This window comes from Gastrolobium bilobum, unplaced genomic scaffold (genome assembly GCF_033153095.1).
Source record: "Gastrolobium bilobum isolate Gb01-03AN ecotype WA unplaced genomic scaffold, APGP_CSIRO_Gbil_v1 utg1030, whole genome shotgun sequence".
Lineage (NCBI taxonomy): Eukaryota > Viridiplantae > Streptophyta > Magnoliopsida > Fabales > Fabaceae > Gastrolobium > Gastrolobium bilobum.
This window is the reverse complement of record NW_026898359.1, coordinates 260366-331632: the sequence shown is the minus strand read 5'-3', so window position 1 is coordinate 331632 and position 71267 is coordinate 260366. Positions and strand designations below refer to the sequence as shown.

Genomic DNA, 71267 nt, shown 5'->3' with positions numbered 1-71267 from the left:
TATTTATTAGATACACCAAGAAATAAAAATAGAGTTGAGAAAAACAATTAATGTCTTATTGATCCTCTATCGTGATTAAACAAAACAAAATTCATTTTACTAAATGAAAAAAAAAATTAAATAGAAAAATAATTTTTTTATGAAATATTATGAATTTAATTTAATTGCATATATTATATTCTAACTTATGTATTATGTTTTTTCTAGGATGATAGATTTTTTAGTTATGATATATCTCCATATTTGTGGAGTATGAGATTAATTTCCATCTAGGATAGTTTCTTGGGTATTGAAATTCCAGCCTTGTAAAAATGTCTTTGAGATCAAACTTATTTACTATTTCAGTCATTTTGAAAGTTAATTTTTTTCTTTCTAAAATGTCATTATTTGCACATTAATAATAAATTAAAGCCGTTAATCGTTAGCGACTAACATACGTGTGTGTGAGTGATTTTGATATATAACTCTTTCAATTGTTTTTCAAATGCAAACAAGCTTAACGTTAAAGTCACGGGGAGTAATCTTCAAAGATAGGTCAATTGGAAACTGAGTTTTTAAGGGTTTGTTTCCATTAGGGGTTCAAATCATGTTGCTTCTTTCCTCGAAGTCGCTGTTCCAACGAGAGGTAGCCTTCGAGTCGTAACAAGATGACTAAAGGAGGTTGAATAGGGATACCCTTCAGGTTATACAAAAAAAAACACAGGAAGTATGTGTTTATCATATTGTATGAGATAATTTTATTTCATGCAACACATAAAAAAGTGAATAAGACTAGCTCATTGATTAATGAGAAGAGAGAAAGAGACAAAAATAAATCTCATCTATTTTTTATATGTGAATGAGATAAAATACGAGTGACATATTTCTTAAAAATATATGTTATACATAAAAATAAAATAAAAAGAAAATATTGTAAATAGCGTTGTTTGTATATATCTAACAGTAAGGGAGAGCTAGAAGGTAAGCACGTGAGAATCTAAGGTTCAAACATTTCTCTTTCATAGAAGTGCATTCTATTTTCTCAAATGCTAAAAAGATTGAGATCTCTATTGACATGCTCGACCAAATTTTATTTTTTATTTAATCAATCTGCTCAAACATTTTTACTATGATAAAACATTTACACAAGTAAAGATTCAGCAAAAGAATCTAACGAGTCCGGGTTCTCTTCAACCTTCAAGAGCTGCAAATACTCTTCATAGAGCTTCTCGAGTGTTCCATGATCCGTGAGAAAATCAGATTGGCATTCAATGTCAGAGATGTTGACTATGACATGGTCTTCACCACCAAAGAATCCAAACCCGTCATTTTCTCCCTCGTTACCTACCCCCCAAACCACGTTTAACTCTTTGGCTTCTTGGCTTTGCTCTTTCTCTTGGCTTGTTGTTGCACTAGCTGAGTTGGAATCCAAGGTCAAGATACTATCCGTTCTAGGTAATTTTATAGATGATAAAGTCGTTACCCTTATGGGCTTTGGTAGATAAACTATGGCCTTCTCTGCCTTTACTTCTGCTCCTCCTTTGTTCTTGTTGCTCTTGTGCTTATTCTTCTTCTTTTTCTTCGCTGCTGGTTCTTGAGCTGGATCTGTTAACTTCTTGTGTGTGTTTGGATCTGTTCCTTGATTTTTCAGTTTCTTACTGAGATGGGTATTCCAATAGTTCTTTATCTCATTATCAGTTCGTCCCGGTATTCTTCCAGCGATGAGGGACCATCTATTTCCCAGAAGTGAATGCATTCTAATTATAAGGTCATCTTCTTCGGGAGTTATGTTACCTCTCTTTATATCTGGTCTCAGATAATTCATCCATCTCAGTCTGCAACTTTTTCCACATCTAAGAAGCCCTGCATCAAGCACCAACAAAATTATTATCTAATTAAATTAAATTAAAAAAAAAATACAATGAAGTAATAAACTTACTACTTTTTTATATATATAAGATAAAACTTTTTTTTTTCTTTAAATAAGCTCAAGTAAACTTACAACTTGAACTGAAATGTTGTTTTCGTCTAATTATAAAAATTAAAAACTATCAAGTGTAATTTTGGTGTAAAAAAAGAAAGGAGGAAAGAAAGATACACCGCATGAGCCATGTACATAAACGTACCTATAACAAATTTTTGGTAATAAAAAAATAAAAAAGAGAGGAAGAAATATAAAGAAGTTGTGAACAAAACCACGGGTTTAGAAGGGGAAAAACAAATCAAGAATAGAATATGAGAGATTACAATTATAAAAATCATGATGAACCGGGATCACGAAGGTGAAGACTGAAGATGAACATTATATATATATATATATATATATATATATATATATATATATATATATATATATATTAATAAGAGAGAAGCAGGGCAACAGATGAAGAGGAACCAATTAAGTCTTACCAGCTCTTTTAGGTAGTGATCTCCACTGGCCTTCTCCATGTGCTTGAATATATTTGGTGAGCAATGCATCTTCTCGAGGAGTCCATGGACCTCTGTGCAACCCAACTTTAGAACAACAAGGAGCTCTTCCCATCCTTGTGCACTCTTCTTCGCCTATCACTTAAACCGTACCAAAAAAATTAAAATCAACTTCAAGCCAAATTGTATGGAGAGAAGGTTCTCTACCTCATAAGCAGAGCACCTTGGGTTCCCGATACCTCCTTGTCCTTTTAAATGGTCCAGTAGATTCCGATCCATACCAATTTACCAACTTTTTGTTAAAATTATATTATTATTTTCATCCAATGGACCAGGACAAAACTGATGGTTGTTGAATTTTAAATTAGTTAAAGCCAGCAGTGATTATTCCTTGTTCCGATTTCCTATATCTCTGTAAATATAAAAAATCAAAGGATTATTTAAATGAGTTTTATGTTTATCATTTAACATAATATAACTTCACTTTTCTACACACACATTAAAGAAGTGGGGTCCACATGTTTTTCTTTCTCTTTCATCATTTCACTTTCTCTCTCCCTTTTGATGTGAGAGTTGGAAACAACACTTACATTATGTTACATAACACTAATAAAACCCTATTTAAATTGTCCATAAGTAATTAGATCCTATTATTTAATATGTTCATATTATATATAATATACGAGATAATTTATTTTTAATTTATACTAAATTTTTCTTATTGGATAAAAATAATTTATAAATTAATAAAAATAAAATATTTTTTATTTTGTATATAACTTTTATCAATTAATTTGTAATTTTTATTATATTAAAAAAGATATACTCGTTAAAAGAAAGTACAGACCTGATTATTTCGAGGTTGTGAATATTACTTAACGAGTAAAGAATTTTTTCAGTCAATTTCCAGTGAACTTAAAATGATGTCGTTTTGAGACGAAAATTAAGACGTTTTTGTAATTATAATATATTACAAGATTATATTAGTCTTTATCATTATAATTTTTAATTTTATAATTTCAAAATAACATTATTTTCACCGAAAATAACTTTATCTCGCAGAAAAATACTTTTCCCTTACTTAATATAACATCTATTGATCCGTGCACGAAACTCAACAACCTTTCTTATATCTGTCTTTCTTCCCTGCTTCGTATTGTTCCTTTAGCATGCATTTTGTCTGTACAAATATCAGTTGGAAACTTGGAATTGACGACTGACTATTAAGACGTAAGTGAATATGCGGGTACACTATTAAAAAAGAGAGTAAAGATTTCATGAATAAAATATGGAAAAAAATATTTCACATCTAATAAGAGATAAAATTATTTTTAGCAATTTTAAAACAAAATTATTTCAAGGTTTAGAAAAAAATATAAGAATTTTCAAAAAAAACTAGCTTTCTATTGTTTCATGAATTTTATTGAAATACCCTTTTTTTTTCAAATACATTATAGGAAAAATATTTTTTCCTCCTGATAAATGATATAAAGTCAATTATTTTCTAAAAGAAATATTATTGTGTGTGAATCCAAGAAAGATTATTCCGAATTCCAAGGTAAGTTTTAAATAATTATGTGAGTAAAACAAGACACGTTAAAAAACTGAGTAATTTAAAGTAAATATTATTTTACGAGGAAAAAATAAGATGTAGTTGTTATAATTTATTGGATTTGGATGTAAATGCCTCTCCTAAACGATTTTCAACAGAGTGGACAATATAATATTCAGCGGAATACATACTGTTTGCCCCGAAGTTGTACTGTTTGAAAAAAAAAAAAGGGACTCTTTTGGGACACCTTATTAGAATGAACTCCTCTTGAGTACCCTCTACGTCTTGCTAATTAAGATCCATTATTTACAAGTTTTATTTTAAATCAAACAGCTTTCGTTTTTTTTTTTTTTTGTAATAAAACAGCTTTCGTTAACCTGATCATAGATTAGAATATAGTAGTTAACTGCAAGTTGCAAATTAATTGTACGTAGCAGCAATCAGTGTTGAAACTGAAAGAGTAAAGGTGGTAGCATGCATTATAAATGAAATTCTCTTTGAGAGAACTAGCTTCACAATGATGTGAATGTTCTCCGGAAAAAAAAAAAAAAAAACAAGCAATCAATTAACTAGTTTTCTCGTAAAATTTTGGTAACTTTCAAATTTCACATAGGAATCGATAAACTACAATATTTTGAATTTTGATCCGTTTATTCGGAGTGGAGAGGGAAATTTTTTTTTTGGTACGTGGAGAGGGAAATTTGACTTTCTCGTATGTATACAATCTTTGTCAACTAGTAAGTGCATAATTATGCATTTAATAATTTCATTATTGCTAACATCTTTTGGCTTAATAGAAAGTTGTCAAAAATAAAATAAAAATTATATGACATAAATTATCAAGTAAAATGATAACAGAACTATCAATCCTTTTTTTTTTTTGGCACTTCCTAACATCCTCACGGTTGTCTCTTCTCCTGTTTCTCTATATACTAATATTTTCTATGTGTGCCAATTCATAAAATTTATTTTTAAGACCAAACAGGCCTACATCACATAGTAGGTAGGAAAGGATCATAGCAGCGTTACAAGTACAACTATATAAAATGGGATCAATAATCCAATTTTTGTTTGCGTGAGTGAGGTATTATCTCAAATGCTTACGTTGTGATTACGAGAGTTCCAGAGAGTATTAATATTATGCAATTTAAAATAGGTGTCAGATGTAATTGAATGAAATTTAAATTTTAGATAATCTAAGCATGATCTCTGATCACTCGTGAAATAATTTCATTAATTAGATCCAAAATTTTAAGCATTAATTTGATCAACTCATACCTATAAAAAGAGAAATGTACAATTTACGTGAGGGAGTGTCTCTAAATACATGATAAAGTTAGACTTTTTCCTGGTCCAACCGTAGAAACTTGCTATATTAAATTTCGAATTGAAAGAACCAAAATGTGTGTGTTTCAAACACAGACTTTACAATATTCAACTCATTCCCACTGACTAAGTAAGGCAGTCATGCTCCGAGTTCTGACTAGGTGTTACATATTTGCATCACAGAAATGCATATATATATAACAAGGTTCATATGTAATATTGTCGTATGATAAAAATGAAGCCACGTTTTCTCGATCAGGTACTGTAAAGTGTAAATGACACAGGCCTTGTTCGTGTCATATTTTGACAAAACTAGTTTAGAGTTAATTAGCTTTATAAAAGTCATGTTGAGTTTTTGATGAACACAATTTTGATTAGGGATGATGCATGCATGTGTCTAGTTGTTTGTGTACTAACTACAAAAGAGGGAGTTTTCTACATGGATAGCTTGAAAACCTACCCCCTTTCATTGAGAAATTCAAAGAATGAGTTATTGAATCGATGGATATGCCCTTGACAATTAAGACCACAATTAAGGTGGATTGAAGTGAACTTCCTGATGAAGTGGCTTCTTCTTTTGACTAATGTAGCTATCCAACCATGGTTAAACAGGTATTTGCCTCTTTTCAGCCTCACTTTGTTGCTTCGGAAAGTTTCAGTTTGAATCTTACGAATGTGGCTCTGCCATATATTAATGTTTGCACACTTGGAGGAAATAACAGAAAAATATCATGCTAAAATAAAAAAAGAGCATTAACAATTACATTTTGTTTTTATTTTTTAAGTTTAATCATAAATTACACGCATCTCAATTAAATTAATGTAACCAAAGACCAAAAGTGTCTGCAAAATCCTAACTGAAAAAAAAGCTATACTTAGAAATTAATAATCGTTAAAAATTTGTTCCGTTAATTAGTGACATGGTAGTTATGAATCCATGTCATTTTTTTTTTTGGAACATTAATGGTATGCATGACAACCTTTTCGGAATCAAATTTTTCTTTAATTTCTGTTTCCGAGAACAGAGATGGATAGAAAACTCGTTTGGTAAAATCGGTTTATTTTTTTTGTTTCCGGAGTGAATCGATTTAAATTTTATGTTGGGAACAGAAAAAAGAATAAAATTTTTTTCTATTTTTTTATACCGGGCACAAAATGAGAAACATTTATTTCTCTCAATCACTCTCCATCACTATCATCGTCATCATCACCATTACCACCATCGTCGTCGCCGTCATTGTGCCACCAATGTCGTCGTCACCACCTCCACCACCACCGCCGCCACGATGCCATTGTCACCACCTCCACCCATGCCACTACCACCACCATCATCGCAGCCACTGTTGTCACCACCACCACCACCATCGCAATTACCACCATCACTTCCACCATCGTCACCAACCACCATGTCATCGCCGCCGCCACCATCACCACCATCAATGTTCCCGGGAATTTTCGTTTAGTATAGTGACATAAATGATTAAAATTAATGTTTGATAAAATTTTCTTTATTTTTTGTTCCATAGAATGAATTGGTAGCCCATAAATATGGATTAACAGAAATAAAAAAAAATCTCATTTATTGTTTGACACACTATTTATTAAGGGTTTAATGTTTCATCACTAATTGGAGATATTGTAAAACAACATTGTTTTGAGATTAAGAAAAAAAAATGCTAAAAACTAATATAATTTAATAATAAATTAGAATTACAAAAATATCATTTTTTCTAACCTCAAAATAATATTTTTTTTGAGGTCAAAATTAGAGGGTTATTATCTGCTACACATACACAAGGGTATGTACTACCCTTTTTTTTTTTCTCCTCACAAGACCTCACACACTTCATGTGTATAGAGGAGATAATTTTATTTTTCATTTATAAGAAAATATTAAATCCTTTATTAAACACATATTTTCCTTGATCGGGAATCAAACACGTTTTTACTCGAAATTTATTACTAAACACAGAAAAAACATATTTCTCTCACATTTTTTATTTTTATTTTTACGTTGGCGAGGAATTCCATATTATATTTTTCTTTTTCATCATATCAGCTAAGGGGCAACATGTATAACCATATAAAACGCTATGTAGAGTTGTATCTTCCTGTAAGAATAATACTACACTTGATTAGACTATAAGGAAACTTGTGGAAGGCGAAACTGCGGGATATATATATATATATATATATATATATATATATATATATATATATATATATATATATATATATATTTTTTTTTTTTTAATTACGCTTAAGGAGGCAAGTGAACTTGCGCCTTCTATTAGAGACTTCATCACAATTCGATAGGTCAATGTTGATATTAAATTGCTCAAAAATGGTACAATCATGAACATATACGATAGTCTTTAGAGGCAGTTCGCGGTTGAGTATTGGTAGGACATTAATGCGCGTATAAAGACGAACTACCTACAATGTTGATCTCAATATATAATAACATGGTGTTGCTCATAAGTATTGATCATATACTCAACATTTTCGTCATTAAATATTTCAAGAGCAATAAATATGCTTTCATTTTGAGATGTCAAAATTATATAGGGAAAAGTTATATTTACTATCTTTTTTTCTTACTACCTCTTACTATCAAATTTTAACCGTTGATTTCCGTCAATCTAATGATTATAATTTATTAAAATTTAATAATTAATTAATAAGTGTAACCCAATAAATTATAATCGTTAAATTAACAGAAATCAACGGTTAAGATTTGATAGTAAGAATTAGCAAGAAAAAAGATAATAAGTATAACCTCTCCCAATTATATATGTTATATTATAATTTTAAAAAATGATTTGATAAGATTGAAATTTAATTTTGAAATGAATATCTCTCCATCATATTATAATTGATATAGTTTTATATTTAAACAATTCCTGTGTTGGTTTTGAATGTGATCCTTCGTTGCCCTTAAAACTTTCCTCCGTTCGCATGTATGAAAATTCTCATTTTTCACAAGCAAGAAAGAAAAGGTAGTAAACGTCAGTATCAAAGAAAATTTTGAGTGAAGAGGTCAGAGATGAGGTGTAATATCTGACAAAAGGATTTCGATTTCAATATAAGGTGAGGTGTTGAGGCTTCTATCACCTTGATGGAGAATGCAACCACTTGACCTTTTTGCGACGAGTTACGTGAAATTTTACCATCTAGCGGCCGAAATTTTCTTGTTACAGCGGATGTACCCCGTAAATTAAATCCTTAATACTTTCTCCCTCTTTCTTCTTCCTCTCTCTCTCTTTCTGGTGGCGCATTGGGCTGGAACACTATATATTTGCTCCTATCGGCCACACTCGCTGGCACAGGTGGAAGCCCAATTCACCCCGGTCTCATTCAGATAAATAATTAGCCACATCAAAAGTGAAAAGAAATTTCGCCTTTTACAAAGTAATATCACATGTACGTCCTAATCATCAAATCAAGTGCAATCTTATGAAAAGGTATAATTTCACATAACATTTTACATTAGAGTAGAATCATTTGATATTGGTGTCAAATTTGAAGTTTAACATCTTATCTGAGAGAAGATTAATAGTGTCATATGTTTACAAATCAAAGTCATTGATCTTTTTTGATCTAATGGTTCTCAGATGAGATGTCAAATTTCAAATTTGACACTAATATCAAAGGATCCTACCTCTTTACATTATTACGTTTAGAGTTATGCTTTAGAGACATGACAAGAAAAAAATAAATAAATAAACTCATTTTGGGTTCTTAATAAAAAATAAGATCCCTACAGTAATTAATTACAAAAAAAACTTATTTTGCTTTGGCAGTTGGCACCAATATAAGAACAAATTATCTTAAGGATCGATGCGACTTCTGTCCGACTCGGATCACTCTTGTATTAATCATTTTGTCTATTATTATGTGAGTTCTTTTAATTTTGTTTTGTGATTGATTGATTTATTTTGAACCCAGTTCCATCATACAGACGATAAGGATAACATGCTAATTTTAATTGCTATTCTTTTAAATTTTAAATTTATTGTTTAGAATTAATTATACGCATATATTTTTATATTTTGTCTGACTTAATTGTAAACATCATTTTCATAATTCTAAACTTTTTTGAAAAGATTTTTTAAATTATATTCTTTAAAGTTTATCCAAATTTCAAAATACTGAAACAATATACAAAATACTTGTTAGTTATACATAATTGAAAAAGTTCTGAAAATGATGCTAGGAAAAGGCCGTTAGATACAGGAATGGCAGGTAGACTGGTGTGTGCATGATGGAGAGCCATTTCGGTATGCATGCTTGTTGGATACTATACTAGCAGTAGCATTAAATAATGTACGGCCCATGATATTTTTCTTCCCTCTGTATTTGGTCACAATTTATATACGGGCAAGGTAATAAATAAGGGGTTTGTATTTGTCATTTAACATGACACAATAAATTTTTATACAGACACAACATTTTGTGGAGCTCATACTTTTTCAAGAAAAAAAAAAAAACTACGGCACGCAAAACGAATCTCTATAACATTACATACTCATTTTTTCTACAACATAACTCTTATAAAACCCAATAAATAAACGTACAAAATTGTTTTCAGCTGTTATTTGCATTCATTGTATGAGCTCTCCTATTCACTATTTTGCGTGAGTCTGTGTCTGATTGGCTCTCAACAGTTGTCTCTGAGAACTTGGACCCCCAAAATAAAGCAACAGAACTGGACAGTGGTCATTGCACTTTCCTTGCCTACATCTATCGTTAAGAATTTTCCTTTTCATGCAACCAGTTGGGTCATTTAAAAGCACTCGCTTCAATTGTCATGTCATGATTGTATTTGCAGATTTTGACCATACGCATACCTTTTTTTTTTTTGCGGGTTTGCAAACAAATATTCAGATTGCATGCCAAACAAAATATCCATATAGATTCGATTAGTGGAGAATTTATGATGGGAAATCACGTAATTAAATAAAAAAACAACATACTAATTTGCTTAACCAAGATTTGTTATGTAATAAAATATTCGATTAGTTGAAATTAAATATTAGCATTCGTATTGATACTCGTTGAATAAACCGATTGAGATAATTAAAATAGCATATTTTCCATACAGGAAAAAACTTTTTTTGCTCAGTGAAAAAAAAAAATGCCTGATTCACATGAATTAAAAGCATCACTATGATATTAATTATTTAAATTTTGTATAAATTAAAATTTAAAATAATAATGTGTCTTCACTTGATGTGATAACTTTATAATTAGGAAAATAATTATCTCATGTTATATGAGATAATTATCTCATACAACAGATACAAGATAGTGAGATCTACTTTTTTTTTTGAAAAAATAATAAATTTTACTATTTTATCTCTGTTGCATGAGCTAATTATCTCATGCAAAATGAGATAAATAGATTCGTTATAATTATCATTAAATACATGAAAACTAGTAAATTGAAAAATCCAGTTTCATCAGACTATAGTCTAATGTTTGGGCCATCATATGATGTCCAGCCTAAATCGAACGCAAGAACGAAAAAGAATAAGGAGAAAAAGAACAGGCAGAGGCCCAGCTTATTTCCATGCTTTGGATTTGGGTTTTATTTTTCTATTTTAAATGGCCCACTTTATGTTTTAACGACTATCTTCGGCTCTCAGCAATACATAAGTTAAATATTCCAGTAAAAAAAATGGTATTTAAGTAAGTTTTAAAAGACCCAATACAAAAATATCAAACATCAGTTCCAGAGCTTAAAAGGAAAAAATTGCTATATATATTTTTTAGATAGCAATCAGTTTCCTGAAAATAATTAATGAGAGGTTGATTGAGGAATATAAAGTCATGTTACTTCCAATACCTAATTCAAGATTTCAAGTTATTGGGCAAACATTTATTTTTTATTTTAAGCATATATTAAAATGAGGATAGTATAATAGGGAAAAAAATAAATTAATAAAATTCAATTAAAAATAATTGGAGTTTCTCCTGAGTCAGAATCATTTTGTACCAAGTAAATTACATTTCATCTTTAAAAAAAGTTATATTCTTCGTTAAAACAGAATACAAGAATTGTATTTCCCGGCTGAAATCAAACTATGGTATTCTATTTCTTTAATAAATGAATAAAAGTTTAAAGATTCGTTTTTTCTACGGTCAAGGTAAATAACTTATTTACATTGACCCTAAAACGACGTCGTTTTAAGGCAGAAATCAATGTATTTTTGTAATTATAATTTATTTTAGGATTAACATAATCTTTTTAATTATAATTTTTTAATTTTTCAACTCAAAACGACGTCGTTTTAAGGCAGAAATCAATGTATTTTTGTAATTATAATTTATTTTAGGATTAAAATAATCATTTTCATTATAATTTTTTAATTTTTCAACTCAAAACGGCGTCGTTTTGGGAGCGAATGTAGATAACTTATCTACATTCACTTTAGAAACATTAAAGCCAAAGTTTAAAGGGAAAATATTTATTCAGTCACTGAAGATAAAGTTATCTACAATAAATCCCAAACCACGTTGTTTTGGGTTATAAAATTAAAAAAATATAATGATAAAGACTAATATAATTTTGCAATAAATTAGAATTACAACAACATCTTAGTTTCCGCCACAAAATCACATCGAGGGCTCATTGGAGATAATTTAGAAATTCTTTGCCCAAATTTAAATAACTAAAATGTTAATAGGTTCAATTTATTTTTAAAAAATAAATTTTGTTATTTTTGTCCAAAAAAATGTGTGTTTTATGCTTTTTAAAAATATATATAACATTAATCTTGATATATATATATATATATATATATATATATATATATATATATATATATATATATATATATCAATGAAGTATTAAATAATTTTGATGTAATTAGATGTTATGACCACGTCGATCCATCCTAATTTTATTTTTTTTGGATATTATCTATCAGTTCATCAATTATTTGACTATTCCGATTTGAGCCAGTTGCGTTCCCAAAAACTTAAACTTAATTCCACTAATTAATTTTAAAAGTATTTTTTACAAAAGTTAAAGCTATTTAAATTTTTAAAAAAATATTTAATTTTTGATTTTTGCTTTTTTTAAAAGCTAACATTTTTACCTTAAAAAAAACATATTATTGACTTTTTTATGACTTTTTTTTTTAAAAGCAGACATTGAAACTAACTTTTTTCATAAGTGTTCTTTTTTTCTTAAAAAAAAAATAGCTTTTGAAAAAAAATAAAAATTAAGGCATAGCCTAACCTCATGTAACCATTTTTCACCTCTAATAAATGGTGAATCTCATTATTTCTTTTTTTGATAACATGAATCTCATTATTTCTTTTTTTGATAACATGAATCTCATTATTTCGACGGATATATCAATATATACATATAGTTTGTAGAATATTATAAAGTTCTATAAGGGTCAGCTATAGAAGAGAATATTATTCTCATGTTACTAGAAACCCGTAACATGTTTTCCAATTACATGTTGAGATGGGATAAATTTATTTTCAAGTTTGAGATGAAAAAACTCAAAATAATCTCAGAAAACTTTTTTCTCCCATTATTTTATTTTACACATCATTTCCCAATCGAAAATGCTATCTTATACATAATATTTTTATTTTTCCATAGCATCAGTATAATTAATCTAATATTTTCGAAAAAAAATTAAACTTATCAAACACCTTTTTGTAACTTACTTGAAAAAAACAATTCATCATATTTCCAAAAATCTTTTTTTCAAATAAAGAAAAAATCTACTCTACCAATCGCTCTAAATTTTTGTCTCTTTCAATAACATGACAATGGTATTTGTCTTAATAGAATTACAGAAGCTATTTTTCAGCGGGGCCTTTGAGTTCGTGCCTTGGGCCCTATCCCACGGAATTTTTATTTTATTATTATTAATTTTTAAATGATAAGTTTATTTTTTTATTAATTTAAATTATTTTTCTATATTAACTTAAAAAATACAAATTTGTTTTAAAATAATTTTTTTATCATATGATTTATTTATTTTAATCTAAAATTATTTGAATTGAATAAATTCTTTATTAAAAAGTCATAGTACATAAATTCATTGAAATAAATGAATTTAATTTAATAAAAATATATTAAATATAAATTCAAACTAATCAAAATATATCAAATGCAAATTAAACAAAATTATTAGAATATTCCAAACCATAAAATTAAATTTCGAAATATAATTATAAGAGTTTAATGTTTCTCATGTTGTAGGAGATAAAATTATCTCTTACACACATATAAAAGTATGTAAGGTTCATATTTTCTTTTTCTTCCTTCTACTCATATACTCCCACATGAGTGCTACACATTTTCCTGTTATGTGTAGGACATAATTTTGTCTCTTATAACATAAGAAACATTAAACCCTAATTGAAAATCATGAATTATGTATTTAATTTGTTATATTTTATTTTTTAAAATTGTCTTTGATATATTTTGAATAGTTTAAACTTATATTTTTTTTATGAAATTAACTGTATATATTTTAATAAAATTATATATTAAGTTTATTAATAATTTTTTTTATCTATTCATAAATTAAGATCTAAAATAAATGAATCAAATGATAAAGAAAAATTTATTTTAAGAAAATTCTTATTAAAATAATTTCATTAGAATTTTTTTTTAATTTGATAAGATATATTATAGTTGTCGAATTGGTAAAATAGTTTAAGTTGTTATATAATAATACAACAAAATTTATATTGTGTGTATGATAAATATAGTACTAGAAACATTACAGTTAATTTTTTTAAAACTTGTTAAGGGTCTTGAGTCTTTTTTAAATATTATTTTTTATCCAAAAAATATAGGCAATTTAAGTTCTAAAAGATTTCTATAAGTATTTCGGTAAAAAATAATATTTTTAAAAGTTTTTTTAAATTTATAATATTTATTTATTTAATAGCATTTTTACGGATCACCTGCATCTAATATATATATATATATATATATATATATATATATATATATATATATATATATAGATATTTATATAATCTGAAAGTATTTTTATTCAGCCACCTCCGATTAATTTGTCTCAAAGTGCGACCCCGAGAGTTATCCCTCGTTAAAATGATGGCTCTATTAAATTTTGTCACAAAAGAAGAATAAGATTAATATCATTTTATCAGTCAAAGATTACCTTCGTTCGATGCCACTTTTTTTTTTTTTTAAAGATTATTTTTTTTCACTTTCCTTTATTTGTAATTTTTAATTTTTTTTTTTATATTATCGTCTGTGTATACCGATGAAGAAGAGGAAAAACTATCAGAAATTAAATAAAATATCATATATTTGTTGACGTGGCTGACTGCTAATAAAATGGAACAGAACCCAAGGAGACTTAAATTCCTTATAATAATAATTAAAGAAGTGTTACTAAAAAAAATTAATTAAAGAAAAATTATGACTTCAAACGGATTATAAGCGAAACGATGGAGTAATGTTAAAAGCTGAGGTTGAGCGAATGAGCGAGTTAGATATTCCAAGAAAGAGGTATCAATTCTATTACCAAAAGATCAAAAAAAAAAAAAAAAAAAAAAAAGTACACCAATCCACACCGAAATGGTGAGTGAGATTCTGTGGACATTTTTTGGCATTATTGGGAAGATTTTTTAAACCAATTGCTGTCGCCATCACAAGTTCACAACCAAAAGGGGTGAGAGAAAGCGAGAGTGTGAATTGACACCCACCTTCCACCCATCATAACTCAGATATTATATTTGTATAATTTGTTTAATAATTTTTTTGATTTAAATAATTAATTGCATAATTAATAGTTGGTTGATTAAAAATTGAAGGATTTTTTATTTTGTTTTGTTTTTTCCAATCCCATCGCACAGTATTTAGGATCCACTGTGGCCTCTTTTTGTCGTCTCTTGTCGGCTATTATCACTGCCACTATTTCTATTGAAAAGTTCACCCATCTTTTCCCATACCTTTTGTTTTGGTATTATCCCTGTCACAATAATGCTATCCCCCCATGGATTACGAAGAAACACAATCATGACTCATAAAACAACGTTGTAGCTGATTTTAGGATGCAAAATTATTAATAAGTTCTTTTGTTAGTAAATTGGACGGTATTGTTTATGAACTTCTTCCTGGTTCATGGTGGTAGCCAGAAAGACGGTAGTGCATTTGCAAAATCGCTCAAGTCAGTAATTAAAAGAAAGGGAAAAAAGAGCGTCCTTTTAAATAATATAAATTGTTATTTTATTAATTTTTAATTATGTATTTCTGAAAATACGTAATTATAATATTAAAGTTATATTTTTTTTACGATTTACGTCAGCACATAATTTATGAAGAGAAAAAAAAAATACAATTTTAATATTATAATTATATATTTTCAAATATATATAATTAAAACCGTTAAGAAAACATAATTTATATCCTTTAAAAAAATACTCGCCGAACCTTAAACAAAAGCGAATAGGAGACATAAGACATTGACCTTGTTATGGACATGACAAAGACCTATATTCTAGAAGGTCCAAATAGGGCTAACAACTAAGAGGGAATTAAGGAAATATTCCTTAATTATGCTAATCCTACTACGGCTGCAATGGATCAACAATTGGATCCCAAATGCTCCTGAGAGACCCAAAAGTCCACTTCTGCCAGGTAACTCATCTATAAATAAGGGGTTAAACCAATAAGGTACACACTCTCTAAACCCTCTCTCTTAGCTTGTCACTGTGCACACACCCCACGCCTTAACTATGTCGTATATATTATTGTGCACAATGATCCGCTGATCTCTAGGGTACCTTCTCTATAGGTACCTGAGGGAGGACAAACAGATCCCTTATTAACATATCAATCTCTGATTGGACATATCGATCTATCAGATCGTAACAGACCTATATAGAGAAAAACTGGTTGACTCTTTACAGGTCATGCCAGCTTTTTTTGACTCCTCATATTTATTTTACAGTTTTACCCTTATTTTAAATTTTTATTTATAAATTTTATCTTTTACCCTAATAATCCATCCTAATAGTAAATTGTTTTATATTTTTTCCTTCAAAACTATCGGAAGAACTTTATATAATCACCAAACATCTTTTAGCTTTATTTTTAATTTTTTTTAAACTTTAGCTTAAAGTAGCTTTTAGCTTAAGAAAGAGAGGTGCCAAACATGCCCTTAGAGAAATTAATTTCAGTAGATATACTAGGTTTCATAATTAAAAAAAGGTTTGTTTTTTTCTACAGTATATGTAGATAACTTATCTACATTGAGCCCAAAACGATGTCGTTTCGAGACAGAAATTAAGGTATTTTTGTAATTATAATTTATTTTAGGATTATAATAGTTTTTTTTATTATAATTTTTTAATTTTTCAACCCAAAACGACGTGGTTTTGAAAGCGAATGTAGATGGCATATCGATCTATATTCACCGTAGAAACATTAAAGCCTTAAAAAAATACTACATATTAGGCCAAGAAACTTGGTAATAAAGATATAACGTAAAATAGGCGACTATTAATTATTTTCTATAAATTTCCACCTCGCATATCAATAAGATTTGAATTTAAAATCCTTAATGTAATATTCTTAATATAAGAGCATAAAAAATACCCAGAACAATAGTATCTAATAATACTTGTTTAAAATAAATCAACTTATTATTATGACCTAATTTGATGTTATGTTTAATCTTAGGTACCAGAAGAGTCTAAAGAATGGGTGGTACATCTTTTTAGCTGGAGCATACAAGCATATTCAACTATGGATGCGTATAAACAACTACTAGCGATACTGGTTAAATGCCAAAGTTGTGTTTTTTTTTTTTTAAATGAGTACATAAATTTAGAGTTGAATAAGTTACATTACTCGACTCATGATTAATTTTATATTTATACGAGTTTTTGTCCAAAAATAATAATTAGAGTTATGGAATAAAAAAAAATAGTTTCGCCGAATAATATACACAAATTCCATCAGTGTCTCTCCTCTCCATTGTCTTTATCAAAAGTTATTACAATTAACAAAAAATTTATGCTTTTTAATAAAGCGATTAGTATTTCTCAAATTATAAGAGATAATTCTATCTCCTAAAATAAATAAATCCCATACAAAGAGAAGAGAAGAAAAAAATATATTCCACCTATTTTTATGTACATAAGACATAAATTTATCTCTAAGAAACAAAATACTTTAATAAAAGTGTATAGAGAGAGTGCAGACAAAAAGATTTATTTCTCCAAAAGAATTCACTATATAATTTTGCAGACTGTCATGTTTTCACTCAACCAATGACGTGATGACATGATAACCTTAAATTTGGAGACAAAATAGACTGTGTATCATATTCTGTGATCAGTCACCCATTTATTCATTTAAAACGACGTTTTCTCAAATACGTCCTTTGCTGGTTTGATCTTTTCCTGGAAAAAACAGGGGGATTAGGTAAATATTAGAGTTAAGTATAAAATTGAAAAAGGAGAAGGATATTGTAACAACTAAGTTGTGTTATTACCATGTTACTTCCAATTAATCTCACCGTTAGATCGATTATGTTGATCCAACGGTTATATTTATTTCCATCTTTGTATGGTTATCATTCCCCATATTTAAAGTGAAAGCATTAAATATGGAAAATCATAACCATATAAAGGTGAAAATAAATATAAAGTATTAAATTTGGAAAATCATGATCATACAAAGATGAAAATAAATATAACCGTTGGATCAACATAATCAATCTAACGGTGAGATTGATTGGTAGTAACTTGATAGTAACACAACTTAGTTGTTACAATATCCTTTCCCTTGAAAAAGATTATATTTAATAAATAATAAATTACATCAAGTGTTTCACTCTTCTAGCAAGGTTGTTAATTATGGCCACCCTAATGCTTAACTGGTGGTTAATTTGAGCTATCAATTATGGTTTCAGCACATTTTAGCTGCATGCCCAGGTTGAGAAGTCATCTGGTCAGTCACCATCAAAGCATTTGGAAATTTCTCTTAACACAAACTGTTTACAAGGTATAGCACAAATATAAGAAAAATGAAGGAGACGAATCATTATAGAAGAGAATTGAATGTGTTTGATTACTTTGTAAGCAAACCCTAGCTAGTATATGTAACTGCTAAAAAACATGGGGAAATATTTTTTTGCAGCAAAAGCATACGGTTAAAGGCAAGAATCAAACCATTCAAATACAACCTCTTTCATAAACGTAAAGAATAATTTCTCATAATTGATTGTCCTTGATTAGAGAAAAAGAAGGTTTGACAAGTGAAACATTAGCAAAGAGTCTATATCATTAAAAAAAGAAAAGCCACCCCAAGTCCATAGTACATATACTCATTATTAATTCCACCACACAAAATAAAAGCAGACCAAAACGATAAGTAAAATAAATTAAGGGCCGTTTGGATGAATTTGTAGCAAAGAAGCTGACTAATTGAAAATGAAAGGGTCTCGGTTCGATATATATCACTTTTGAGAGGTTTTAAATATCTTTATCTTTGACTCGTCCCCGTTCCGAATAATCTAATAGCTAACTCAAAAAATTAAAGCTTACGAGGATATCAAAAAAAACCAACTCACCTCAAAATAATTAAGATTGAGTTAACTCAAACAAAAATAACATAAAGGCTAAAACATACTTAATGAAGAGATATTGCAAGTATAGTCAAAACAGATACATTTCTCTTCTCTAACTTTCTCTTTCTTTTTCCTTTGCATCGTTCATAAAGTAAGCCAACAGATAAAGCCACTCCACAAACGAACTAAAACATTCTTTCTTGCACTAAGGAGCAGCTGCAGACAAACAAGGTGAGTTCTCTCTCTCTCTCTCTCTGAAGTCATCCGTTGCTTTTCTCTTTCTTTTCTTGTCTGAATTCATGGCTGCCACTCAGTTGCCAAAGGTGGGGTTCGATTTTTTCTTATGTCTTTTCCTTGATGCAAAAATTCCGAGCTATTTGTTCTGAGTTTTGGCTTGTTTAAATTAAAGCTGACATAAATATGAAGTTCCACTAGATTTAAGAATTATTTGTATCTTTTTAATCTTCTAGCTATATCAAGGAGATGATGTTCTCTATCTTCTCTTTTTTTCTACCAATAAAAGTTATGATCAGATCCTAAATACAAAAGCACTGCTACTGCTTTTACTTTTCCTCTTCTTTACCTTTTTGCTCATGTGATAATTGTTGTCGAAAAGCATAAAAAGAAGGAGTGTTTGTTATTTTAGCTACCTTGTTTTTTGACTTATGTAAACTTGAAATTACCGGCTCAGGTTCTTGTCACATATGAACAATTATGTAATTATTGCTTTCCTCTCTATCTCTTTTGGGTTTTCTAATTAGGAGGAGGTTGGACCTGTGAGAGCCATGGAAGGGATAGGTCTCAATTCAGTGTTAGAGAAAAAGGCCAGACCACAAGAACAATTGAACTGTCCAAGGTGCAATTCAACCAACACCAAGTTCTGTTATTACAACAACTATAGCCTCACACAACCTAGATATTTCTGCAAGACTTGCAGAAGGTATTGGACTGAAGGTGGGTCTCTCAGAAACGTTCCCGTTGGAGGTGGTTCCAGGAAGAACAAGAAGGTCATCATGACTTCATCATCATCATCATCATCATTGTCAACAGCTTCACCAAAGGTTCCAGACTTAAATCCACCAAGCCTCTCAGTCTCAACTATTTGTTCCCAAAACCCTAAAATGCAAAGAGGCCACGATCTTAATTTGGCTTTCCCAGATATGGAGAAGTATCATGGCATGTCTCAATATGTTGAGATGCCCAAACTTGACCATAGCTCTTCTTCTGTTCCTACTTCTCTCTCAGCAGTTGAGATACTTCAGTCTAACATGGCTTCTAGTTCTAGGGGTTTGAATCCTTATTTTCCTAATTCCTTGATGTCAAGTTCAAATAATGCTATTTACCCATCTGGGTTTCCCATGCAAGAAATTAAACCAAACCTTGGTTTTTCAATTGATGGGCTTGGAAATGGATCATATGGGGTACAAGAGAATGGTGGGAGGGTTTTGTTCCCTTTTGGAGACATGAAGCAGCTTTCTGCAGGTGTTGAAGTGGAACACAATAAAGAACAAGGAAATTCAACTGGATATTGGACTGGAATGATTAATGGAGGGTCATCATGGTAAGGAAATAAAGTAAAGTACGTAATTGGAGAACAAGGAAATTGAGAACCTGCATTATTAATTTTCTTTATCTACCCTATTTTTATCCTTTTAAATGGGTCATTATAATTTGTTTGAAGTTTTTAAGAACTAACAATAGGATACATATGGTTACTTTGGTTTTGCATACACTACATTTGCTATTGGAGCAATGTAAGGATTTTACAACTCATCTTGGTTGTTTTTGTATTTAGAGATAGATGAAGAGGTGAATATAGGGCCTGCTTTTGCCCAAAGTCATGCAACCTGTATTCATGAATACTTCTGTCAGAAGTAGATCGATCACCTTTATTGATGTATGCTTTCAAAGATTTGGTCCAAATGACTTTTAATGTTAAGGAAAGACTCAAATATATATATATTGGTTGGGTGCTTAATTTGTGCTCTTTCCTTTCCTTTCTATGTATGTGTCTGTGCAAAAATTAGTGGGTTGTGTCAGCTTTGATTGATATCTATATTATCACACCCGAGATTCTTCCAACTATGAAAGCACTTGGTGGAATTATTGGGAAGAATAATAGGAAAAAGATATATAACTGAAAAAGGAGAAACAAGGCTGAGGAGGACGTACGTCACACACACTTGTAAATTGTAATGCAAGCTAGAATAGTAAACCATAATGTTAATAAGAGCATGTATTTGAACAGCAAGCTGTCATATACATATTTTAACAAATTGGGCAAATCTTGAAAACTGGATTACCTGCCCCCAACCAAACACTAACCTAATACAATGGTCACCCACTTGCTGTTTATTTTAATAGGAGGACTCGTCGTTACATATCCTCAATTCCACGAGTGATGATTTCCTACGTCATCATCCATCACCCTCTATACATTTAATTATGTGCAAAGATTACAAAAAATTCTGAATACCCCACCTTCTTTCCCCATTTTAGTGGGACCCCACAAACATTCCCTTGGCAAAGTGGAAAGCATTTCCTTTCCTTCTTCACCTGGCCAGGTCAATGCCTTCACATGTCGACGATTAATTAACTATTATTTTGTTGCCATTATCTTTGTATTTTTCACTTCGAGTAAGTTCAATTGGCAGACAAAACACCTTTTCTTTCTTTTGTGTTGCCCTAGTCTCCTAATTAGCATTTTCTTTTCCTTAGGGGGTATGAATGAATATCTTTGAAAATCAAAATGTTCTTTCCACATCGTTAACATATTTTAGAACTGTATAATTTGTTACATGTATCATTTTCCTAAAACTAATAGTTAATCTCCTTTTCAAAGGTGAGCGCGTTTGTGGAAAATATTTTCAGAATATTTTCGTAATACTTTTATGAGAGAGATTATAGTTATTACCTTTTTTTCTTATTACTTGTTATTATAAAATCTGAACCGTTGTTTTTCGTCAATCTAACGGTTATAATCAATAGATTGGCGAAAATAAACAGTTAAGATTTGGTAGTAACAAGTAAGAAAAAAAATAGTAACTATAACATTTCTCTTTATAACCGAATAAAGGTAGTAACTAATTAATAAATGTGACCGAATAAATTATAACTGTTAGATTGGCGGAAATCAACGGTTAAAATTTGGTAGTATATAATTAATTTCTCACTTGTGTACCAGGATTCTGGCGATAAACGCCCAACAAACAAAGAGAATAAAGGACTAGAATGTCTCGAAAAAGAATTCAAGAAATATAGCTCAATTGGCAACACAAGTTGAGTAGAGTGGGAAGAGAACTTGAGTTAGATTCTAACTAAATATATTTTTGAGGAGGGGCGATTAAGGAGCTTTAAATGTGACTAAACCTCGATTAAGGATTAGTCTCGTAGTCAGCTCAAAGATCTTAAGCTTGTTGGGATATTGAGAGCCGATTCACTTTTAAAGTTGGTATACGTACCAAATATATATATCTCGAAAAAGAAACCCTCACAGCATCATATAGCAAATGGTAAAAGCGGGAGGAACAAAGCTCCGAGCCTCATTACCAAGGTACTTTCAGCTTGGAGATGGCTATAATGTGTAATAGGGGTGTCAATATAGGTTTTGACACGTGGGTCGACCCACGAAACGACACGAAAATTCGTGTTTTGATTGATCTGCAAAAAAATTCGTGTCGTGTTCGTGTTGGAAAAAATGACACGTAAAAAATTCGTGTCGTGTCGTGTTCGTGTCGACCCGTAATTTTTTAAAATTATTTTATTTTTAATTTTTTATTATTATTTTAATTTTTTTTAATTTCAATCATTTTTTTGTCAATTACTATTTTAACTTCTATTTTGCATGTTATTTGTGTCGTGTCAACCCGCAAAAAATTCGTGTAGTGTCAGTGTTGAAGATTTTGATACGAATAAAAATTCGTGTCGTGTTAGTGTTGATGTATTCGTGTCGTGTCAACCCGTTTTGACACCCCTAATGTGTAAAGGGAGTTAAAACAAGGGTATGTTTGGTTACAAATATAATAATGGATCAAATAGAAATAAATATAATAAAAGGATTTCAGTTTTTTTTTTAATTATTTAAAATGAATTAAAATTATCCCATCCCATCCCATATTCCTATTTTTTTTCCTTTTTAATTTGACTATATGATATGCAACTCATAGGTTTTTCTAATATATATATATATATATATATATATATATATATATATATATATATAGTTATAAGGGGGCGACTGAAGATAAACTTATTTAAAGTAGCTGAAGAAATATATATATATATATTAGCACGCAAAAGGGTGTGAGTGTAGCATGAAGAGATATTGGATCGAATGGTTATCTTGATTCATTAAAATTGGACAGGTAAGAAAATTTCTTATTGAATTACATGCTTATTTAAAAACGAATATTCTTATATTGCATAAGAAGTATATACCCTTTATATATATATATATATATATATATATATATATATATATATATATATATAGTTTTATAATTCTCATTTAACATGAAAATTATAATTTTTCTACACACCCTTCGATTTCCATGCTGACATGGGTCCTATATATAATTTTTTCTAATACATGAGTCTCATATGCTTTTTATCTTTACAACATGAGATTTTAATTCTCCTTCAACATGAGAATTATAAAACCCATATATATATATATATATATATATATATATATGTTATTTTAACTACTACAAATGAATAATATAACCTTCCTATTTTAAAGTATTTAATAGTGCTAAGTCAATATTTAATTAAAAGACAAACAATAAGGTAAACTGTAATTTATGATCAAATTTAAAATTTTTATTTTAATAAACCAAAAGTAAAAGAGTGTAATTTATATTCATGAATTAACGATACCATTCTTTTTTCCCGCCTTTCTCTCTTTTCTTTACTTTTATCAGATGACACATCTCTGTTTTTGTGAGTTTCACCTTCCGTACGTGCAAGTACTATACATTTAAATTGACTAATATTATACATGCGTTACTTCATATTTATATAATTTATACAATTTAATTACAGTTAGTTTTATCTTTTTTCTTTTGCATATCTATGTATGTTCCAATTTTGCCATCCCGTTTTTGTATGATATAATATGCAACTTACAATTACGTACCAAACAATATTATTCTTTCATTTTTGTATGAAATATGCATGATATGCAATTCTTTTTAAAATGTGCACTATTTAATAGTCCAATGTCAACGCAGGCTCAAATTCCAGTTCCAAGGCACTAATCAAAGTACAAGAGGAATAGGAAAAGTAGCCAGAAGAAGAAGAGGATGCGAATGAGAATGTAGGTAAGTGAACCACTCCGGGTTCTTGTTCACATCCACCGGCAGCGCCGCTTCCAGGTACAGTTGACACATCCCTACGCTGCCCTATTCAAATTTACGGATTATCTATTTTAAATTATGAAAAATTATTTCCTCGTGCAATAAGAGATAACTTTCTTACGTGATAAGATAACAAAATTCGTGTTATCGTTTTTGATTTTTGTTTAACAAGTGGTGGATCACACCATTTGTTATGTCTATAGCACCAGAGATGTTACCTAATGTGACGTGAAAAAAAAGAAGCCCTAAATTATCTATCTAATTTAAGTATTACCTATATGAAAAAAACGTGTGTCATTTAAAGAGATGTAAAGTTGTGATTTTAAGGGAGAGAAATAGATAAATTATTGAGAAGAGAGAGTGGACAGAAAAAATAAAAGTGTGGATTCCACTTCTTTGTGAGAGTGAAATGACAAGTTGTGTTATTTAATAGGACAAACATTTTTTCCTACAAACATAATTAGTATTCTCATTATAACATAAAATTATTATGTAATATAGAAATCAAATGAAATTATGTTTCCAAATCCTATGTGACTTTTATTTTAAATTTAATTATTATACTTCGCTGTGTTATAGTTCCAATGGATAATAACAATAAACGATGAGAATCAAATTACAAACAATTATGTATATGAATTAAATTATTTTTTCTATAAGAACAAAATTAAAATATATTTTAATCTAAGTTTTAACTTTTAAGAATTGCCTTAAGACTTTTTTTTAAGTTACGAATCATTTTATCAAGTGAATTCTATAATATTCACGTCTATGTACTAGCTTTAACATAAGAAATAAAATACGTTCACCTTCAATCGTTCTGGGATGGCGAACAGTTTCAAAATTAAAAGCATTGCTTAAAAATCATCTTTTTATTTTAACATGATATTACTGTCTTAAAATTTTAATAAACCATACAACATTTGCACCATAATCCCAGCCAATTTAACTGAACAATTGATTCCACCGTTTTCCAGATTAGATAAAATTTTATTTTATCAATTTTTTTTTTTTTTTTTTTTTTTAAAAAGATAGATGTAAAGCGCCAATAAGTAACGATAGCTATCGTTCGCTTGTTTGTGTTCCTAATTTATTCAGTTTTTAGTGAAGTCAACATGTGCTGACTTCAACGGAAATATAACCAATCCATACATTTACAAACACTTCGAAGTACTGGATTACAAATAAAACACGATTAATTGTCCATAAAATAAACGTGTTCCCATATCACAGAAAATAATTAACATCTTTATTATCGACAAAACACTTTTAATAATGTACCCAAACATGATTAAAAAATAGCAAACATATAAGTCAACGTGATTTTGTATGCTGTACAGAAAAATGGTTCAATCACTATTGAAGGTAGAATGTTGCGTTCAGGGAATTCAAAAGGAAAATTATCTCAAAGGAAAACACCAGATGATACTTTATTAGTAAATACTACAAATATTATTGTCATTCCATCCCTTGCACAACTTGAATAACTAGACATGCACCAATTATGGCAAGGAAACAAAAAGAAGAAGAAAGAAACCCATTGAGTCTTACATAGTACTAGTCCAGAAGATCTAAGAATGATGAAGGCCACATCTGCGATCAACTAACAATGACACATGCAGCAGTCTCATGTGCATAAGGATGAATGCTAAATTATCTGGTAATCTGTCTGTGTGAAGTTTCATCTTCAGGTACCTCCTCGTTAGGACAAGTCCATCCAAGGTTCACAGCCAAGTCTTCCACTCCAACCTTGATGACATCACTTCTGACACCTATATCAGTTGCATACCTGCTCATGCAGTACATTCCTGCTGTTACAGTAGCCACACCAACAGGACTTGGCATCAACAACTTCAATGGAGAAGAAAGCATTGCAGCCAATGGAGCACCAACAACAGAAGAAGCCTGACCACTTCTTCCAACCCCATTCTCGTCCATTATCAGAAGACCAGTTTTGCAGTACAAGGCAAAATCCTCACAATTGTTTTGAAAAACATCATAGTTACCGAAGCCATTTTGAAGAAGATACATTGCTCGATGGATAACAGTCTCTGGTGGGTCAGATAATGCGGTAGTGCATGTACCACCTCTTATTCTGGTAAGAAAAACTGATGGTGAAACCCCATACTCAAAACAGTAGAGAGACCCCTTTCGAAGGAAGCAGTCTAAGCAAGAAAGAACTACACCACTATCTGGCTGCCTGAATCCACAATCAGGAAAGATTGGACATGGGCTTGATGTCGGATCATCCAAGTTCGAAGATGTCTCTGTGATTGACTTTAATTTTCTCTCAGGTATGAAATGTACAACCTTGCTTCCCCCAACAAAAATGCCTGCATGGTTTTAGATTCAGTCTAACTTAGATTTAAGCATGATTCAACATACAAGATTTTCTAAGGCCATTCTAAATTTAGTTAGACATTTTAGATCATGCCCATATGAACTCGAATATGTGGCAAACTTTTGCAGAAAAGGCTGATATTACAAAACAATGTCATCTTACATCAGGTGATGGTGGAATAACATTTGCATCTTCCCCATGGCTGTAAGGACTAGAAAGCAGCAGGGAGGTCTCAGGAATTTAAGCTACGGAAAGCTAAAATATAATTAATGCAGTATAAACCGAGACAGTATAAATAATGAAATGTGTTACAAATGATGCAAACAGAATGGTGAATTGCCCACAATGAGGCTGGTTGTTATCAGTGAGTAAGAAAGAACAGGACAGCTCTCTTTCCAGTGAGTCATTCTTTCATTGTGTAGTAGCTATATGCATGACCATTTACACGAAGCCTTAGGAATTTGAGATGGGAGAACAGCTAACACTAACATTAAAAGATTAGATGGCTGATATAATTGGCATGGTTCATTATATAGTGATTTGGTATGAATTTCCTAAAGCAGCAAAATTAATGATTTGTAATCATCTTCATGGCAAAATAGATTCCCTAGTTATTCAGCTGCATCATCTAGCTTGAAAGCTTAAAAATAAGCGGCGTAAATCTATGAAAAGAGACAAAATAATGAATACATAGAATAAGGTCCTAAATGTAGCTAAAACCTTTACCAATAATATACTAAAAGAATCCACATTTGAACAGATAAATACTAAAGAATTTCACAATGAATCCAAGCATCCATCAGACAAAGAAGATTTTCTTTTATACCCTGCTAACAGATTGATAGCCACTACAACTTCTATTTGCAACAGCTATTGGTATATAAAAAAATGACCACAATGATGGACAGGGCTAACCCACCAACAACCAACAACGTTAAGAAACTGAGGGAAAAAAGACAACTAAATGCATATACTTATAATGCCGTCATGCCTCAATCATTACACTTCAAATTTCAGAGTCATGGCCCCTGAAACATAAGTTCATTGTCGAAAACCACTATATGGTTTCATTGAACTATATCTATTTATAGAATTTGCAAGGATGATTACGTAAATTAGTATTGTTACTTTTATAGCTCCAGGAAGGGCGTTTGTCCCAAAGGAATAAAATTAGAAAAATTAAAGTGGAATCTGGATTAGATGACTTCCTTCAGAAATTAATCAGTCAGTCAGTATGAATATCTACAAATGATCATTTCATGCATAGTCAAATCTCATCGATCATATGTGTTCAAACAATCAATCTTGATTTACTTGAGCAGTTGCTTCCCCTCACTTCAACAAAGAAAAAGAGAACAAAAATTACTTTATTTCCTTACATGCCACTTCTGCTGAGAAGTTAGAACTAAGCAGAAAATTGCAATTAAGTACAGAGAATGCTTAAAACCTAATCAATTGAATCGTAGACAACTCCCAGTCCAACAATGATTAATTGCTCATAAATTTGGTCATATGATATACCCAATCCCAAATATATTCTGCTCCAAAACCCGAATGACATCATACGAAAAGTTACATAATAACTGCAATGCCTCTAAACATAAAGCTTAGCTCAAGATCTTTATTGTGCCAATGTTAGCAGGATATACATTTTATATATTTATAAATAAATAAAGAATTAGAATCCATATACTAGCAGGTAAAGGAAAATTACAAGGAAGATAAGAAAACCAAAATCAAACCACAAGGACAACAAGGCGAGTTGGAGAAACAAAAGCTTCACGGGACCCAGCAAATATCACATTTTCACACACAAGTTGAAAAAAGAAAAGAATTCCTCTCCAACACCCATCAATCGAAAGTAAAAAAAGAGCAATTTTTCATTAAATTACGAAAACCCAAATTGAATTGACAAAACAAAAAAATACTTTCCCCGTGGCAGAGGGGGGAGCATCCTTGAACAACAACATAATCCACCCACTTTTCATAATTCTGCAAATAAATTACAAATTAAAAAAAAATGCAGGAGGCGATACAGAAAACCCAATGGCGGAAATAAATAAATAAAAACAGAACCCACATTGTTAAAAAATAAAAATGTTGAATTAAAAAAAAAATGAAAATTGATTTTGAGGAGAAAGAGGGAGACCGTGATGAGAGTATGTGAAAACAGCTCTGTAGGTGTAGATGTGGTCGCCAGGCTTGATCTCATCTCTCTCCACTCTGTTCGAAAGCAAACCCATCTCTCTCTCTCTCTTCTCTGTGTGTGTGTGTGTGTGTCTCAGTCTCAGTCAGCTTCTGCTACACCCAAAGAGTGCGACTTTTGCTTATATTGAACTCGGCCCCACATACATCATTATTCATCAACATGATGAATACTTTACTGTTATTATTATTATTATTATTTATCCTATGAAAATTAACTAAAAATCAAACATTGTAGCGTGGCAATACATGCTAAGCTTACCAAAGCTTCTTCTGATCAACGACTTTCAACCAACCCAATTGCTAAATAAATTTTATTAAAAATTTTGTTTCTATGTCACACACTTGATAGCGACGATGATCATCAATCATGATTGATGGATGGATGAATGGACGGTGATTAATAATGATGACCCAGTCGCTACTTCCCTTTGGCTCTTCTTCTCACAGTTGACCCGGGAAAGACTATAAGAACATATAATGGTTATTTTGGCAGTGGGGACGAAGTTTCTTTGGATTCTTTGCCACATTAACAAGTTATACCCTTTCAATAATTTAGTCTTCTCACTTTTCATCCTTTATTGGACCCTTCTTTTTCACGTCATCGCTTTTGAAAAGCAAATAATCATATATATATATATATATATATATATATATATATATATATATATAAAGGGATAAGATGTGGAAAATTAAAAGCGATTATCACAAATCACTCTCTCTTGCATCTAATGTGTGGCAGAAATCATGATTTTTAATGGATATGTATAAGAACGTATAAGTATTATAGCTAGTGATTAATTTATCTCAGGTGCGATTTTCCATGGATTTTTTGAAGAGTGCCCAACAGGCACATCACCTTTCATTCACCGTTCATCTCATCAAGATCAAGCATGTAAATCTTATTCCTTCCCAGTTCCCAGGAAACAAAATTTCATGCGAGTTTGCACCCTTCACGAGCATGCTTGTCCAAGTTATCATTGTTTTATTTTTATTTATTTTTTAAATATAAAAATGGGTAAGCATTAGCCTCTAACAAAATTGTTTGATTAGCTTGGCACATAAATTAGCTTATCATTGATATTAGATGTTTGCTTTTGCATCTATCTCGTAAAGGAGCAATCAAAATAATCAAGAGGATACATTTCAAATTTTACTATGTGAAAATTCAAGAGGTCAGAATATGACTTCGAAAGGTCATCAGACCAAACATATGATTGGCCTTGTCATGACCAAAAATTCAAGCAGCTATTTCTGTGTGTTTTTCAGACTGAAACTCGCCTGAATGATATTCCAAGAATTCCTATGAACACTAAATATACAAATAAAGAATAGTAAAATAAATTTAATGAACAATAATACAACTCATAATGACAAGAAATTGGTATTCATACCATATTATAGAAATATCTGCCAATCATAGATTTTCACTTCAAAATGTTTCTCATCTTCTAGCTTCTTTCTCAGTTCCTTGGCACGCTGTGTGTCTTTGGCAAGTAACAGAGCAAAGCCCCCACCACCAGCTCCAACCAGCTTGTAGCCACAGCAGTATGGACTAGCAAAAGAAAATAACTTGTCAACAGACTCATTACTGCAATAAGGGTCAAGCTCCTGATGCAATCTCCAAGCCTCCAACATTATCTCGCCAAGTTCATCTACGTTACAGTTCATCAAAGCTTCTCTCCCAACCTTTGCCAGTTCAACAAGGCGCTTGATACTGGATACGAGAAGGTTATCCCGGCGGAGATATCTAATGACCACCTTTTGCAGCACCTTATTTGCAAGTCGAACCTACAAAACAATTCAATATGCAATTAAAATCAAAGTTAATTATAAAAGATGATGAATTAATTGAAGTGGAGCATTAGCTACAAAATGATAAGACAAAATGAAATAAAACAGAAATAACATATCATCTCCTGAAACTTTAGTCTAGAAAACTGTTGTTGTTACTTGTCTAATACTCCTGCTTTTTGTTCCAGTACATCAGGTAAAAAAAGGTTTTTAAACAAAAGCAAATAACAGAGAAAAAAAAAGGGGGCCGGGTGGATTCTTGGGAAGCTAGTACACAACACGGAAAGAGCACAGAAGTTTAATCCATAAATTTGATAAAAGGGTGGCCTAGACTATGATGCTCTCTGTAAAGAACCTTGGGATACACCACCCCAAAAGCTAGCTCAAAGGGTGGGAGTGTCCAAGGCCTTATAAAGGCCATATTAGTTGCCCATCCAATCAATGTGGGACTATATATCTCAACACGCCCCCTCACGCAAGAGCCCTTTAGGCTAGAAGCGTGGAATTGCATAGGCCCAATTTTTGGTTTACCTTTTTGTGCTTTTTTATTTTAATTCCACTTTAAAGTGAGGGACGGTGAGACTCTGATACCATGTTAAGAACCTTGAGGTCACCACCCCAAAAGCTAGCTCAAGGGGTGGGAGTGTCCAAGGCCTTATAAACTCCACATTAGTTGCACATACAACCAATGTGGGACTATATATCTCAACACGCCCCCTCACACAAGAGCCCAATAACTTAAGCTTTTGGGTTGAATTGGTTCTTTACATGGTATCAGAGCCTCGTGTCCCGGGTTCGATCCTCACCGCCCCCCACTTTCTTTCAAGTGGAATTTCTTTCTTCGCACAGGTAGGCCCAGGCCTGTTGCATTGTCCACTCTTCAAGCCCAATGGGCTCTTGTGTGAGGGGGCGTGTTGAGATATATAAAACCATTAATGTAGCCTCACCCAATAACTTGTGCTAAGAAACGCCACAAGAGAAAGTGGGGAGCGGCGAGGCTTTGATACCATGTAAAGAACCTTGAGATACACCACCCCAAAAGCTAGCTCAAAGGGTGGGAGTGTCCAAGGCCTTATAAAGGCCATATTAGTTGCCCATCCAATCAATGTGGGACTATATATCTCAACACTCTCTCTATTGAGGGCTTTGGGGAGGGTCACATGTACCCAGTTCTGTGAGCAAAAAAGCTATTTCCATGAGTAGAATCAATGACCATTAGGTCACAAGGTAACAACTTTATTTCTCTAATCTATGAAGTAAATTTGATGTAACAAAAAAAAGGGAAACTCACATGCATATAATGTTAACAGTATGTTGACACCGAAAGCTTTCTACCAGAAAAACAGTTACTCAAAGATCATTATTTGCAAGATCAACGTACTACAAGATTTTAGGCAATTGAATAAGACAAATAACACTAAAAAGTGTCTCTCTCCTTTATTGCAGAGTTCTCTGTGCAGGAACACAAAATGCATATTTATATAAACAAACTAATACTTACTTGACCAGTAAATACCACAAGAAGCCGTTGCTGCAACTCGGAAATCAACTGAGGCGAAGCTAACAGGGGGACAACTTGAAGCCGCAATGGAATTCCAGGAAAGCTTGAAGTACATTTAATCCCTGGGTACAAACCCCCAATTTGGTCCTGCCAGCCACCTCCTGTACCCATGAGTTGTTCTAGCACCAAAACAAGTCTAGCAACATTCTCAGTGCTGTCATCCCCATCAATTACCTGAAGAAGCCCTTTCACTACTGCAGCAGCTAAGATACTAGAAGTACCCAATCCACTACCACGGGGGACATTGGCCCATGTCTTGATGTGCATGCCCATATCTACAAGTAAGTTATCATGAATAATACCAGTCACAAGTAATGCAGATTTGACCAAACGAAATGGATCATCTCCGTCAAATGGTGCACAAATAGATGTATAATCTTCAATATATAACTGGTTGTCTGTGTCATCAGTAATTAATACTCCTGTTGTTTTAGTTGTCTCTATGATGGTGCCAATCGGAGGAGAACCTTCCAAGCTTATTGCCATATTCAGAACACATCCAGCACGCTCAATGCTCCATGGAGGGGTATCGCTCCAACCCCCAACAAAATCTACACGAACTGGTAATTCTACTTTTGCACTTCTAGGATGGAAAGACCGATGAATGCAGCCATCATTGTGATTATTCTGGTACTCCTGACAGGAGAGGCTACCAGGAGACTCTGATAAATGTTCTACAGAAAAAGACTGAATTCAGCTTCAGAGTTCAGATAATTCATTTTCCTAATTTTTAACAAGAATTAAGAAGCTATTGTCTAGTTTTTCAAATACAGGAATAGAGAATTTATATCTATGATTTATAAGAAAAACTCACATAGCAATTTGTAACCACTCTTTTGGTGTCAAATGACTCCCAAATAGTATTAATCCTAGATATGATATTCTCTACTCCTGTATTTTGAGAGATAATACTTTGAGAAACTACTACTACCCACCATAAATCACATATAGATGCTATTCCCAACATCTCACTAGTTTATCTTCATAGAAGAATTGGGTTTTCAACAGTTTAACCTTAATATTAATTTCTTTTAAATAACTGCCATACTTTATATTTTTATTCATTATTTTGATGCCAACAGGTAGTTTATAGTTTTGTACTACTTATGCTAATAAGCACATGAAAGAGAAAATGTGCAATTCATTATGCCTTAAAAGTTAAAACTAGCCTGTTGAAAGCAAATAATCCTTATTCTGAATATAATTTAGCATTGCTTGCTCATAAGCATTTCTCTAGATAGATTATCCTAAGTTTGAGACAAATCCTTTACGTTTTCTCAATTAACTCAAGCAAAAGTCAAGTCATCAAAGATGTACCAAAATTCCTCCCTGCTTCTCCCTCAAAAAATAAAATAAAAAATGAATAAAATGAATGTAAGTTGCATTGAACAGTTTGCAAAATTTGTTTCATGAATACAGCATCTTGGGGCATGAGTAAATCATGTACCTTTAAATCCAAACCTTACTGCTGAAGCAGTTTCATCAGCCACAGCAGCCCAAACTTTGTGCTCCAACTCACATGCTGTCCTTTCATCATTGCAAGCTCGAAGAAGATCAACTTGCACCTGGTATGCCCGGCTTTTGGGAAGTACATTAGAGTTTTGCTCCCGAACTTTTGGACACATAGCAAGGAAATCCTTAGCTATTTCAACTCCAGAACCCTCCTTTTGCAGAATTTCTTCACATAATTGAGACAAATTGCGCCCTAGCATTCCATAGGTAATGCAAGCTTTCGCAATTCCTGTTGCAAGATCAGCTTGATGGTTACTAGAACCTATGCACATTAGTGAGAAATCAATTGATCTATGCAATTCCTCCAGACTGATGTGTCGAGAAGATTTCCACAAAGAAAGCATATATTCAGATTTTTGTTTAGCTAAGCCCATCAACCACATTGCAACCTTAAGCATTTGACCATAAGGAAGTATGGGGAATATTTTCGAATTCCATAAACACTTTTCATCAGTGCCTGATGATCCCCATAAGTCACTTTCTAGAATACCTATATCACGTAAAACTTTCTTCCAGGGTTTCCCACAAAATGTACCATCTCTAGAAAGGGAACTTTTGGGGTTATCATGAAGTCCACAATATACTAGGACGCGCTCACTACTTCCTACCAAGGGAACCTCCCAAAGGCAATGTCGATCTGGAAGCATGAACTTGATTGAATCTTCATCGCTTATATAATCATCCGGAGAGATGTTGACTCCAACCACTATACATAGGGAGCCAATATGTATTCCACCAGAAATAGATGAATCATATATGAGAGAATCTTCTCCAATTGAGACGCCAGGTGCAATTTTACTAGAAAGAATAATAGCAGATGCTGTAATGTCAGATTCAGTGGTTGCTGGAATAGAACACAGGTGTCTTCTACCAACCAGTTCTGAACCAACACCACTGAGGTGATCTAAAACTTCATTTGAGGTCCCAAAGTGCAAGAACAACAGATCATCTGTAATGGAATGATATATGAAAGAATAAATTTTTATATAGATAGATAAAATAAAAGGAATGAAGCAGATAACAGATACAATTGCAATTAGGCTTTACATACAGGCACAGTAGCTAAACATCTTCTGCTTTCCCAATTTATTGACTAATTCTTCACCCAAAGGGCGCTTTCTCAACCACTCATGCTTTGCAGGTACCCAGGCAGCAACCAGATCTTCATATAAACTCATCTGCACAACAAAAAGCATTTATTCTTAGATAAAATACTTTCATTGTTCTACAAATGAATAAAAGCATTGAATGCTTCAGTAGAAAAAAATCCGCAGACTTCATAACTATTTAAATAACACTAAATTGGTTCTATTAGTTGTAATGTACCGGTGATTAGAAGAAATATTGACAAAATGAATAGTAGTCAACTAATCAAGTCAGAAAGAAGGAAAAGTGAGATTGAGCAAACTATAAGAATGGAGAAACACAATAAAAAAAAATGTATATATTTAAATAACCAATGAGTAAAATTTTGTTAAATTGGAGAGAAAGCCTTTTATTGCATGCATGGTGCTGAACCAAAGTAGCTGCAAGTACACAGTAAATATAGTTAGTTAAAGCAATGAATAGAGGTCTCTTGATAACAGTGCGTTTGTTTATTTTACAATGATGTTTTACTAAACATAACTTCTGGGAGCACTCAGAGGTCAGAGCAAGCTAGACAAAGAAATGGTTGGCAATGGAACATACAGAAGGAGTCCTTGGTGTATTCATAACATAAAAATTTATGATTTGTTTAGTAGAATGGAACTGTGCAATGGAAGGGAAGCAGCCTATGGAAGAGCATCTTCCTCTTTCTGTTACAGTACCGGTCCCAAAAATATTCTGTAAAGAACCAATTCAACCCAAAAACTTAAGCTGTTGGGTGAGGCTACATTTGGTTTTATCTATATCTCATCTCAACACGCCCCCTCACATGAGAGTCCACTGAGCAAGGGTGGACAAAGCACAGGCCCACTTATCTGTGCAAAGAAAGAAATTCCACTAGAAAGAAAGTGGGGGGTGGTGAGGATCGAACCCCGGTGCACCGAGGCTCTGATACCATGTAAAGAACCAATTCAACCCAAAAGCTTAAGCTATTGGGAGGCTACATTAATAGTTTTATATATCTCAACATATTCCACTTTGTCCATAAGTGGACACATTTTGAAGGAAGCCACTGCAGCAGATATTAGGTCCAACATAAATATATATATATATATATACCCGCACTTTTTTTTTACATTAAATGGCATTCTTGACCTCAATAAATAGTTATACTTTAAAAATGACACATGATTCAATTATAACATAATTCTAAAATACAAATGACTCCATAATTCATCATCATCTACATCACCTTTATTCCAAACTAGTTAGGGTGGCAGAAATAACTACAGAATTATTTTTTTTAAATAAAATCAATTTAGTTTCTATTAATTTGTTTTCTTTCCCTATATCCCAAAGCATAACGAAGAATATATTTATCCATTACTTTCCTTTCCTTTCCATCTGTGGAACCAGCCAAATAATATGTTAATACCAAACAATGTAGTATACCTCCTTTCTGCTCTTCAGGAGCTCTGAAATCATTAGCTGACAGGAACACGCAAGCGTAACAAGCTCCAACCATGCCTTGCCTCTAACTGCTATTATTCCAGTGTCAAGAAGTGCTCTACCATCAACTAGAACTGCATTGTTTTTAACTAGCTCTTCTAGGGTAGGTTTCTGTAGTAGATTATCTACTAAACTGACTGCATAATTTTGAGTTGAATGCTCAGTTTTAGCTGCAACAATTACTCCGTGGTTTGAAGCAACATCAAGGGTGATTGGAACAGTGATGATGCACGAAGTGTCCTCAGGAAGAGTCATTACAGATGCATCAAAACATGGAAGAACATCACCAGTCATGGTCAACATTCCACCTGGGAAGATTGAAAGAATTCTGTATGAAAACACCAAACCCAATATAGCACCAGAGAAAAATTTCGCAAATAAATCCATTTGACAGAGAGCAATGAAACTGTTACACAATTTTTGGTTAAAATAAATATTATCGCCAATTTCATACTGAAAATAAAAATACATATATAAATAAAGAATCCCCTTAGACATGCATATTAGGATGCAGACAAAGAATAGAAGTGGTGAACATTAAAACTTAACTGATACAACTTGGATATCAGATGCTTAAAAAAGTCCTGTCATGCGAACATCGAAGGAATATAAAATACACGATACCCTTAAAAGTTTCGACATTTAAAACACTACAAGTGATGTTTTATCACATACAAAAGGAGGACAAATTTAAGTTGAATCACAGTATATATAAAGAAAAAACCTATGTATTAAAAAAAAAAAAAAAAAAAAAAAAAAAAAAACCTTCATTTCCAAAAGCTTGTCTTGCACAAGAAGCAATAGCAAGTATATGATCAAAAAGCAGGGGAACTGGCCCATCTGGCTCATCTGCTGCCAAGTAAGGAAGGGGCAGGAATACTTTCCCCATAGGGTTTGCCCATGGAACCCTTTTTGAATCACCTCCAGCATGCAGCAATAGTACATGCTTTTTGGCAATCAAGTTAACTATTGTCAGAAGAGAAACATCACTGCCATTTGTGGTAGTTGACTCCTGTAAAAACAGTGGACGAATCATTTACAATAGAAAAACACAATTATGGGGGGGAATGTCACATCGTTAATGTTTAACGTACTTTTAAATCAATAATACTAATAACAAGTTAAGAAACTTAAAAACTAAGAATACAAAAAATAAACCTTAATTTTGAGTACCTGAGAGCCAATGTGTTGGAAATGGAGAGCGAGGGCATGGATGGCATTGAGAGTGGCAGCTCCGGAGCCGATCCGGTGGCCATGAGGGTCAGGCACGGCGAGGGTGATAGTGGAGTTTGAGATCCGACCCATACGCTTGGCCCGGTTGAGTTGCCAATTGTACAATTGGGCTTGTTCGGGGCTAGCAGCAGTGAGGACGATGGCATCCCATGTGGGAACCCTAGATGGGTGTCGAACCGACAACCTTAGATGATACCATGATTTCCGCAGAAGGGAAGCCAATTCCTCCTTCTGTTTCGCCCTCGAATACCTCGTACTCCTTGTCGTCGTCGTCGTCGTCTCCATGTGTTTCTACTAAAACTTTTCCGACAACGTGTGGAGCTCAGCTCTCTGGCAATTGTTGTTTCATGAGCAGACAGAGAGAGTGAAGTAGAAATTGTGTGAACCTGTCAGAAAGAGAAGACGACCAAGACCAATAATTGTCCCTTTGTTTTCTCTTTTTCCCATTCATTTTCCATCCAGCAATTGAGACAGAAAAAAAAAAAAAAAACATGGCGTCGCCCGGGTTCGAACCGGAGACCTTCAGTGTGTTAGACTGACGTGATAACCAACTACACCACGACACCTCATTGCTGTAGCTTACGTTACTTTTAGTTTTACCGTAAATATTTTTTTAAAATTAATCAAATTTGTTTGGCATAAAAAAATAAAATGTTCCAGTGATCTTCCTTGCATAAATCAAGAAGTGTTGGTAATTTACCAAATGGTGGTACTTCAGTTGATGTATGGGAGCTAAGCAGGTGGGGGTAAAAGCATGTGTTCGAATCTCTCCAGTACTACTTTTGAGAGAAGTTTAAAACTTTAATCTTGGACCCGCCCCAAATCAGATTAGTTGCAAAGTAATGAATTAATTGAAATATTTTAAAAAAAAGAAGTGTTGGTAAGTGGACGCACATAAGAAGTGAGGAAGCACGGCGAGAAAAAGAGTGAGAAAGAAAATAAAATAAAATAAAAAGGTAAGAATTAAATCAGGCCTGTAAATAAATATATTTATTTGAATAAATATATATCCTTGAAATTTATTTATTTCTATTGTCAGGTGACATTAAGAATAATCCTAAACAATCAGGCCATTGACCATGAATTAAAATATAATATTTGAGTCTGCATATGTGAAGAAGCTAGGTTTTTTTTTTTATCTAAAAAAATTCATATCCTCAAATCATAAAATCGATTTTTTAAAGTTAAAAAAAAAGTACAGTATAGTAGTCATGTTTCAGAAATCCAATGTGGCTAAAGTTTAAAAATTGAAACGATGTCCTAGACTATATGGTCAGAACTTTATTTTCCTATTTCAAGTCTAGTTATGTTATCTTCAAATTATATTTTACTCATGTACGAGATGTTGAGCTTAAAGATGGATGCTGATAGAATGCTAAGTAGGGGGAAAATTTTAGTGCTCGTAGTAGGTACAACGGATTAATAAGATCCACTTTATTTTCCTATTTCCAGTCATGTTAAAGTAAATAAGTTATTTCATGTCATACAAATAAATTTGTGAGCTCTTCTATTTGTAAAAAATAAAATAAAATAAAAAAACTCATAAGATCCACTTTTTTATTAGTGTAGGAGTATGAGATATTATCTCCTTTCAAATAAGAAATTTTTTTCCATAAAAATATTGGGAGTGAGGGACAGTGGCGAAGCAATATTTAGATTAATAAGAATAGTTAATGATAATTCGAAACTAAATTCAGGTTATTCTTCGTGATCACAGCTTTTAAAGTTTAATGGCATGATGAAGACATATATGCTTTAACAGACAAAAATGATACGTATAAAAAGGCTAATGATTTCATTCTTATTCTAAAGCTTAATGTAAATTTTATCTTTTTATAGTTCATGTTATACAAATAAATTCAGGGATATTAATATTTATCGTGTAATAGGAGATTATTATTTTTAATATAATAGTAACATTAAGATTTGAGCCTATAATTTCACGTGGATTACTCAAACTTCTCTCACCACTAATGGGACCTGACTGATGCTACGGCATCGTTTTGCAGGCTTTTCATTTCAGCTTTCCTGGCGTTCTTACCGAACTTCCATTTCCAAACGAATTGAATTAACCAACGTGTTCCTTATTCTCTTTTTCTTCCAATAGCATAGCTCTCTACAAAGAGTGTTCTCTGATTACCATACAAGTGTATGTTCCCACCTTCTCTTCCGCCCCAAGAATCACTTCCTCTTTCTCTCTCTTTCTTATCAGCTATCACCAACCAAGCAAACCCTCTTGCTTAGTTTCCTCCTTTTTTTCATTTTTTTGTTTTTAATTTTTTCAGAGAAAACTTTTCCCCCCCCTTAGAAGATGGTTTAACGGGACACCCATCTGTTAAATTTTGATTCTTTGTCAGGTTTCGGTACCTGGGCTGGTAAAAAGAATGGATTTTGAGAGAAAGGTTGTTTTGGGTTTTGTTTGAGAATGAATTTTTGCTATGATATGGAAGGTGGGGTTTTGGATTTATGTTCATTGCCTCCGAACATTGTCATCGAATGCCGATTCATGCTGCGATCGGCATTCGACTTGTTCAGCATTGATTCCCAAGCTTTCTCCGAGGGTGGTTGTTCATTCATACCAATTGGAGTTGACCAGCAACACCTTTGACCCCTCGTTTTTTGAATAACAACGAAAAATCAAACCCTTAAAAAAATAAAATAAAAATAATAAAATCCTTGGTTCTGGTTTGTCAGCCCCAGAATGGATTCTGGTGCTGTATTGGCATTGCCTGTGGACAATGGATTCATAACAAGGGAACCTTATGATTTCGAAGAGGACTTTGTAGAGAAAGATCCTACTGGCCGGTATCTTCGGGTATGTGCTTTATGCAATCCTTATTAAATGTTTTTTGTTCAATTTGCTAAAGGCTTGGTGATTATCTGATGTGTTGTATGTAATATTGTGTTGAGTTTTGAAGCTGAAACTATAATCTAGCTTAGGGTGAAAATGAGCAAGTAAGAATTATCTTGATACAGCGCTGTGAAAGGTAGATTAACCAACCATGTTCAACTTTTACTTCATAAACCACACGTGTTATTGATTATCATTCTTAATGAGCAATCATAGAACTTCTGTCTCATGCCCAAGATTTGATAATATAGATAATCCTTGTTGTGGAGATATTCCTTTTGTTAAAGCATACCAATGAATTGCTATAAAATAGTTATAATCTGCTCCCGTTGGCCGTGGGAAATTCTATTTCTATTCTATGATTCACTTATGCTTTATTTTTTTTTATTTTAACTTTTTTCTTCTTCTTTTTTTCCACAGTACAATGAGATCTTGGGCAAGGGTGCTTTCAAGACTGTGTATGATTCTCATACTTAAATCTTTTTTTTTTTAAAAGTCCCTCCTCCCAAATCTCTATTTCATTGTATTTTGTTCATAGTCTTCTAGTTTTATATCTTGTTTTTTTTTATTTGGATTCATCGACCGCAAACCACAACAAGTTTGTGACAAAGGTGATGTCGATGTTGGTGGAGTCTTCTAGTTTTATTCAGAATTTTACTTGCTCTATTCCATTAAATATTTCTTTCTGAAAACTTTTATCCAATAATACTTAAAGATTCTTGCAGTTGTAAAAGCAGGCTGTTTAATCCATTTCTCTGTCTCTCTTTCTGGCAGTTATAGGGGCTTTGATGAAACTGATGGAATAGAAGTTGCGTGGAACCAAGTCCGGATTGATGAACTCTTGCAGTCAGTTGATGATCTTGCAAAATTGTATTCTGAAGTTCATCTATTGAAGTCTCTGAAACACGAAAATATCATAAAGTTCTTTAATTCCTGGATTGATGATAAGAAGAAAACTATTAACATTATTACTGAGCTATTCACATCTGGAAATTTAAGGCAGTATGTCCTCTTGAATCATTTCCAGTTTTCTCCCTTTCCTTTTATGCTGTTTGGCCATAATTTGAAAATATGAAATTATTTTATTCCTTTGGCGTAACAGATACCGTAAGAAGCATAGATATGTTGACATGAAAGCCATTAAAGGTTGGGCTAGACAGATTCTTCAAGGCTTAGTTTATCTTCACAGTCATAAGCCTCCTATTATTCACAGAGACTTGAAATGCGACAACATCTTTGTAAATGGAAACCATGGAAAAGTTAAAATAGGAGACCTTGGTTTGGCAATTGTCATGCAGCAACCAACTGCTCGAAGTGTTATTGGTAACATTACATTCCTTGAAATTGATGTTTTCATCATACTAAACCTATGCTGAACAATGAACTAGGCTCTGTTTGTCATTTTTCTATTGTAAAAGGGACGCCTGAGTTTATGGCTCCAGAACTATATGAAGAGGAATACAATGAACTCGTTGATGTCTATTCTTTTGGGATGTGCATGTTGGAGATGGTTACTTTTGAGTACCCGTACAGTGAATGTACAAATCCAGCCCAAATCTATAAGAAAGTTACCTCTGTAAGTATAGAAACAATTGGTATATCCTTTTGATTGCATGCTTATTATTTGAACTACTGAACTCATATTTATTCTATATTCTGATTCATTTCATTGCAGGGCATTGAACCTGCATCCCTTAAAAGGGTGAGTGATCCCCAAATTAAAGAGTTTATCAAGAAATGTCTCGTTCCAGCATCTGAGAGATTGTCTGCAGAGGAGCTTCTTAAAGACCCATTTCTGCAAGTTGAGAGTCCTAAGGATCCAATCCTTGATCCCTCACAGTTACCTAGTAAATCTCTAAAAGCTATAGATCTGTCAAAGTCTGGTCATATATCTATGGACCTAGATGCTGACTACAAACAGATCTCTATCAGTACTTGTGCTGAAAGAAGCCAGGGAAGTCAACATTGTCCATTTCTTGAAGTTCAGAGGACATATAAGAACAATGAGTTTAGGTTGAAGGGGATAAAAAATGATGATAACTCAATATCATTGATCCTGCGTATTGCTGATTTATGCGGTGAGTATATGCTCTTTTCTTCCTCCTTCACATTTTTTCTTCTCTTTTCCCTTTTTCATGGGAATACGGTGGAGTTTGGGAAGTGGTGAACAACATCTGAACTAGTTTTGACATGCATCCATGTTGCTTTTCATCTTCTATGTGGCAATAATATAGTGCTTATGTTACTTGCAGGTCGTGTAAGGAATATACATTTTCTCTTTTACCTTGAGACGGATACTGCTGTCTCTGTTGCCGCAGAGATGGTTGAAAATTTGGAGTTGACAGATCATGATGTAGCCTTCATAGCTGAGCTTATTGATTACTTGATAATGAAACTTCTACCTGGGTGGAAGCCCTCATCTGATTATTCCTCAAGTGGAGGATTAAGTCTGTGTGGTGGCTCTCCAACACTTGGAGATGGCCAAACCATAATGCCAAGTCCATGGGGTTCTGTCCTAACTAGTGTTCCCTCTGAATTGGCTTATGATCAAGATAACCTCTCTGGGTTTAATATTTCTCAAAGAGAAGGTTTTGCAAGAGCTGAGGTGAGCTGCATGTTTAACGTTGCTGATAATGCTACCTTTGAGGGTGAGTATAATTCTTCTCCTAGTTTGGCTAGCTTGGAAGATCAATATTCACAAGAATCTGCAGCTTCTGAGATAGTTACTGAAGATGCTTGCATGAAAAATGACAACAGCCTCGATTCCGATGCGGATGTGAGCTATAAAGGATTAAGTTGGTCCACCTCGGAACTGGAGCTTGGGGATACATATTTTGAAGACTTCAAATTGCAGATCACACACTGCAATGGTGAAGGCATTGTGATAAATGAATTCTCAAAAAACTCACACTCTAATATCATGAGCTTGATAAGCAGCTGTTCTTCTGTGTCTTTAGCAGACAAAGACATTGACCTTGAACTAAAGATTGAACTTGATGCAATTGAGTCACAGTATCAACATTGGTTTCAAGAACTTTCTAAAATGAAGTTGGAGGCATTGGAAACTACCAGAAAGAGATGGACAGCCAAGAAGAAACTTGCTTTTCATTGATTTTGAGTTTGTTTGTTTGTTTGTTAACTACTTTTTGCCCTTATCCAAGTTGTTTCCTTCATGTAAAGTTTGTTGATATTAAACTTGATTTGTGTTTGTGTAGTGGATGCGGCTCTTTTTAGTGGAAGCCACTATCCGTACAATGAATATATATTTAATGCTTCGAAGACTACTATTTCATTAACTATATATTCTCGAACTATTTATGTGCTTTGGTCATTATTTTCTTTTTCTTCTTTTTTTTTTTTCTTCGAACAATATATTAACAATGAATCCATGCCCAAGAATATCACGTTCTAATCAGAATATCCCCGCCAAGGCACCTTCCAAGAAACCATCACAGACGGACACATTTTAGGGTGATTCACGGATTGAATTGAACCACTTTTGAAAGGTAAAAAGTCATCTGACTCAATCCCATTAGTTTTTTATGATATCATTTAATTAGTTTGGTATTAAATTTAACGAAAAAGTTATATTTACAAACTTTTTGTTTATAAACTTTTACAAACTACACTATATATTAGAGGTAGTACATTTGAGCACACAGTATACTACCTATAATATACAGTGTAGTTTGTAAAAAAAAAGTTTGTAAATATAACCCTCCCCTAAATTTAAATCCAATTTAATCCTCAATTTTTTTTAAAAGACATTAAATATAACTCATTTCAAATTCATGAAAGAAAACTTACATAATGCTACAAGCACATTTTTTTATAACAAATTAACTTTTTTTGCTTTTGTTACGATTTATTTTTTGACTTTCTTAAGGACTTCTTAGTTCTTATCCTCTTTGATCTCTTATATTAAATATATATATATTTTAATATAAAATACACATGTTATATAATAAAGGAGAATATGAAATACATGAACAGTTTTTAACCTATATATAACTAATAAATTTATAAACAATATTAAAATAATAAGACGAAACTTAGAGAATAAGGCCATAGAAAAAACAAACCGCAAAAGTTAGAATAGATAATAACAGACTAGAAAGATAATTCAGAACTATAAAGATATTTTGAAAAGAAAAAAAATTAACTCAAAGATTAAGCGAATTCGAAAAAATTTCGGGCATTCGCATTGCAAATATGTTTTTACACAAACAAGCATAAGAAAGCACAAAAAATATGAGTATTTCCTCAAAGATTCACGACTTTTAATTAATATAAAATAATGATAAGATACAAAAAGTACATATTTATGTATTGTACACCCTATTGTAAAATTTTGAACTCTTCTTTCTAAATTATGTGAGGGTTTCAAGCTTCTAGCAGACCCTGAAGTGGGTTTGATCACAGGTGAGAGTCTGATGAGAAATTCAGCTCTGCTGGGTATGGATGTGATGAGCAAAGAGGATGCAGAGGCCATGGATAAACATGGCGATCTTGATGGAGATGGGAAGCTAAATGAGACTGAGTTTTGCATCCTCATGGTGAGGCTTAGCCCTGGGATGATGAAAGATGCTGAGGCCTGGCTTCACAAAGGCAATTGAACAAGAGTTCAGGAATTCTTCAACTTAAGTCGCAATCAATTGTAAGTAATTTATATGAAGTTCAAAAGAGTTGAAGAAACTCATTTGACGCTATATGAGTGCTTTTTAAAGGGTGTTTAATTATAATGAAATGAATATGTTCAAGCATAGATGAATTTGATACAATTAGATAAATGAATATGTTCAAAGGCCTAACGAAAGCCTATGAAACCACTCTGGAAAATGCAAACCAAGCAAGATTATCGAAAAGAGCTGCTACAGCACACAAAGGTGAGTCCGCAAAATACACTGTTCCAAGGCTTAGGAGTGTCCCCACCTGTTTACATTCTCTTTACGTTAGGCAAAGTGCAGCTAGAAAAAAGAAAAGTAACAGGGAGGATTTTTCACAGTGAGTAGATAACACTAGATAAGTGAGGAAAATATTAAAAAAAGAAAACCATGTATTAACATCTCAACAGCTTCGTCACCAAGACGCAGACAATACATAAAACCAAATATAATCAAGGGATAAGAAATATTTACGTGTGTTTTTTAAATTCCGTAGTCCAGAAAATCGTCTGCATTAGTTTAAATAGAACCTAAATTTAACCGAAGAAGACGAGCGCAGAATTTTCAGGTATATAACTCCTCTATTTGGGGAAGGAATGTTGGATTGCTAGTTGAAGGAGGTAATTGAATCTGTTAACGACTTATCAAAAACTATCGTAGTTTACTAAAAAAAACAACGTAGACGAAGTAAAACATAATTAAATTTTACAGCAAATTTGGGGTCTAGAAGCAACGTTTTGAAACACACAAGAATACCATAACTTACTGAGCATTGATATTTGATCATTCCTAGCATGAACATTTACGCTTCCATCCCTCGGATGAAAACTACAAACTATTGGTTAATTCACTAGCAACAGAAAATTCAATCGCCTAACTTTAACAATAGCACTAGGATCGAAAAAATGATTTTAAATATAGCACGAGATGATGTCCCTACAACACGAATCAACAATTCTGACTTTAAACATATTATATTAAGGTCCTATAAGTATAATTGGCTCTGAGTTGCTACACATCTAGAAGAAACCAAGCATTAAAATGGGAACAGTACACCAATCCAAAACCCAAAAAGTAAAATGGTGCCACTGCAGCCTGCTTCATACCCCAAAACAGAGCATCGCTTTTAAGTTCTTGACCTTCTTATTGGTGAACGACTGTAGATATATAATAGAATATATAAGATCCAAAATACAATAAGGAACTGCACAGATAATTAATTATAATGACTGACAAATACAATACCTGCGATATCTACCATATTCAGGACTCACATGCCTACCATAATAAGGGCTCTTGCGCCGGTCATAGGCTGCTCCATTGAACCTATCATGCAAAGGACTGTGTGGACGACCATAGTCAGGACTTGATCGCCTACGATGAACTGGACTGGGTGATCTCCCATAACCCCCTCTTCTAGGACTGTCATCATATTTGTCACTCTTCTCACCATCATCCCTCAGAGCATACTCAACAGACACCACTCGGTCCAATATCTTACTGCAAGTGCATTGATACCAGAAATTCATTACTTGTACAGATTAAGTAAAATATTAAACTTTCGAAATATATCAAAAGATACAAGAATCTCACTACTGACCTCATATGTGTACACTCAAGAGCTTTGGTAGCATCTTCTTGTGTTTCAAACTGCACAAATGCAAAGTTCCGACGAATTCGAACATGAAGAAGCTTCCCATAAGGTTCAAAGTGTCTTTCGATGTCACGGACTCTGGTTCGAATTGGGTCAAAATTAATCACAAATAGAGTTTTTGTGGGCTTCTGGTTTGCCTTAGAACCATCACGATTGCGGCCACGTTCACCCTGTTAAAATAAAAGAATTAGAACTGTCTTATTAAACTCAGATAGTACATTGTTGACATTTGTGACCTCAATAATACAAGGTCAATACAGCTAAAACATTATAATGAAAATACTATCATACCCTAGCCCACTCCACAGACAGCCTTCGCTTTTCATATCCAAATGGAAAATCGTCAAGTGCACGAACTGCGTCTTCAGCATCTCGCTCGTCCTTGTAGTAGACAAAAGCAAAACCTGCAACAGGAGAACTAGTATTAGAGACATACACAAAGAAGGGAGTCAGCATGTTATCCCTGGCCAGCAGTACACCATCCAATCAGGATATCATTTTCCCTGTCAGGAACAAAGGAATACAACACCTGCATCATAAGTGAGGAAGGATGCACAAGAAGCTGTAGAGGCATTGAATGAGGAAGAGAATGATGATTGCAATTAAAGGGTTTAAATCCAAAATTCAGATCTGTGATTGTGAATGTCATTGCCAAGCATGCTTCTTCATTCAGACAGCAGGAGTGGTATCAGTATCACAACACAAGGCATGGCATGACAGAATTTAATTGATCCCCTATTTTTTGTAGAGCTAGGCATGGCATGGAATGGAATGGCTTGACTTATTAATTTGATTGATGATCCCATTATGTCCATTCTGTGGAAATAGTTGGACGATGAGGTGAATGAGTGACAGATGATCAGGTGAGAAAATGGAAATGATGCTATCTGCAGGGTGGAAGGAGAGTAAGCACACAAGCAGAAAAGTTTCCTTCCAAAAAAGATAGAAGTCAGCAAAGCATATTTTCCATTAGTACAAGTTCCTGCGTCAAAAGAAACACTTAAAACACGGAGGATTGCTCCAATTTTTTTTATTTTTTTTTTTTGAGCGGCCAATTATTTTCCACCAAGGATATAAGAATTAGGAACAAGCTTTCAAGCTACACAAGCAGCACGCATTATGCCCACATCCACTATTATATCTTACAAGTGAAGCCTATATATTGTTACATGAACAACATTATTATCTGTAAGTTACATAGATTCAGTTCACCGGATTTGACGATAGATATCTCTAATTCAAAAAGCTTCAGCAAACCATTTACAAACCCTAAATAATATTCAAAGAAAAGAAAACAAGAGAGTTGAATTTACCAGATTTCATGTCAACGCGCTCAATCCTTCCATACTTGGCGAACAAGCGTTCAAGCTCTGATTGACGGGTATCGTACTCATAGTTACCAACGAAAACTGGCCTCATCTTCAAAAACCAAAATCGAAGAATGATGAAACAATAAAGTTAATGCCCTAGCCCTAACCCTAACCCTAACCCTAACAGTTTGGGTTCTCGCTCTCTGAAACTAATAATACCAAATTCAAACGTTAAATCATACCTCGAGATAAAAACTTGGATTTTTTCTTTGCTCGTTGCTTTCCGGAAAATCTAGAATTCAGCTAGGCAAAGGACAAAAAGGCCCTGATATTGAGATTTTATCCAAATTCCGCATGAAACGGTTGGATTGTATTTATATATTGGGCAGAGTGTTTCTCACTTTGAATGACACAACTTATATCATTTTATTCTCACGAATAGATAGGATACAAACCTTTATATTTTTTGTCTATTATCTCTCCTCTTTATCTATCTATTTCTCTCACTTAAAATGATACAACTTTATATTTTTTAAAATAATAAACACTTTTTCCTTCGTATATTAATTGGTTATTTTAGCCCACCAATAAAGATAATTTGGGTCCAATCAACCTTCATTCTGTATTTCTATTTATACTTTTCTAATCTCTTGGTTGTATTTCTTCCACATAGAGAACGTACCAACCTCACTACTTGAACCTGGTCCGTTAATTTTTCTTTTTGGGTACATACCTGGTCCATTTTTCACTTGGCCCAGTAACGCCTTTTTGTTCTTTTAATCTTTGAGTATTTAGAAGATAATCATGATCATAATATTTTTAAATATGGGAAACATGAACACACCAGTCCTTTTGCAGATAATGACGAATATGGCTAATCAAACCAGCCAAAGGGTGCTCCTGATTACAGCCTTTAATAATAAAATCAATAGCCACCAAAAAATCTTCTTACAACCACACTTTACGGTAATTTCTCCTCCAAGCCATCTGAAAACCAAAGAGACAACCCCAAAGTTCGGCTGAGAGAGAGAGGAACTCCAACCAAGATATTTTGAAAACCCAACAATCCAACTCCCGGTATCATCCCTGAGCACGCCCTCATAGCCAGTACGCATTCCTTCCATTGTAGAAGACCCATCTACATTGATCTTAATCCATCCATCCGGAGGAAAAGTCCAATGAATATTTTTTTCCTCTTTATTCCTACGTTGAAGACCAGAAGATAGGAACAGAGCTCTAGACTAAATAAAATAGTCATGGTAACACCAAATTTGGCGAACTATGCTATAGGCATTAGCATGAGAATCTTCGAAAATGGTCGTGTTTCTGGTGCTCCAAAGGAACCAGCATGCAATACCAAAGATCAAAGGTCAACAAAGGTGGGCACAATTGGTTAAAGGTTTGTTCCATACCTTTCAAGGGCGTGGGTTCAAACTCCGCTGACCGATGTGAGGACTTTGTTGGTGGATGATATGTAATACCTCCTAGAAATCTTCAAAAAGGTTGGAAAATCTTCTCTGATCCTAGTGAGATACCGATGTCTAACACCATTTAAACTTTCATTTATAAAAAAAAAAAAAAAAAAAAGGCCACTCCCGATTGTCCTCCGTATCCCCAAACAGAATGATTTCTAATAGCAAAGAATACGGATGCTCGAGAAAGGGATTTTTTTTTTTTTTTCTTTTAATGTACAAGGATAATGGGGCGTTTAATATAAGCCCCAAATAAATTCCTACATGTCCAATAGCCTAAATTGGAGGAAGACACTTATGGTACAGGATCTATGTCATTCTGCAGGACAAATAGCCAAAATTATATGATATTCATTAGATTTATACCTCCGCTTCGCTATATTAAGTGAGAAACATCTGTTTACCAACCCAAAAAAAAAAAAAAAAATGAGAAACATCTACACAAACAGTTCAGGAGAGTTTAGATTTTAACACTAAATTTATTGAAATCTAATTGTGATAGTAAAGGCAGCATGAAAAAAGTCAGCATAAATACATGTTTGTTTCAATTTCCTCTTCTCCTTAATTAGTTATAAATGAAAAATAATAAAAAAAAAATTTTAAAACTTTATTGTTTTATTCAATCAAAAAAAGTTTTGTATAGAATTGGAAAATTTTATTAATTTTTAATATTGTCAACATTTTTATTGTTTTTTTAGGATGTAAAACTAGATAATTTAAAATTAACAAATTGATTTATGTTATCATACTAGCAATAATATATTGGATTTAAAATCTAATCTATGTAAAAATTAAAAACTTTGAAAATTGTAACATGTTATTGCCTTATTCAATTATAAAAACATATATGATCGTGTTAAATTATAGCATGGCGCATATTATATCATGATAAATTACACATTGTAAAGCATTAAGCAATTTTACAATAATTTAAATACTTATTATATAAAAAAAATCATGCACTGCACTAGGTACTAACTAGTTGTCATAGTAAGTCTAGTGGTCTTATTTATACGACACTAGGAAAAAAATTTAATTCCTCGGAAAAATTTACATATATGTTTTGTAAATTCATAGGCTTTTTGATCTTTTTACTCCTCATTAATTAATTAATAATTATTTTGCCCTTTATTTAAAATTATCTACCAATCTACCCTTCTTTAATCGATTAACTTGAATATTTAATCGATTAAATGGTCAAAACAATCAAAAAATGGTTGACTCGAGATTTAATCGATTAAATCTTCCTATTTAATCAATTAAATCTCCCAACAGGCAACAAAGGTCAAATCTACTCTATAAACAAAAGCATAATCCATGCATACGAAGCAAATCAACGAGCCTAAACAACCATACAAACAAAGAAACCAACAAATTCACCTCTTGATAAACAGATTTTCTGCATCATTTAGTCTACTTCGCAATGAACATACAAAATAATAACCTCATCAACGAGCTAAATTTGTTGGTGGAAACAAAAACATTATGTTTTAGGTCAATCCTATTAATGATTTTCTGGTCGCATGTATCCCAATAAAAAGCTTTTTCTGGCACACCTATTTGTTTTTGAAATTTTGGTCTTGCGACATTTGCAATCACATGGTCAAACATATCATCCTCTGCATATCCAACTAAAATATAATACAATTTCATCAATAATCCAATAACCCAATAATCGATGCAGAAGATTTACTCATCAAGAGGTGAATTATTGGTTTTTTTTTTTTTGGTTATCTATGCTTATTGATTTGATTCATATGTATGGAATCTGCTTTTGTTTATGGAGGAGATTTGACCTTTGTTGCCTGTTGGGAGATTTAATCGATTAAATATCCCTATTTAATCGATTAAATATCCCTATTTAATCGATTAAATCTCAAGTCAACCATTTGTAACTGTTTTGACCATTTAATCGATTAAATATTCAAGTTAATTGATTAAAGAGGGACACATTGGTAGATAATTTTGAATAAGGGACAAAATAGTTATTAATTAATTAATGAGGGACAAAATGATCAAAAAGCTAAATTCATAAGTTTAAAAAAATTTCTAAAATGTGATTATAAGGAACACCCGAAGGAGGTTATATTTATAACATTTTTTTGCTTATAACATTTTTTCAAACTTACAACATTTTATAACCAAATTTTAACTGTTAGTTTTCGTCAATCGATTATAATTTATTGGATTATATTTATTAATTAATTATTAATTCTCAATAAATTATAATCGTAACGAAAAGAGACTGTGAATATAACCTCTAACACCATAACACCTTATATAAGAAAGTTTTAGTTTGAAAACAACGTGGACTTGGTCCATATTAAATAGAAGATTAAAATATTAATGGAAGGTTAAACTTTAAAGTAACACAACCAGAGACAACCTGTATTGGAGGATTTTTGTTTTATTCAGTTGTGGTACAATATCCTTTTATTTATTACTTTAATTCTTTATAAAGACAAATGTTTTGACGTTGTATATGGGAATAATCTGATGATAAATATTTTTAAAGAGTTAATGCGATGAAACATGACAGGAAATATTACTTTAATGGTTTACTTTCTATAGAATTAAAATTTTCATGTGTAGTGTTTCTCCCCCACCAAAAAATAAAAAAAAATCCTATGTACTATGTAGTTGGGCTTCCACTTCAGCCATCAATACTTTATTTTAAAAAAATTCCCGTGTAGATTATACTAAAATATATACAAATATATGGAAACAATGCGCAACAATCCGTTGTAGTCTAGTTGGTCAGGATATTCGGCTCTCACCCGAAAGACCCGGGTTCAAGTCCCGGCAACGGAATATTTTTACTTTTTTGGGAAAAAGAATTGCAAAGCTGCATTGCATTGCAAGCATAGCTCTACCCTTGTAGTAGTTGGCTTCTAAAGAGGCAGAAGAAATCCTAATTAAACTTTGGCAACTAAATAAGTCATGATTTGATTGACAGCCAAACCCATTACATGAAAACAAATAAAGTAAGAGCTTTGATCGTTATAACTTTGATTGAATTTTGAAGTTACATTTATAGCTCTTCTCCTGTACTTGACATATATAGACTATGACCAATATTTGTGTTTTTTTAGGGTGATTTTCACTTCACATAGCAAAGCTCACTTGATTGAACCAAATTCCTTACCTTCACTCTCACTGCCCCACTTAGTTGCTGCACGCTCTTGGCTATCCCAAACAGTTCTTCTTCCCCCATCTTTGTCGTAGATGAAACCAATACCACTTGAGTTCCACAAAGCTCATCGTAAATCCTCTCGAATTCTTCCAACACTTCCTGAACTATTCCCACCTTGTTCTTCTTCAGCAGCATCTTCAACAACCCAACCAGATGCCCATGAAAATTCCCTTGCTCTACTACGTGCCTCATGGCTTGTCCTTTAAGCTCCTCAACCATTGAAGGGTCAACCAAAGTTGATTGAAAGGTCACATGTTGGATGAATTTCAAGAGACTCTGAACATCCTTCTGAACCATATGAAGGGAATTGCTGCTTTGAGCCACATCTATGACTGCTGCTGCATAACCAGTAGCAGGCTTTCGATGGAATATTGGAGAAGATGGTTTGAGTTTGAGAGGTGACGTGTCTAATGCTAGAGAAGTAGAAGACTTGTGTGAGAAAGTCTTGGTTTTGGGAACCAAGTTGGGTAAGGAAGTGGAGGAGACATGGGGTTGTGGATTTGGAGGACAGTTGGGGGTTGCATAGGTAGTTCTTTTAAAGTGATAGAATTCACGATTTGTAGGTGGGAGTGTTGGGACTTTGAGGGTTGAAACAGAACTTGACAGAGTATCCATTGAAATAGAGATCAGAGAAGAGAGAGTGAGTATGAGATGGATAAGTTTTTAGGCATTGGCTTTTGTAGACAAGAAAAACAATGGGACGATAAGTTTTAGCCACCAGGTCTGATACTGGTGGGGTTACCTTGAAAGCAACCATTCAATTTTCTGTAATCGTTGGAATGTTAGGTTTAACCCAAGTTGTGCTCTTTCATTGAAATGAATGGAATTTTAAATGTCCATTGGTTTTTTTTTTTTTTAATAAAATTCAGTTGACCTATCAATGAATTCAATCCACTGGTTACACTATTTAAATTGAATTTATATAATGATATATAATAAATAGAAATAATATAACAATCAAAAGTGATTTAACTTGGTGACCCACAGGGGTTTTCGCGGTCTAGATTGGATCGGTTTTGAAAGCAAAAATCATCCGATTCAATCCCTTCGGTTTGACAATGTAATCATCCATTCGGTTTGGACTTTTTTTCAAATCCAATCCAATTTTTTTCGGTTTGGATTGGATCGGTTTTCGGTTTTTTGAAAATCCTAAAATTTGTTTCATGCAGTAACATCTTTTGTATATATATTGGCTTTGTAAAAAAAAATTGAAATACAAAAGAATCAGTAAACGATAATATAGTTTTTTTTTTGGGCAATGAGATATGAAGCTCTACGCAGATGAAATTTTGTTGATGAGATGTGACTAGGTTTAGTTGATGGGTTAATGAGTCTTGAGTTTAGAAAAAATTTTATTATGATTGGAGAAACACCAAAGTAAGTAGAGGAGAATTAATATATTGGATCGGTTTTCATTAAGGATTCCAAAAACCGATCCAATCCAATTAAAAGTTGCGATTTTTTTTTGGTTTTTTATTTTTCGGTTTTCGATTTGTTCGGTTATCGGTTTGGTCACCACAGTTTGAATCAGTTTGGATCGGTTGATGAACACCTCTAGTGACCGATATATCTAGTCAGGTCAAACCGGTTTTAATAACATTGTTTTAACATGTATAATGGAGGGATAACATGACCGCACAATGCTTGATAACTAATTACTTCAATTTTTGTAATATCAGTGCATATAATAATGCAAAATTTAGTGTAATAGTCTGTATATCGTGCCTTGTTTTGCCACAATAAAAATAAATTAATAAAGGGATAGAAGTTTTTCATGCCCATATATTTTAGGTAAATTATTTTAACAATTTAAGTTTTTTTAAATTGATTTAGTTATATATACTTAATTATGAAATATCCTATCAAATGGCACAAATAATTTGTAAGTTCTGACTTGAAAGCAATGCATCCGTTGCACGAGAGTCCTAATAATAATTGTGATTGCACCATGGGTCATGCAACAGTACTTCACCACTTTTTCAGTTTACAAGCAAGAAGTGATAATTCAGGAATCAGGAGGGTGTTTTCCGTACCACACCAGCTCTGTCGGTGCAGAGAAGCCCAAGCTGTGTCCTACTGTGCTGATTGCTCCGTCACTGCAATGGATTCATAGAATGTTTTGTTTTATCAACCTTGTAGGAATCTCACCACGCGGAAGCGCATCGAACCAACACGACGAGAGAAAAGATTAACCTTCATCGTTTTGATTACCTGGAAGGGCGTAGTTATGTGACCACGAACAATAGTTGTTCTCGAGGAGGATGAGATGGTTGTGTGGGCAACCGTTCAGATGATGAACGTCTGCCTCTTGGGTTTGTTTCTGATGATCTGTTCACCTTGGAGGCACAAGAGGAGAAAACTATGAATATATACACTTAGGTCTTAGATATAACTTAACCCTAAGCCTCATGGGCTCAAGTGTCACTGAAGCCCAATAGGACTTTAGTGACCAAAAAAGCATATATCCAACAAACCTATGTCACTGCAATGAGACACTGAGGGGACAAATTTAATTTCAGATCTTATCATGTGTGTCTGGAACAACTGGTAGGCCATGCTCACGCTACAAATACAGACTAAATCTCTAGTCAAAATGTTTCAGGCCATGCTCATGCTACATATAGATACAATATCTTCACTCAAAAGGTTTTTTTTTCCCCAAAAAATAAAATAAAAAAGAATAATTATAGACCAAATGGAAAACATCTATTTCGTCCCAAAGTCTTCCTTACGATTCTTGTTAACTGCAGTGATCACATTATCTTTTGTTCCTTGTTAATTAGATCTTTAATTTCATCTAGTCGTAGTAGATAAACGAGTTGTTTCATTTTGGTCGGATCAGTAGATGAAGCATTTGAATTACAGGTCCCCAATAAATATGTTATGCTCTATTGTATTTCACCGTGAGTACTGGATATTTTTTAACTTATTGGTTCTTCCGTATTTCAACACTTGGGATTCATCATGACACCAGTAAAACAACTAATGAAACTCAGACTTCACATTATATCTAAGTTGGAAATAGTTAATGAATCTTGGGCTCTATTGCGTGAGCTGTTTCACCAGTGTTCAGGACCACCGCCCTTTTGCTTCAATGATGCAAACAAGCTTTAAGAAAAATAATTACAATTTAGAGAGCCATTTGATATATACAAATCAACCAAAAATATGTTTGCATGAAAAAGTCATTATATAAAAATTAAGAGCAAAGCCATGTATGCACGGATTGCGCTAGAAATCGTGACCAAAATGACCCGAAAATAGATACTTCAACTGCTCAATAAATCTCAATTCCCAATTCCCTAGGAAACCATCACAACCTCTAGAATATTTTTATTTATCAACTCTTTTTTTTGGTTAGGTAAGAATAATTTTCTCTTTATGAGCATAAAATAGATGGAGTTCTATCAAAATTCATAAACATCTAAAAAGAGATAAAAACAAATTTCTCTCATGACAAATTGACGTGAAATTTTACCAGGAGAGATACATTCCAGTTTAACTAGATACTATGGTATCACTGTGGCATGCTCAAAACAATACAGCTGCCATATATATAAATGTTATATTTGGTGTGGTACACTTCATTTGGTAAAGCATTAAAGGGAGACAAAGACACAGGGCCATTTCCTTTCCTATTAATTTCTTTCTTTTGACACTAGCAGTGATTCAAAACTGGTCTTGTCCGGCTCATCTTTTTTCCAACCTATTCCATGTTCTTTTACTTTCTCCTACTTAACTCCACGACCTATACTTTGACCAACTGTATCTTTTGCTGGGGAAGACTAGCCAAAGGTTAGATTTCAAACTCTTGCTGGTATTGGGAAGAAAATGAATCAGGAAATGAATGGGGTTGAGGCTGAGAGGATGCATGAGAAAGTAGATTATGTGTTTAAGGTGGTGGTGATTGGGGACTCAGCAGTGGGCAAGACTCAAATACTCTCAAGGTTTGCTAAGAATGAGTTCTGCTTTGACTCAAAGTCCACCATTGGAGTTGAGTTCCAAACTAGAACTCTCACAATTAATGGCAAAGTCATCAAAGCCCAGATCTGGGATACTGCTGGCCAAGAAAGGTTCACCTCTTCTCTCTTCCTCTCATGCTTTATGTATATCTCTCTTTGATTTGCTTGTCCATCCCTTGAACTTTAATATTATTATATTTTACAACATGGCTATTCATTTTCCCTACTATCATATTACCAAGCACAACAACACATATTTTGACTATAGTTGTATAGGTAATCATTTTCCTTTTCCTGATCTGGTCCCATAAGTTACATCAGCATTTTACAAGGGCTCGTAAAAAGACTCTGAACAGTTATGGAAGAATGTCATGGTTCTTGCATATTATGTTAGCCCATCTAATTTGTCAGATTCGACATATTCACTATAAATGAGGTTGCCCATAAAACGTATAAATGAGGTGGTTGGGTAGGAAATTGAATAGAATTCTGACAAAATGCATGGATGAAAGTTGGTCATTTTGGTGCAGAACTGCAGATAAATTATGACAATTTAACATTATATATAATATGGTATGGGTAAATATTGTTGGTGATATAATAGGTACAGGGCTGTGACAAGTGCATACTACAGAGGTGCATTAGGGGCCATGCTGGTGTACGACATAACTAAAAGGCAGTCGTTTGATCATGTGGCTAGGTGGGTTGAGGAACTGCGAGCACACGCCGACAGTTCCATTGTGATCATGCTAATTGGGAACAAAGGTGATCTTGTGGACCAGAGAGTGGTACACGCGGAAGATGCTGTGGAGTTTGCAGAGGATCAGGGCCTCTTCTTCTCTGAGACTTCAGCTCTCAGTGGTGAGAATGTGGAGAGTGCCTTTTTTAAATTGCTTCAAGAGATTAATAGGGTAGTCTCAAAAAAGCCATTGGAATGTAGTAATGGGAACCCCAATGGTCACAACAACACTGCCACTCTTAAAGGATTAAAAATAGATACGATCTCAGGTCCTGAATTGGAAATTAGTGAGATGAAGAAATTATCTTCATGTTCTTGTTGATCAAGTTATATATATTAAGATCTTGGTTAAACGAGAGAAAAGTGCATATAGTAAGTCCTTTTTTTTTTTTTTAACGTTCTTAGCTATCCATGGGGATAATGTGGTAAGTGAGGATGATTCATATCATTTGGTGTAAAGAACCAATTCAACCCAAAAGCTTAAGGTGTTGAATGAAACTACATCAATAGTTTTATATATCTCACCATTTGGTCGTTGCTTTCGATGCTCAGAATTGAAGAGCATTTATCCTGTTTCAGTTTGATTATGACGTATTACTGCAATGAAGTTGATGTATTGTTTTTACTCTCTTTTTTTAAAAATAAAATAAAATTAAGAGCCTATTTTACTCAAATCGTTATTTTTTTAATAAAAAACTAGATTGAGAATTAATCACTCGTCATAAAAGGGATGTGTGACTAGAATGGGACATATTTTAATGTAGGGTTTCTTTTTGGTAAGTAGATTTTAAGGAATTTTTTTTCCCCAACAATCTTCAACAAAGGTATTTTACAAGGCCATGTCCACAACTGAGAAATTCTTTAGTCTGAGTGTGGAGCTGAGTAGGCTTATACTCTCTCCAGTTGAGCCCGCCTTTAATCTGGCCCAAATTATATGAATACAAAGTTAGGCTTTAATAAACTTAGCCCACACATACACTGTGAAGAGCGAAAAAGTTGCAATGTCAAAAAACAAAATGGAGCAGAAAAAAATTGGATAATGTTTTTTTCCTTTCACATGACACGAACAATTTTTCTACATACACTTAAAAGTGAGCCCATCTAACTTTTTTAATTTTCTTTTGTTTTAAAAATGGTGGATCCCACGATTTATTGTTTCTATGATATGACCTAAGAATTTTTCCTAACATGATATTTGTTTTTTCCAAAAAAATTCTCTAGCATGGCATGCAATTTTTTTTATTAGGGTATCTTCAGTTAAAACGACATATTAAAAATAAGCCATAGCATAAAAAACTAAACTTTAGAAACTTCATTACTACGAAAAAGTGAAGTTCAACGTTAACCGAAGGCTAACCTAAACCAAGTTTAATCCTTTATCAAATTACATTTCTTTGTTAATTTAATTACTTGCACCTCCAATTAATAAAAAAAGTATAGGAGTTTGACAAAACAAAAGAAAATACTATAAACATCGCCATCGATTATGCTTGGTGCCATTTCTCTGGCTTTGTTTTATTTGGTGAGAGACTAGGACTTTGTTGGACAATTGACCACCGTACCTTATATATTCATTCTTCAAGCTAAAACCAAAATGCCAAATACAATCACGAGTTAGTTATAACTTTATAATCAATGGCGACACCTAAGAAACCAATTTTAAGGTCATCAATCTGTCACAAACAGCTGAAGCATAATGATTATTAATTCTCTTTTCAGCGCCGCTTTAGGCCTTACCATTAGAACATCCTAGCATATTGGACCTAAAAAACAAACAAATAAATTAAACTCTCTAACTAGTTTCAACAATTAATGGCCCATTTTTCAATTCCAATCATAATTACACCTTACAATTGGGGTGAATTTAAATAAAAGTTGTGAATTTAATACTTGAATAAATAGAGTAAGATGATCTTGTACAAAATGTTATTTTTATGTGTAACTTAAAATTTAATTAGCTTGAATATTAGTTATTGAAATTTTGGTTTGACAATCGAATTAAGTTGGGTAATTGATGAATGGTGAAAAAATAAAAATAAAATGATTTGACACAACATGACATGCACAATATTAATTTTAAAAATCGAATTATAGGATTGCCTTTAAAATAAATGAGACAGTCATAATCCAATCTGAGAAGCAATCACCAACAACTCTCATATGCGACTGCGAGGTGAAGAAATAAAATTACCCTTATGCCTATGTGTGCATGACTCTTGACGGTTTCCATAGGGCAACCAAAATGCATAATATAAATTTATTCTTGTAATAGCAATACGAGTTAACCAGCTTTTTATGGGAAATTCATCACAAGGCCTACAAACCCCTGATAAGTACTTGCACATCATAAATGGACCAAACCAATAAATGGTATATAGTATTTAGTTAATCATTGTTTAAGGTATATACGACTATACTAGTTCAAATAAGATTATAAAAGCCCAACATTAATCATTAAAAAAAGGAATACATTCAAAACATTTGATTTTAAATTTTTTTTCAGTTCATTAATAAGTCATACTATTTAAATTATGGAGCTCTATTTTAATTTTTTGCATTTAATCATCGTAAGTCTAGTTTTCTTGCACACAAGGCATACTTTTCTTTATTGGTTTCACATTATATGTTGTTCCGTTAATCATAAGGTTGGTGGGGGGAATAAAGATTAAAGAAGACGCAACCAAATCAAACATAAAAATGACTGAAAATTATATACTATCTGTTTGGCTAGTAATTGAGTTTCTGTCATCACCAAAGATGCTTTGGTAGTGGACCAATGCTTAGAATATGGAAAAGGGGAGATGTTACAAAGAATCAGATACATATGACTCTTCAAAATTTCACGGCATACCATGAATTAGTTTTACACTATTTAAGTGACTATTAGGGGCGTTTGGTTGAGGAGAAATTTTATGAATAATGATATTTATAGGGAAGTGAGTTTGGTAGGAAAATATAAAAAAAAGTTGTTTGGTTGAAAAAAATTTAACTGGGAGAATTAGATAACTTTTATAAAGTCTATGTTTGGTTGTAGGTAAAATATAAATGGAAAAAAAGACACCAACCAACAAAATCCAAGATAACCATGCAAATGGGGGGAATACCACATCTAAAGTGAGAATATTTGTCCATCAATTTTGATCCAAATAGCCATGCAAATGAGATACCTAGCAAACTGATTTAGGTGAACAAATTTGAAAGTTGGTCAACTAAACATGGACACCTTACAATCTCACTTCTAATTTGCCTATCTATCTCACCATAATCCTCTTACCAAACACATCCTTAGACGGGACATTGACCATATTGACACTCCTTTAATAAAAATTTACCTGATTGCCACTTCTGAAAAAAAATTTGCCAAAATGTCACGCCTGAATCCCGCTGGTCTGACAAGCGGGAATAGACTGGACACGTGTCAGCGTTTGAATGGTCAACCATTTTCGCTGGGCTGCCCAGCTAGAATGACAGAATGCTGACACGTGACAAAAGTACAGACATCCAGAGAATGTCTGTGCTTTTGCCACGTGTCAACATTCTGTCATTCTAGCTGGGCAGCCCAACGAGAATGGTTGACCATTCAGACGCTGACACGTGTCCAGTCCATTTCCGCTTGTCAGACCAGTGAGATTCAGACGTGGCATTTTGACAATTTTTTTTTTAAAATGACAATCAGATAAAATTTTGTCTAAAAAGTGACAGTACGGTCATTGTCACTCCTTAGAGTCCCGAAAGAACAATTGCTGAATTATGTGATGTTTTTGTCAGATGATTGACCATGTACGGTGCCCTTATGGAAATGAAAGTTAATCATGTAAATTTAGTTTTGCGAATGATATTTCTCCATGCTGAGTAAGCTGTTTCTGTAACTAAGACAACAGATATGGACTTCACAGAAAGAAAAGCCGAAAAAGTACTCATCAAAAAGTTTGTAGAAAATGAAAATGGAAGAGTTCCATCACACTCTGACAGAAAGTTAATCAAACATGCTGGATGCTGCCGCACCAATTTATGATGACAGACCAAAGTGTACTTTATTTCTTTTCAGTTTTTTTTTTCATTTCCATAAAATCAGTGACGGAGTTAGGTATATTTTGGACGTGGTTTCGGTTCGGATTAAAAATTAATAAATTATACTTATTATATATAATTATATAATTTGACCCGAGTTAAAATTATAATTGACCCCGGACTACAATTTATATTTTGATCTTATCTAAAACTTAATATTTTTTTCTTCTTCTTATAATGAGAAATAATATTTTAAAAATGGAAAAAAACTGTACAGCCCTTAAACTAAATATTGAAAAAGCAAAGAAGAAATAACTGGGAAGAAAAAAAAACTATACAGGGTAGTTTCCTTTTTTTTTAAAAAAAAAAAAGTGAAAACTATACATGAAAATGGATTCACAGCAATACACCAAAATGGGGAAACAACTCTACAGGATAATTTTCTTTTGTCTATGCAAATTCTTTTCCTATAAGCGGTTATCAATCTATTTCTAATGATATGAATTCCCACACTAATCACTAGGATAAAAATGAACACACTTTTAAGAGCGCATCAATTTTGGATCCAATGAATAAATGCATGACAAATATGGCTATGGACAAAGAAGGGTTGCCTCCAAATTGACACATTTTGATAGAGTCTTCCCCCGAACAGGAGCAATCAAGAACACTGCACACGTGTCCTCCAATGCAATCGTCGTTCAACGCAACGGGCTTGCCAAGGAACTATTGGACGACGGAGATCTTCTGGCAACCCTCAATCTGAAAAAACCGTGCATTTTCCGCAAATCCTTAACTGAATGGAGACCCTCACCGCATAGCACATCATCGGGTTCATCCAATACATCATCCCCCGTACGCCGTCCGATCATCCCGCACCCCCTGCCATCGCCGTCCGTTTGCAAGGCGGTGATGACCGATTTAATGGCCCGACTCGGCGAGTTACGGTTCGCTATCATCAACTCACCGATTTCGGCGGGGCTCAAACTCGCCCCGTTCTGAAAGATCTCCTGCACCTGAGGGAACAGCTTGTGGTCCTTCACGCCAAGGTAGCTACTCGCAAGCGTCTTGAACGCCGAGAAATCGCAAAGCGGGAAATGGATATGGACATCCACCCGACCCGGCCGAAGCAAGTTCGGATCCACGTGATCCTTGCTGTTCATCGTGAACACCATAACCCTCTCTTCGCCGCAGCACGAGCTCAAAATTCCGTCCATGAAGTTCAGTATCCCAGACAAGCTCACTCCCCTGTTCGATTTCTCCGCAAGGAAACGGTCCAGGTCCTCGATGACCACGATCGATTTCGGCGTCGTTTGGAGGAGGAGGAATTTGAGATCCGAATCGCTTGGAACCTTAGACAGATCGACGTCGTACACGTCGTAGCAGAGGAAATTGGCCATGGCGGCGACGAAGCTCGATTTTCCGGTACCGGAGGGACCATACAAGAGGAAGCTCCGTTTCCAGGCCCGGCCCAACCGGTGGTAGTATTGTTTGGCTTTGAGGAAAGATTCGAGATCGGTCTTGACTCTGTTCTTGAGATCGGGTTCCATGGCGATGGTGTCGAGCGTGGACGGGTGGGTAAAAGGAATGGATCTCCACCGTCCGAAGGAGTCGGCGTTCATGTAGAGGCGCAAATCACGGTTCCCTTGCTGCTCGATTTCGTCGGCAACTGCATGAATGTGTTGAAGATAAGGGCGAAGGATTCGGCGCTTATCCACCTTTCTTATCTTGAGAACGAAGGTTCTGGTTCTGGCTCTGGTTCTGGTGCTGGTACTGTTAGGTTCGGGTCTTTCGTCGCCGGTTTCGTTGAACCAGAAGACGGTGGCTCCGAGAAAACGGTCCTCGATTGTTTGATTAGGACCGAGGCAGAGAACGATGTCGTTTTGCTTCTTCACTGTGATGAGGTGGGCGAAGTCTGAGTCTTCGATGGAAGGCAGGGAATGCAAGTAGAGGGAGACCTTTCTGTAGAGGTGATTGTGCTGCATAGTTTCGTTTAGTTCTGGCACTTTTAAGAACTGGTACACGTGGAACCAATCTTGGATGATTCTCCATAGCTTCTTGATGGCCGTTTCTAACACCATCGCCCGAATCGATAATAAAACGACGAGGGCGAGAGTTAAGAGAAATAAGAGGTTGAAAAGAATCATCGCAAGCAATCTCATACTAGAACCATGTTGGGATGAATGGGTTCTACTGAATTCGACGGAACGAGTATGAAGCTGTTGCTGCTGTTGCAGGGGGGTAGCATAATCGAATCAAATAGAATCGGAATTAATTATTCGATTGAGGTGATTGTGTGTGACGCTGTTCAGGAATGACAGCAAGGAGGAGCGAGTGCGTTTCGAGCAAGGGTAAGCCACTTTTATTGCTACTGCGCAACAAGATAGTTTACCGCGTCTTTTACTCTGTTACGCGCCTGAAACCTATTTTGGATTTCTATCTACTTTTAAAAAAGAGTTTTATTAATGTTACGTGACAGTGGATTTTTCAACACACACAATAATAGGGAGAGAGAAAGTGGAATGATGAAAGATAAAGAAAAATATGTGGACCCCACTTCTTTAATGTGTGTAGGAAAGTGAAGTTATGTTATATAAAATAATAAACATAAACTCCTTTAAAAAATTACAGTTGTTCCTTAAATCTAATGAAAATTCAAATTATTTATGGTGAATAAAATTTCAGTGCATCGGATCACCAAACTCAGTTGTCACTTTTACTAAAAGGAGAAAAAAAATATAGTTTTTATTCATGCTTTTTAATATTTCCTTTTAAGTTCTAAAAAAAAAAGAAAATTTAGTTAAAGGACCATTGAATTTGATGCGCCCAGTGCAATAAAGTTTTTCATTTGACTGACATAAACAATAGAGAAAAGGAGTGATGATGTCAAGGTGAACCGCTGAAAGGGGATTCGACGAGGAAACTTAAGCAATTACAATTAGGGGGGTTTGGTTGAGGAGAAATATTATGAATAATAGGAAAATGTTATGCATAGGGAAATGTTATCTATAGGAAAATGGGTGGGAAGTGAGATTGGTAGAAAAATGTAAGAAAAAGTTATTTGGTTGAAAAAAAAAATACAGGGAAAATTAGTTAACTTTTGTAAAGTCTATGCATATGGAAATGTTATGCATAGGGAAATGGGTGGAAAGTGAGATTGGTAGGAAAATGTAAGAAAAAGTTGTTTGGTTGAAAAAAAATTTACAGGAAAAATTAGTTAACTTTTGTAAAGTCTATGTTTGGCAGTAAGTAATATATAGATGGGTAAATACAGTGGGTATTACAAAAATAACCCTGACACGCTGGATAAAAAAAGTTCTAATATTTTGATGCTACTTGTGAATTAGTGTCTGTCTCTGGTTTAAGAATTGACACGTTGGTGTCGATTCTATGGCAGCATCTGATTTATCTTAGAAATCTACGAACCGCGGTTCAGGTTTTGCTTTTAAGAGGAGGGTACGCTGGTCATATGTGTCTTGCCCATTTTGATGATTTATATAGATAACATAATATACCACATCACAAATGGGAAAGTATTGCTGGGTATTTGGATTAGAAGCATATGCAAACTGTAAAGATGGGATAATGATTTAGGTGGGCATTTCTTCAAAAAGCTTCAACTAAACATGGGCACTCACTAATCCCAGCTCTCAAATGTCTATGCATCTTCTTAGAATCCTCTACCCAAACACCCCCTTAGAGTAATTGCACTTACACGTCAAAATTTATATATATATATATATATATATATATATATATATATATATATATATATATATATAGAGAGAGAGAGAGAGATAGATAGATAGATAGATATAGATATAGAAAAGTGTTTGTCATTATAAATGATATAAAATTATGTCATTTTAAGGAAGAGATAGACACACAAAAAATATTTTTTATTTAAAATTTAAATTAAAAAAAATCACTCACTTTCTCTCCCATGATTTTCATTTTTTGTGTCTGTCTCTCTCTTAAAATGACATAACTTATGTCATTTAAAATGACAAACACCAAACCTCATATATATATATATATATATATATATGGAAAAGTATATATATATATATATATATATATAGGGAAAAATGTTTATCATTTTAAATGACATAACACTCTGTCCTTTTAAGAGAAAGACAGACACAAAAAAACAAATTTTATTTAAATTTTAAATTAAAAAAACCCATCCACTTTCTCTCTCCCATTATTTCTATTTTTCTGTGTCTATCTCTCTCCTAAAATGACATAACTTATGTCATTTAAAATGACAAACATCAAACCCATATATATATGAAAAACTTTCTAACTATTTCATATAAACTTATTTTAAACTATTTCTTTTAATTATATGCTATGGGTAGTATATAGTTATAATATTAAAGTTTATTTTTCTTTTCACGTCAGCAGCAAACAAGTTTTGAAAAGTGATTGAAGAAAGAGAAACATAAAAGGCAACTTCAACTGTACCTTGAGATAAGTTTATTTCAAGTAATTGGAGAAATGTTAATCCATATCGATATATAGTTTGTTTTTTCTGCAGTAAACCCAATATGACGTCGTTCTGGGACGGAAATCATGATATTTTTGTAATTTTAATTTATTTCAGGGTTATTATAGTCCTTATAATTATAATTTTTTAATATTTCAATCCCAAAATGACGTTATTTTGGGAGTAAATGAAGACAACTTATTTGCATTATATTTTTCTTATATATTTATATACAAGGCTTATCGTTTCTCAAACTAGGGGTGTTCGCGGTCTGGATTGGATCAATTTTGGAAGCAAAAATTATTCGATCCAATTCCTTCGGCCTTATCATGTAATCATCCATTCAATTTGGATTTTTTTTCAAATTTGATCTAATCCAATCCAATTTTTTTCGGTTTGTATTGATCGGTTTTCGAATTTTTGAAAATCCTAAAATTTGTTTCATGATTATTGTGCAAATAACATCTTTTGTATATATTGACTTTATAATTTATTTATTTTGAAATACAAAAACATCAGTAAGCGATACTTTAATTTTTTTTTTGGACAATGAGATATGAAGCTCTACGCATATGAAATTTTGTTGATAAGATGTGACTAGATTTTTTCTTGGGTTTAGTTGATGGGTTAATAGGTCTTAGGTATAGAAATTTTTAAGCTATGATTGGGGAAATACCCAAGTACGTAGAGGAAAATTAATATATTTGTCGGTTTGGATTGGATCGGTGTTCATCAACAATCCAAAAATTGATCCAATCCAATTAAAATTTGTGATTTTTTTTCGGTTTTTGATTTATTCGGTTATCGGTTTTTCAGTTCGGTCACCGCAGTTTGAATGTGTTTGGATCGGTTGATGAACATCCTTATCTCAAGTTGCTTGAGATAATTTTATCTCCGGCTACTAAATCATAACCATACAAGTAGGGGTGTTAACGGGCCGAGCCGAGCCGAGCTTTGGTCTTAAAAGGTTAAGCCTGTGTTTAAATGTGTCAGCCTGACCAAGCCTGTTACCTGTTATGAATATAATTTCAGCCTGTGGCCTGTCTTATTTACAAAAAACTAAAGCCTGATTTAGCCTGTTTAAAAAAAAATAAGACAACAAAAATTTATCCAAACAAAATATACAATCAACAACACTAGTAATTCCATAAATATTCATAAATTTAATGTATATCCAAATAGCATAATATAAAACAAAATCATTCAAAAAGTTTGTATAATTAATAAAAGAGTAAATACCCTTTTTAGTCCCTAACAAAAAACACGGTCCTCACTTTAGTCCCTTACAAAAATAAATTAGTCAGTTAGTCCCTAACAAATTCAAAGTGGACCCATTTAGTTGAAATCGTGGTCCCTCACAAATTCAAAAAAGACCCACATTAGCTTAAAAGGACTAAAATGGGTCCACCATGAATTTGTTAGGGACTAGCTGACTAATTTATTTTTGTTAGGGATCAAAAATGGTCTTTACTCTTAATAAATTGGGATGAAATGGATTGATGAGAGAGAGAGGGGGGCTATCACAAGTAGTTTAAAAAAATATAAAATAAAAATAAAAATTAATATATTAGGCCAGCCTGAGAGGCTCTAAGGCCGAGCTTTTAAATTGGAGCATGAGACCTTTTTATTAAACGAGCTTTTATACAGGTCCTAGCCTGCTTCCAACAATCAATTTTAGACATAAAAGCTCAAGCCTTCACGAGCCGAGCCAAAGGCCCATGTAAGGCCCCTAGCTCGTTTAGCACCCCTACATGCAAGGATGGATCAATGGTGATAAAGAAAGAGAAAGAAAAAATGAATCATAACCATTCAAAGGTGAATCAATTAATATAAAGGAATAAATAAACAAAACGACGTAGTTTTTAGGTGAACGGAGATAAATATATCTCAAGTTGCTTGAGATAAATAAAAGAAAAATTTCCCAGGAAAGCGAATTTCGCCATGTTTGATAGGAGAAATTTTAAAATTTATCCTGAAAACATTACATTCCTTGAATTTGAATTAACAAATAAACATCCCAACAAATAATGCCATAAGAAACATGGAATTTCAAGAATCTTGGTGGGTGGAATTATGTGGAGTGAATTTTCAGACAAAATTACCCTCCATTAGAATTGTAATTCAATTTTGTTGTTTTGAAAAGTTAAGGTTAGTTTGGTAAATTCATCGTATATTCCTAGTAATATTTTATCACTAACCAAATATTAGACTCAGTTACCTTGTTTAGTTTTTTCGGTAATATTTTGATCTACCAAATAATTTTTTTTTAACATTTTCGGAAGACTCACTTTTTCACCATATTCCTGACAATCGTAATTCCTAGATAAATTTTTTTTCTCCTTTACCAAATGTTTTTTATGTCTTTTAGAGCACGATTGTCGTCATTGTTTTTAAACAAAATTATTTTTAAGTTAAAATTAAAAATTAAAACTTAAAAAATAAAATTAAAAGTTATTTGATAATTCATAAAAATATTTATGCAGTTAATGCAGAGAAGTTATCCGCATTTATTTCCAAAACGACGTTGTTTTAGGATTAAAAGATTAAAAAATTATAATTATAAGGGTTCACTTTTTCTGCAGTTACTGTATATAAGTTATCTGAGTAAGCCCAATACGACGTCGTTTTGGGGCGAAAATCATGGTATTTTTGAAATTTTAATTTATTTCAGGGTTATAATAGTCTTTATAATTAGGGAAAAATATTTCTGTAGTTATCTGTATTTATTCTCAAAACGACGTCGTTTTGGTATTGAAATCTTAAAAATTATAAATATAAAGACTATAATAACCCTGAAATAAATTAAAATTACAAAAACACCATGATTTTCGCTCCAAAATGACGTCATATTGGGTTTACTGCAGATAAGTCTACAGTAACTGCAGGAAAAGCGAACACTTGATAATTATATAAAGTTGTTTCTAAAATTTTGAAAGGAGATTGGGTAAACTATTGATGATAAAATTTATAAAAAAAATTCAAAGATAAAGAAATATTTAAAAAATAAATATGAGAATTTTAAAAAAGTGATATATATCTTAAAAAATTCCTCATAAGAGTTTTTAGTTTTTAACTTATTTTTATTATTAAAAAAATTATGATAAGAATTTTTGTAAATTTATATTTAACTAAACTTCTAATTTTAAGGGGGGAAATTAAAAATAAGTGCTCTTAACGAGATATTCTTGCCGAAATGAATCGGTTTTGCAGATATAAGTATGAGAAAAATTACTTTTATGCTATATGTGATAAATTTTTCTTCTACACACTCTTCGATAATTGTGCCACATTTTTTTTTTCTTTTCATTTTCAGGTGATGGAGCCCACAAGTTTATCTCTATAACATGAGATAACTTATCTCCTTTAACATGAGATTATATAAGACTATATTTTTCTTATGTTGCATAAAAAAAATACTATCTCCTACTCAAACAATAAATAGAAGAGAAAAAAGAGTTGGAGTGAGAGAGAAAAAATTTTGTGGGACCCATTTAAAAAATATGAGTATAGGAGATAATACTTTTCTTATATAACATAAAAAAAGTATTACCCAATTAATAAAACCCTATAAGTATATAACCCTTAACCTGCCAAGTGGCCGTAACTTATAAAAATACAAACTCTGTACACATAGGCTGGCAAGTGGCACACGCTCAATATCCGAATATGCTGTTTTGTTTTCTTTTGTTTTTTTTGTTTTTTTTTTTTTGTTTTGGCTTAACTTAACTTTATTCTTACCGGCTAATCAACTAACTGGTTGTAAGTTATACAGAAGTTGCGTGTGGGCTACTGGGCTTGCTGTCTAATTCACAATGGAAAGGCTTTTTAGAGTTTATGTCATGCATGAGCTTTTCATTAAAAGTTGAGTTCCATTTGAAAATTATTTTAGTTCCAAGTTTGAACTCCCAAAGTTGAACAAGCAACAAAGGCGCCCTTATTGTCCACTTTGTGCATAGGTCATCAACTTTTCATTTACTTGGTCTCCTTTCGTCCTTGTGATGATGATGTTTTTGATTATTTTTCATTTGTTTTTCCTAGTCAGATGACCCCAAGTTCCACAACAGCTGTTGATTGGTGTTTGTTTTAATTTCTTCTTCCGTTTCTCTCTTTAATGTCGCTTTAATTATTTTCTCTTCTTTTGCTTGTTTATTTAAAGAATCCTAGCTTATCACCAAGCACCCGGACAAGGGAGAATCGTTTCAATTTAATAAGTGCTCTGGAGTGCATATATAATTGTGTTCAAGCTTGATAGGATGAGTTTGGTTGCACTTGTAGTCCTATCCGAATTGAACTTGGATTAATAATTATATATTGGGTTTGAAGGGTAAAAAATACATCAGATTTATACATGTGTTAAGAAATTCTTTAATATCTATTTATTATTTTTTTAATAAAATAAGGACGATGAAAATCAAATTTACAGATGCTCTAATGCTTTAATTGATCATTTTCAAAACTCCCAAAGCCATGATAAAAAGTGAAAATAACAAGGGTTTGCATAATTTGGTTCGAAAATGATTTGATTTATGCAAATTAAATTAGTTTTACAAAATGGTTCGATTCTTGAACTAGTTTTGAAAAAATGATCCTATTCTTAAACTAATTCAAAAAATGTGGTTCAGTTCAGTTTATTTATCTTTTTCACACTCTTGTGAGTGTATATGGTTTAGTTTGATTCGATTTTTATAATGAATTGAACCAATTCAAATTGGTAAAATGGTTTGGTTATGGAATTGAATCGATTTTGAAAAAACGATTTGGTTCTTTAATTAATTAAAAGAAAATATATAGCTTGGTTCTTAAACTAATTAAAAAAATATGATTTTTTTATGTGATTCGGATTGATTTAGACTTATATTACAGAATATCAATCCAAGCTTAGTCTATTATTTATTTTATGGGTTTAATAGTTTTTCTTTTGCTGCCGAACTTTTTTTCTATCACTCTCACATATAAGTGAATGGGTTACCATGAAAAATTTAATATACAAATATTGTACCGAGTATTCAATGCAACGGTCATATTATAATTATGTACTATAGATAATACATAGTTATAATAATAATAAAAAATTTATTCTCCTTGTCTGCTGACATAGCAGAGAAAAAAAAATCTATCATTATAATTATGCATTATTCATAATACATAATTATATAGACCGCTGCACTGTACTTAGTGCAAACGGTGCACAGAAAATTCTCGGTTACCACTTACCATTATATTCCACTGAGATTTATGGGCTATTTGACTATTTTATTCCTCATTAATTAATTAATAACTATTTTGGCCCTGATTCGAAACTATCTACCAATCTGCCCCTCTTTAATCGACTACCTTGCATTTGTAATCGACTAAATGGCTGTTGGGAGATTTAGTCGACTAAATCTCCCTACTTAATCGATTAAAAAATCATACTGACTTGTTTTCCTTTGTTGTTTGTTGAGAGATTTA

At 32.8% G+C, this 71267-nt stretch overlaps 9 protein-coding genes and 2 non-coding genes across 13 annotated transcripts; 4 read left to right on the top strand and 7 right to left on the bottom strand.

Moving 5' to 3' along the window:
- Positions 1 to 1095: 1095 nt before the first annotated feature.
- LOC133315321 (transcription factor MYB8-like) lies at positions 1096 to 2559 on the bottom strand. Its single transcript, XM_061516920.1, has 2 exons — positions 2389 to 2559; positions 1096 to 1842 (listed from the first exon to the last, which is right to left on the bottom strand). The coding sequence occupies exons 1-2, from the start codon at positions 2519 to 2521 to the stop codon at positions 1121 to 1123; spliced, it is 855 nt and encodes a 284-aa protein (XP_061372904.1). The 5' UTR covers positions 2522 to 2559; the 3' UTR covers positions 1096 to 1120.
- Positions 2560 to 18965: 16406 nt separating this feature from the next.
- On the top strand, positions 18966 to 20574 carry LOC133315310 (dof zinc finger protein DOF2.5-like). Its single transcript, XM_061516908.1, has 2 exons — positions 18966 to 19104; positions 19635 to 20574. The coding sequence occupies exon 2, from the start codon at positions 19659 to 19661 to the stop codon at positions 20436 to 20438; it is 780 nt and encodes a 259-aa protein (XP_061372892.1). The 5' UTR covers positions 18966 to 19104; positions 19635 to 19658; the 3' UTR covers positions 20439 to 20574.
- A 5121-nt stretch (positions 20575 to 25695) lies between these two features.
- Positions 25696 to 28910, bottom strand: LOC133315288 (protein LEAD-SENSITIVE 1-like). Its single transcript, XM_061516887.1, has 2 exons — positions 28721 to 28910; positions 25696 to 26563 (listed from the first exon to the last, which is right to left on the bottom strand). Exons 1-2 carry the CDS (start codon positions 28812 to 28814, stop codon positions 25884 to 25886), a joined length of 774 nt encoding a protein of 257 aa, XP_061372871.1. The 5' UTR covers positions 28815 to 28910; the 3' UTR covers positions 25696 to 25883.
- On the bottom strand, positions 26429 to 37885 carry LOC133315285 (bifunctional fucokinase/fucose pyrophosphorylase). Of its 3 annotated transcripts, XM_061516884.1 has the most exons (8): positions 37412 to 37885; positions 37004 to 37250; positions 36182 to 36546; positions 34695 to 34821; positions 33579 to 34592; positions 32072 to 32805; positions 30171 to 30567; positions 26429 to 26563 (listed from the first exon to the last, which is right to left on the bottom strand). In XM_061516884.1, the coding sequence occupies exons 1-7, from the start codon at positions 37754 to 37756 to the stop codon at positions 30175 to 30177; spliced, it is 3225 nt and encodes a 1074-aa protein (XP_061372868.1). In that variant the 5' UTR covers positions 37757 to 37885; the 3' UTR covers positions 26429 to 26563; positions 30171 to 30174. The 3 variants fall into 3 exon arrangements, with proteins under 3 accessions (XP_061372868.1, XP_061372867.1, XP_061372869.1); XM_061516883.1 differs by lacking the exon at positions 26429 to 26563 and having other exon boundaries at positions 29954 to 30567; XM_061516885.1 differs by lacking the exons at positions 26429 to 26563; positions 37004 to 37250 and having other exon boundaries at positions 29954 to 30567; positions 37412 to 37519.
- Positions 37886 to 37963: 78 nt separating this feature from the next.
- TRNAV-AAC (transfer RNA valine (anticodon AAC)) lies at positions 37964 to 38037 on the bottom strand. The gene has a single exon. It is a non-coding gene; the product is annotated as a tRNA-Val (tRNA).
- A 1574-nt stretch (positions 38038 to 39611) lies between these two features.
- On the top strand, positions 39612 to 43600 carry LOC133315287 (probable serine/threonine-protein kinase WNK10). Its single transcript, XM_061516886.1, has 7 exons — positions 39612 to 40286; positions 40743 to 40780; positions 41097 to 41324; positions 41425 to 41645; positions 41741 to 41898; positions 41998 to 42400; positions 42575 to 43600. The coding sequence occupies exons 1-7, from the start codon at positions 40173 to 40175 to the stop codon at positions 43432 to 43434; spliced, it is 2022 nt and encodes a 673-aa protein (XP_061372870.1). The 5' UTR covers positions 39612 to 40172; the 3' UTR covers positions 43435 to 43600.
- A 2105-nt stretch (positions 43601 to 45705) lies between these two features.
- Positions 45706 to 48172, bottom strand: LOC133315275 (serine/arginine-rich splicing factor RS31-like). The gene is made up of 5 exons (XM_061516868.1): positions 47954 to 48172; positions 46932 to 47044; positions 46587 to 46810; positions 46232 to 46486; positions 45706 to 46143 (listed from the first exon to the last, which is right to left on the bottom strand). The coding sequence occupies exons 1-5, from the start codon at positions 48057 to 48059 to the stop codon at positions 46113 to 46115; spliced, it is 729 nt and encodes a 242-aa protein (XP_061372852.1). The 5' UTR covers positions 48060 to 48172; the 3' UTR covers positions 45706 to 46112.
- Positions 48173 to 52160: 3988 nt separating this feature from the next.
- TRNAE-CUC (transfer RNA glutamic acid (anticodon CUC)) lies at positions 52161 to 52233 on the top strand. Its single transcript has one exon. It is a non-coding gene; the product is annotated as a tRNA-Glu (tRNA).
- A 110-nt stretch (positions 52234 to 52343) lies between these two features.
- On the bottom strand, positions 52344 to 53297 carry LOC133315304 (ATP synthase subunit delta, chloroplastic). The gene has a single exon (XM_061516901.1). The coding sequence runs from the start codon at positions 53228 to 53230 to the stop codon at positions 52523 to 52525; it is 708 nt and encodes a 235-aa protein (XP_061372885.1). The 5' UTR covers positions 53231 to 53297; the 3' UTR covers positions 52344 to 52522.
- Positions 53298 to 56446: 3149 nt separating this feature from the next.
- LOC133315284 (ras-related protein RABA3-like) lies at positions 56447 to 57638 on the top strand. Its single transcript, XM_061516882.1, has 2 exons — positions 56447 to 56688; positions 57182 to 57638. Exons 1-2 carry the CDS (start codon positions 56447 to 56449, stop codon positions 57636 to 57638), a joined length of 699 nt encoding a protein of 232 aa, XP_061372866.1.
- A 4110-nt stretch (positions 57639 to 61748) lies between these two features.
- LOC133315306 (AAA-ATPase At2g46620-like) lies at positions 61749 to 63874 on the bottom strand. The gene has a single exon (XM_061516902.1). The coding sequence runs from the start codon at positions 63487 to 63489 to the stop codon at positions 62029 to 62031; it is 1461 nt and encodes a 486-aa protein (XP_061372886.1). The 5' UTR covers positions 63490 to 63874; the 3' UTR covers positions 61749 to 62028.
- Between the last annotated feature and the right edge of the window lie 7393 nt (positions 63875 to 71267).

Coding starts and splice junctions, on each gene's coding strand:
- LOC133315321 (XM_061516920.1), bottom strand. CDS start 2,521: ATGGGAAGAGCTCCTTGTTGTTCTAAAGTTGGGTTGCACAGAGGTCCA. Junction 1,843..2,388: donor ATCACTACCTAAAAGAGCTG/GTAAGACTTAAT, acceptor TGCTTGATGCAG/GGCTTCTTAGATGTGGAAAA.
- LOC133315310 (XM_061516908.1), top strand. CDS start 19,659: ATGGAAGGGATAGGTCTCAATTCAGTGTTAGAGAAAAAGGCCAGACCA.
- LOC133315288 (XM_061516887.1), bottom strand. CDS start 28,814: ATGGGTTTGCTTTCGAACAGAGTGGAGAGAGATGAGATCAAGCCTGGC. Junction 26,564..28,720: donor TTTCACATACTCTCATCACG/GTCTCCCTCTTT, acceptor AAAACCATGCAG/GCATTTTTGTTGGGGGAAGC.
- LOC133315285 (XM_061516884.1), bottom strand. CDS start 37,756: ATGGAGACGACGACGACGACGACAAGGAGTACGAGGTATTCGAGGGCG. Junction 34,822..36,181: donor TCCTGAAGAGCAGAAAGGAG/GTATACTACATT, acceptor TTTGTTGTGCAG/ATGAGTTTATATGAAGATCT. Junction 30,568..32,071: donor TTGTGGTATTTACTGGTCAA/GTAAGTATTAGT, acceptor ATTGTTTTGTAG/GTTCGACTTGCAAATAAGGT.
- LOC133315287 (XM_061516886.1), top strand. CDS start 40,173: ATGGATTCTGGTGCTGTATTGGCATTGCCTGTGGACAATGGATTCATA. Junction 40,287..40,742: donor CTACTGGCCGGTATCTTCGG/GTATGTGCTTTA, acceptor TTTTTTCCACAG/TACAATGAGATCTTGGGCAA. Junction 40,781..41,096: donor AAGGGTGCTTTCAAGACTGT/GTATGATTCTCA, acceptor TCTTTCTGGCAG/TTATAGGGGCTTTGATGAAA.
- LOC133315275 (XM_061516868.1), bottom strand. CDS start 48,059: ATGAGGCCAGTTTTCGTTGGTAACTATGAGTACGATACCCGTCAATCA. Junction 47,045..47,953: donor GCGCGTTGACATGAAATCTG/GTAAATTCAACT, acceptor CTCCTGTTGCAG/GTTTTGCTTTTGTCTACTAC. Junction 46,144..46,231: donor GAATATGGTAGATATCGCAG/GTATTGTATTTG, acceptor ATATATCTACAG/TCGTTCACCAATAAGAAGGT.
- LOC133315304 (XM_061516901.1), bottom strand. CDS start 53,230: ATGGATACTCTGTCAAGTTCTGTTTCAACCCTCAAAGTCCCAACACTC.
- LOC133315284 (XM_061516882.1), top strand. CDS start 56,447: ATGAATCAGGAAATGAATGGGGTTGAGGCTGAGAGGATGCATGAGAAA. Junction 56,689..57,181: donor GATACTGCTGGCCAAGAAAG/GTTCACCTCTTC, acceptor GTGATATAATAG/GTACAGGGCTGTGACAAGTG.
- LOC133315306 (XM_061516902.1), bottom strand. CDS start 63,489: ATGAGATTGCTTGCGATGATTCTTTTCAACCTCTTATTTCTCTTAACT.